Below are 72089 nucleotides of genomic sequence, written 5' to 3'. Positions count from 1 at the left end.
ATTCTTGTTACATTTACTGTCGAATTCAATCACGGAGGTTTCCAGTGGAAAGCTGTGAAATGACGAAAATACTGGTAATGTTTACAAGTCCGGGTACTTCTGGTGGCGTTTTCACGGGACTGTGCTTTCAAATATTAAGAGTTCATGTTTACAGAGCTCAGAATTGGTGTCTAAAGCCTTTGAATCACGAGAATAGTTTTTGTGTTTACAATTTAGGAGGATTGGCTTTGGCGTTTTTTTTTGTGTGAATCAGTTAAAATGGTGGCGGTTCCATTAAACAGTTCTAAGAAAACTGTCTAATTGTGGTAAAACTGTTAAAATACACAATGATAGTTCCCAGAAATGATTAAGAACGTGTAATAAACACCTCAAGTACACGTAAATAGATTCTTACTACATTTACTGTCGAATTCAATCACGGAGGTTTCCAGTGGAAAGCTGTGAAATGACGAAAATACTGGTAATGTTTACAAGTACGGGTACTTCTGGTGGCGTTTTCACGGGACTGTGCTTTCAATTATTAAGAGTTCATGTTTACAGAGCTCAGAATTGGTGTCTAAAGCCTTTGAATCACGAGAATAGTTTTTGTGTTTACAATTTAGGAGGATTGGCTTTGGCGTTTTTTTTGTGTGAATCAGTTAAAATGGTGGCGGTTCCAGTAAATACTTCTAAGCAAACTGTCTAATTGTGGTAAAACTGTTAAAATACACAATGAGAGTTCCCAGAAATGATTAAGAACGTGTAATAAACATCTCAAGTACACGTAAATAGATTCTTACTACATTTACTGTCGAATTCAACACGGAGGTTTCCAGTGGAAAGCTGTGAAATGACGAAAATACTGGTAATGTTTACAAGTACGGGTACTTCTGGTGGCGTTTTCACGGGACTGTGCTTTCAAATATTAAGAGTTCATGTTTACAGAGCTAAGAATTGGAGTCTAAAGCCTTTGAATCACGAGAATAGTTTTTGTGTTTACAATTTAGGAGGATTGGCTTTGGCGTTTTTTTTGTGTGAATCAGTTAAAATGGTGGCGGTTCCAGTAAATACTTCTAAGCAAACTGTCTAATTGTGGTAAAACTGTTAAAATACACAATGAGAGTTCCCAGAAATGATTAAGAACGTTTAATAAACCCCTCAAGTACACGTAAATAGATTCTTACTACATTTACTGTCGAATTCAATCACGGAGGTTTCCAGTGGAAAATACTGGTAATGTTTACAAGTCCGGGTACTTCGGGTGGCGTTTTCACGGGACTGTGCTTTCAATTATTACGAGTTCATGTTTACAGAGCTCAGAATTGGTGTCTAAAGCCTTTGAATCACGAGAATAGTTTTTGTGTTTACAATTTAGGAGGATTGGCTTTGGCGTTTTTTTTGTGTGAATCAGTTAAAATGGTGGCGGTTCCAGTAAATACTTCTAAGCAAACTGTCTAATTGTGGTAAAACTGTTAAAATACACAATGAGAGTTCCCAGAAATGATTAAGAACGTGTAATAAACATCTCAAGTACACGTAAATAGATTCTTACTACATTTACTGTCGAATTCAACACGGAGGTTTCCAGTGGAAAGGTGTGAAATGACGAAAATACTGGTAATGTTTACAAGTCCGGGTACTTCGGGTGGCGTTTTCACGGGACTGTGCTTTCAAATATTAAGAGTTCATGTTTACAGAGCTCAGAATTGGTGTCTAAAGCCTTTGAATCACGAGAATAGTTTTTGTGTTTACAATTTAGGAAGATTGGCTTTGGCGTTTTTTTTGTGTGAATCAGTCAAAATGGTGGCGGTTCCAGTAAATACTTCTAAGCAAACTGTCTAATTGTGGTAAAACTGTTAAAATACACAATGAGAGTTCCCAGAAATGATTAAGAACGTGTAATAAACCCCTCAAGTACACGTAAATAGATTCTTACTACATTTACTGTCGAATTAAACACGGAGGTTTCCAGTGGAAAGCTTTGAAATGACGAAAATACTGGTAATGTTTACAAGTACGGGTACTTCTGGTGGCGTTTTCACGGGACTGTGCTTTCAAATATTAAGAGTTCATGTTTACAGAGCTAAGAATTGGTGTCTAAAGCCTTTGAATCACGAGAATAGTTTTTGTGTTTACAATTTAGGAGGATTGGCTTTGGCGTTTTTTTTGTGTGAATCAGTTAAAATGGTGGTGGTTCCAGTAAATACTTCTAAGCAAACTGTCTAATTGTGGTAAAACTGTTAAAATACACAATGAGAGTTCCCAGAAATGATTAAGAACGTGTAATAAACATCTCAAGTACACGTAAATAGATTCTTGCTACATTTACTGTCGAATTCAATCACGGAGGTTTCCAGTGGAAAGCTGTGAAATGACGAAAATACTGGTAATGTTTACAAGTCCAGGTACTTCTGGTGGCGTTTTCACGGGACTGTGCTTTCAAATATTAAGAGTTCATGTTTACAGAGCTCAGAATTGGTGTCTAAAGCCTTTGAATCACGAGAATAGTTTTTGTGTTTACAATTTAGGAGGATTGGCTTTGGCGTTTTTTTTTTGTGTGAATCAGTTAAAATGGTGGCGGTTCCAGTAAACAGTTCTAAGAAAACTGTCTAATTGTGGTAAAACTGTTAAAATACACAATGATAGTTCCCAGAAATGATTAAGAACGTGTAATAAACACCTCAAGTACACGTAAATAGATTCTTACTACATTTACTGTCGAATTCAATCACGGAGGTTTCCAGTGGAAAGCTGTGAAATGACGAAAATACTGGTAATGTTTACAAGTACGGGTACTTCTGGTGGCGTTTTCACGGGACTGTGCTTTCAATTATTAAGAGTTCATGTTTACAGAGCTCAGAATTGGTGTCTAAAGCCTTTGAATCACGAGAATAGTTTTTGTGTTTACAATTTAGGAGGATTGGCTTTGGCGTTTTTTTTGTGTGAATCAGTTAAAATGGTGGCGGTTCCAGTAAATACTTCTAAGCAAACTGTCTAATTGTGGTAAAACTGTTAAAATACACAATGAGAGTTCCTAGAAATGATTAAGAACGTGTAATAAACATCTCAAGTACACGTAAATAGATTCTTACTACATTTACTGTCGAATTCAACACGGAGGTTTCCAGTGGAAAGCTGTGAAATGACGAAAATACTGGTAATGTTCACAAGTACGGGTACTTCTGGTGGCGTTTTCACGGGACTGTGCTTTCAAATATTAAGAGTTCATGTTTACAGAGCTAAGAATTGGAGTCTAAAGCCTTTGAATCACGAGAATAGTTTTTGTGTTTACAATTTAGGAGGATTGGCTTTGGCGTTTTTTTTGTGTGAATCAGTTAAAATGGTGGCGGTTCCAGTAAATACTTCTAAGCAAACTGTCTAATTGTGGTAAAACTGTTAAAATACACAATGAGAGTTCCCAGAAATGATTAAGAACGTGTAATAAACCCCTCAAGTACACGTAAATAGATTCTTACTACATTTACTGTCGAATTCAATCACGGAGGTTTCCAGTGAAAAATACTGGTAATGTTTACAAGTCCGGGTACTTCGGGTGGCGTTTTCACGGGACTGTGCTTTCAATTATTACGAGTTCATGTTTACAGAGCTCAGAATTGGTGTCTAAAGCCTTTGAATCACGAGAATAGTTTTTGTGTTTACAATTTAGGAGGATTGGCTTTGGCGTTTTTTTTGTGTGAATCAGTTAAAATGGTGGCGGTTCCAATAAATACTTCTAAGCAAACTGTCTAATTGTGGTAAAACTGTTAAAATACACAATGAGAGTTCCCAGAAATGATTAAGAACGTTTAATAAACCCCTCAAGTACACGTAAATAGATTCTTACTACATTTACTGTCGAATTCAATCACGGAGGTTTCCAGTGGAAAATACTGGTAATGTTTACAAGTCCGGGAACTTCGGGTGGCGTTTTCACGGGACTGTGCTTTCAATTATTACGAGTTCATGTTTACAGAGCTCAGAATTGGTGTCTAAAGCCTTTGAATCACGAGAATAGTTTTTGTGTTTACAATTTAGGAGGATTGGCTTTGGCGTTTTTTTTGTGTGAATCAGTTAAAATGGTGGCGGTTCCAGTAAATACTTCTAAGCAAACTGTCTAATTGTGGTAAAACTGTTAAAATACACAATGAGAGTTCCCAGAAATGATTAAGAACGTGTAATAAACATCTCAAGTACACGTAAATAGATTCTTACTACATTTACTGTCGAATTCAACACGGAGGTTTCCAGTGGAAAGCTGTGAAATGACGAAAATACTGGTAATGTTTACAAGTACGGGTACTTCTGGTGGCGTTTTCACGGGACTGTGCTTTCAAATATTAAGAGTTCATGTTTACAGAGCTAAGAATTGGAGTCTAAAGCCTTTGAATCACGAGAATAGTTTTTGTGTTTACAATTTAGGAGGATTGGCTTTGGCGTTTTTTTTGTGTGAATCAGTTAAAATGGTGGCGGTTCCAGTAAATACTTCTAAGCAAACTGTCTAATTGTGGTAAAACTGTTAAAATACACAATGAGAGTTCCCAGAAATGATTAAGAACGTGTAATAAACCCCTCAAGTAAACGTAAATAGATTCTTACTACATTTACTGTCGAATTCAATCACGGAGGTTTCCAGTGGAAAATACTGGTAATGTTTACAAGTCCGGGTACTTCGGGTGGCGTTTTCACGGGACTGTGCTTTCAATTATTACGAGTTCATGTTTACAGAGCTCAGAATTGGTGTCTAAAGCCTTTGAATCACGAGAATAGTTTTTGTGTTTACAATTCAGGAGGATTGGCTTTGGCGTTTTTTTTGTGTGAATCAGTTAAAATGGTGGCGGTTCCAATAAATACTTCTAAGCAAACTGACTAATTGTGGTAAAACTGTTAAAATACACAATGAGAGTTCCCAGAAATGATTAAGAACGTTTAATAAACCCCTCAAGTACACGTAAATAGATTCTTACTACATTTACTGTCGAATTCAATCACGGAGGTTTCCAGTGGAAAATACTGGTAATGTTTACAAGTCCGGGTACTTCGGGTGGCGTTTTCACGGGACTGTGCTTTCAATTATTACGAGTTCATGTTTACAGAGCTCAGAATTGGTGTCTAAAGCCTTTGAATCACGAGAATAGTTTTTGTGTTTACAATTTAGGAGGATTGGCTTTGGCGTTTTTTTTGTGTGAATCAGTTAAAATGGTGGCGGTTCCAGTAAATACTTCTAAGCAAACTGTCTAATTGTGGTAAAACTGTTAAAATACACAATGAGAGTTCCCAGAAATGATTAAGAACGTGTAATAAACATCTCAAGTACACGTAAATAGATTCTTACTACATTTACTGTCGAATTCAACACGGAGGTTTCCAGTGGAAAGCTGTGAAATGACGAAAATACTGGTAATGTTTACAAGTCCGGGTACTTCTGGTGGCGTTTTCACGGGACTGTGCTTTCAAATATTAAGAGTTCATGTTTACAGAGCTCAGAATTGGTGTCTAAAGCCTTTGAATCACGAGAATAGTTTTTGTGTTTACAATTTAGGAGGATTGGCTTTGGCGTTTTTTTTGTGTGAATCAGTCAAAATGGTGGCGGTTCCAGTAAATACTTCTAAGCAAACTGTCTAATTGTGGTAAAACTGTTAAAATACACAATGAGAGTTCCCAGAAATGATTAAGAACGTGTAATAAACCCCTCAAGTACACGTAAATAGATTCTTACTACATTTACTGTCGAATTAAACACGGAGGTTTCCAGTGGAAAGCTGTGAAATGACGAAAATACTGGTAATGTTTACAAGTACGGGTACTTCTGGTGGCGTTTTCACGGGACTGTGCTTTCAAATATTAAGAGTTCATGTTTACAGAGCTAAGAATTGGAGTCTAAAGCCTTTGAATCACGAGAATAGTTTTTGTGTTTACAATTTAGGAGGATTGGCTTTGGCGTTTTTTTTGTGTGAATCAGTTAAAATGGTGGCGGTTCCAGTAAATACTTCTAAGCAAACTGTCTAATTGTGGTAAAACTGTTAAAATACACAATGAGAGTTCCCAGAAATGATTAAGAACATTTAATAAACCCCTCAAGTACACTTAAATAGATTCTTACTACATTTACTGTCGAATTCAATCACGGAGGTTTCCAGTGGAAAATACTGGTAATGTTTACAAGTCCGGGTACTTCGGGTGGCGTTTTCACGGGACTGTGCTTTCAATTATTACGAGTTCATGTTTACAGAGCTCAGAATTGCCGTCTAAAGCCTTTGAATCACGAGAATAGTTTTTGTGTTTACAATTTAGGAGGATTGGCTTTGGCGTTTTTTTTGTGTGAATCAGTTAAAATGGTGGCGGTTCCAGTAAATACTTCTAAGCAAACTGTCTAATTGTGGTAAAACTGTTAAAATACACAATGAGAGTTCCCAGAAATGATTAAGAACGTGTAATAAACATCTCAAGTACACGTAAATATATTCTTACTACATTTACTGTCGAATTCAACACGGAGGTTTCCAGTGGAAAGGTGTGAAATGACGAAAATACTGGTAATGTTTACAAGTCCGGGTACTTCTGGTGGCGTTTTCACGGGACTGTGCTTTCAAATATTAAGAGTTCATGTTTACAGAGCTCAGAATTGGTGTCTAAAGCCTTTGAATCACGAGAATAGTTTTTGTGTTTACAATTTAGGAGGATTGGCTTTGGCGTTTTTTTTGTGTGAATCAGTCAAAATGGTGGCGGTTCCAGTAAATACTTCTAAGCAAACTGTCTAATTGTGGTAAAACTGTTAAAATACACAATGAGAGTTCCCAGAAATGATTAAGAACGTGTAATAAACCCCTCAAGTACACGTAAATAGATTCTTACTACATTTACTGTCGAATTCAATCACGGAGGTTTCGAGTGGAAAGCTGTGAAATGACGAAAATACTGGTAATTTTTACAAGTACGGGTACTTCTGGTGGCGTTTTCACGGGACTGTGCTTTCAATTATTAAGAGTTCATGTTACAGAGCTCAGAATTGGTGTCTAAAGCCTTTGAATCACGAGAATAGTTTTTATGTTTACAATTTAGGAGGATTGGCTTTGGCGTATTTTTTGTGTGAATCAGTTAAAATGGTGGCGGTTCCACTAAAAAGTTCTAAGCAAACTGTCTAATTGTGGTAAAACTGTTAAAATACACAATGAGAGTTCCCAGAAATGATTAAGAACGTGTAATAAACATCTCAAGTACACGTAAATAGATTCTTACTACATTTACTGTCGAATTCAACACGGAGGTTTCCAGTGGAAAGCTGTGAAATGACGAAAATACTGGTAATGTTTACAAGTCCGGGTACTTCGGGTGGCGTTTTCACGGGACTGTGCTTTCAAATATTAAGAGTTCATGTTTACAGAGCTCAGAATTGGTGTCTAAAGCCTTGGAATGACGAGAATAGTTTTTATGTTTACAATTTAGGAGGATTGGCTTTGGCTTTTTTTGTGTGTGAATCAGTTAAAATGGCGGCGGTTCCAGTAAATACTTCTAAGCAAACTGTCTAATTGTGGTAAAACTGTTAAAATACACAATGAGAGTTCCCAGAAATGATTAAGAACGTGTAATAAACATCTCAAGTACACGTAAATATATTCTTGCTACATTTACTGTCGAATTCAATCACGGAGGTTTCCAGTGGAAAGCTGTGAAATGACGAAAATACTGATAATGTTTACAAGTCCGGGTACTTCTGGTGGCGTTTTCACGGGACTGTGCTTTCAAATATTAAGAGTTCATGTTTACAGAGCTCAGAATTGGTGTCTAAAGCCTTTGAATCACGAGAATAGTTTTTGTGTTTACAATTTAGGAGGATTGGCTTTGGCGTTTTTTTTGTGTGAATCAGTTAAAATGGTGGTGGTTCCAGTAAATACTTCTAAGCAAACTGTCTAATTGTGGTAAAACTGTTAAAATACACAATGAGAGTTCCCAGAAATGATTAAGAACGTGTAATAAACATCTCAAGTACACGTAAATAGATTCTTACTACATTTACTGTCGAATTCAACACGGAGGTTTCCAGTGGAAAGCTGTGAAATGACGAAAATACTGGTAATGTTTACAAGTACGGGTACTTCTGGTGGCGTTTTCACGGGACTGTGCTTTCAAATATTAAGAGTTCATGTTTACAGAGCTAAGAATTGGTGTCTAAAGCCTTTGAATCACGAGAATAGTTTTTGTGTTTACAATTTAGGAGGATTGGCTTTGGCGTTTTTTTTTGTGTGAATCAGTTAAAATGGTGGCGGTTCCAGTAAATACTTCTAAGCAAACTGTCTAATTGTGGTAAAACTGTTAAAATACACAATGAGAGTTCCCAGAAATGATTAAGAACGTGTAATAAACCCCTCAAGTACACGTAAATAGATTCTTACTACATTTACTGTCGAATTCAATCACGGAGGTTTCCAGTGGAAAATACTGGTAATGTTTACAAGTCCGGGTACTTCGGGTGGCGTTTTCACGGGCCTGTGCTTTCAATTATTACGAGTTCATGTTTACAGAGCTCAGAATTGGTGTCTAAAGCCTTTGAATCACGAGAATAGTTTTTGTGTTTACAATTTAGGAGGATTGGCTTTGGCGTTTTTTTTGTGTGAATCAGTTAAAATGGTGGCGGTTCCAGTAAATACTTCTAAGCAAACTGTCTAATTGTGGTAAAACTGTTAAAATACACAATGAGAGTTCCCAGAAATGATTAAGAACGTGTAATAAACATCTCAAGTACACGTAAATAGATTCTTACTACATTTACTGTCGAATTAAACACGGAGGTTTCCAGTGGAAAGCTGTGAAATGACGAAAATACTGGTAATGTTTACAAGTACGGGTACTTCTGGTGGCGTTTTCACGGGACTGTGATTTCAAATATTAAGAGTTCATGTTTACAGAGCTAAGAATTGGTGTCTAAAGCCTTTGAATCACGAGAATAGTTTTTGTGTTTACAATTTAGGAGGATTGGCTTTGGCGTTTTTTTTTGTGTGAATCAGTTAAAATGGTGGCGGTTCCAGTAAACAGTTCTAAGAAAACTGTCTAATTGTGGTAAAACTGTTAAAATACACAATGATAGTTCCCAGAAATGATTAAGAACGTGTAATAAACACCTCAAGTACACGTAAATAGATTCTTACTACATTTACTGTCGAATTCAACACGGAGGTTTCCAGTGGAAAGCTGTGAAATGACGAAAATACTGGTAATGTTTACAAGTACGGGTACTTCTGGTGGCGTTTTCACGGGACTGTGCTTTCAAATATTAAGAGTTCATGTTTACAGAGCTCAGAATTGGTGTCTAAAGCCTTTGAATCACGAGAATAGTTTTTGTGTTTACAATTTAGGAGGATTGGCTTTGGCGTTTTTTTTGTGTGAATCAGTTAAAATGGTGGCGGTTCCAGTAAATACTTCTAAGCAAACTGTCTAATTGTGGTAAAACTGTTAAAATACACAATGAGAGTTCCCAGAAATGATTAAGAACGTGTAATAAACATCTCAAGTACACGTAAATAGATTCTTACTACATTTACTGTCGAATTCAATCACGGAGGTTTCGAGTGGAAAGCTGTGAAATGACGAAAATACTGGTAATTTTTACAAGTACGGGTACTTCTGGTGGCGTTTTCACGGGACTGTGCTTTCAATTATTAAGAGTTCATGTTTACAGAGCTCAGAATTGGTGTCTAAAGCCTTTGAATCACGAGAATAGTTTTTGTGTTTACAATTTAGGAGGATTGGCTTTGGCGTTTTTTTTGTGTGAATCAGTTAAAATGGTGGCGGTTCCAGTAAATACTTCTAAGCAAACTGTCTAATTGTGGTAAAACTGTTAAAATACACAATGAGAGTTCCCAGAAATGATTAAGAACGTGTAATAAACATCTCAAGTACACGTAAATAGATTTTTACTACATTTACTGTCGAATTCAACACGGAGGTTTCCAGTGGAAAGCTGTGAAATGACGAAAATACTGGTAATGTTTACAAGTACGGGTACTTCTGGTGGCGTTTTCACGGGACTGTGCTTTCAAATATTAAGAGTTCATGTTTACAGAGCTCAGAATTGGTGTCTAAAGCCTTGGAATGACGAGAATAGTTTTTATGTTTACAATTTAGGAGGATTGGCTTTGGCGATTTTTTTGTGTGAATCAGTTAAAATGGCGGCGGTTCCACTAAATACTTCTAAGCAAACTGTCTAATTGTGGTAAAACTGTTAAAATACACAATGAGAGTTCCCAGAAATGATTAAGAACGTGTAATAAACATCTCAAGTACACGTAAATAGATTCTTGTTACATTTACTGTCGAATTCAATCACGGAGGTTTCCAGTGGAAAGCTGTGAAATGACGAAAATACTGGTAATGTTTACAAGTCCGGGTACTTCTGGTGGCGTTTTCACGGGACTGTGCTTTCAAATATTAAGAGTTCATGTTTACAGAGCTCAGAATTGGTGTCTAAAGCCTTTGAATCACGAGAATAGTTTTTGTGTTTACAATTTAGGAGGATTGGCTTTGGCGTTTTTTTTTGTGTGAATCAGTTAAAATGGTGGCGGTTCCATTAAACAGTTCTAAGAAAACTGTCTAATTGTGGTAAAACTGTTAAAATACACAATGATAGTTCCCAGAAATGATTAAGAACGTGTAATAAACACCTCAAGTACACGTAAATAGATTCTTACTACATTTACTGTCGAATTCAATCACGGAGGTTTCCAGTGGAAAGCTGTGAAATGACGAAAATACTGGTAATGTTTACAAGTACGGGTACTTCTGGTGGCGTTTTCACGGGACTGTGCTTTCAATTATTAAGAGTTCATGTTTACAGAGCTCAGAATTGGTGTCTAAAGCCTTTGAATCACGAGAATAGTTTTTGTGTTTACAATTTAGGAGGATTGGCTTTGGCGTTTTTTTTGTGTGAATCAGTTAAAATGGTGGCGGTTCCAGTAAATACTTCTAAGCAAACTGTCTAATTGTGGTAAAACTGTTAAAATACACAATGAGAGTTCCCAGAAATGATTAAGAACGTGTAATAAACATCTCAAGTACACGTAAATAGATTCTTACTACATTTACTGTCGAATTCAACACGGAGGTTTCCAGTGGAAAGCTGTGAAATGACGAAAATACTGGTAATGTTTACAAGTACGGGTACTTCTGGTGGCGTTTTCACGGGACTGTGCTTTCAAATATTAAGAGTTCATGTTTACAGAGCTAAGAATTGGAGTCTAAAGCCTTTGAATCACGAGAATAGTTTTTGTGTTTACAATTTAGGAGGATTGGCTTTGGCGTTTTTTTTGTGTGAATCAGTTAAAATGGTGGCGGTTCCAGTAAATACTTCTAAGCAAACTGTCTAATTGTGGTAAAACTGTTAAAATACACAATGAGAGTTCCCAGAAATGATTAAGAACGTTTAATAAACCCCTCAAGTACACGTAAATAGATTCTTACTACATTTACTGTCGAATTCAATCACGGAGGTTTCCAGTGGAAAATACTGGTAATGTTTACAAGTCCGGGTACTTCGGGTGGCGTTTTCACGGGACTGTGCTTTCAATTATTACGAGTTCATGTTTACAGAGCTCAGAATTGGTGTCTAAAGCCTTTGAATCACGAGAATAGTTTTTGTGTTTACAATTTAGGAGGATTGGCTTTGGCTTTTTTTTTGTGTGAATCAGTTAAAATGGTGGCGGTTCCAGTAAATACTTCTAAGCAAACTGTCTAATTGTGGTAAAACTGTTAAAATACACAATGAGAGTTCCCAGAAATGATTAAGAACGTGTAATAAACATCTCAAGTACACGTAAATAGATTCTTACTACATTTACTGTCGAATTCAACACGGAGGTTTCCAGTGGAAAGGTGTGAAATGACGAAAATACTGGTAATGTTTACAAGTCCGGGTACTTCTGGTGGCGTTTTCACGGGACTGTGCTTTCAAATATTAAGAGTTCATGTTTACAGAGCTCAGAATTGGTGTCTAAAGCCTTTGAATCACGAGAATAGTTTTTGTGTTTACAATTTAGGAAGATTGGCTTTGGCGTTTTTTTTGTGTGAATCAGTCAAAATGGTGGCGGTTCCAGTAAATACTTCTAAGCAAACTGTCTAATTGTGGTAAAACTGTTAAAATACACAATGAGAGTTCCCAGAAATGATTAAGAACTTGTAATAAACCCCTCAAGTACACGTAAATAGATTCTTACTACATTTACTGTCGAATTAAACACGGAGGTTTCCAGTGGAAAGCTTTGAAATGACGAAAATACTGGTAATGTTTACAAGTACGGGTACTTCTGGTGGCGTTTTCACGGGACTGTGCTTTCAAATATTAAGAGTTCATGTTTACAGAGCTAAGAATTGGTGTCTAAAGCCTTTGAATCACGAGAATAGTTTTTGTGTTTACAATTTAGGAGGATTGGCTTTGGCGTTTTTTTTGTGTGAATCAGTTAAAATGGTGGTGTTTCCAGTAAATACTTCTAAGCAAACTGTCTAATTGTGGTAAAACTGTTAAAATACACAATGAGAGTTCCCAGAAATGATTAAGAACGTGTAATAAACATCTCAAGTACACGTAAATAGATTCTTGCTACATTTACTGTCGAATTCAATCACGGAGGTTTCCAGTGGAAAGCTGTGAAATGACGAAAATACTGGTAATGTTTACAAGTCCAGGTACTTCTGGTGGCGTTTTCACGGGACTGTGCTTTCAAATATTAAGAGTTCATGTTTACAGAGCTCAGAATTGGTGTCTAAAGCCTTTGAATCACGAGAATAGTTTTTGTGTTTACAATTTAGGAGGATTGGCTTTGGCGTTTTTTTTTGTGTGAATCAGTTTAAATGGTGGCGGTTCCAGTAAACAGTTCTAAGAAAACTGTCTAATTGTGGTAAAACTGTTAAAATACACAATGATAGTTCCCAGAAATGATTAAGAACGTGTAATAAACACCTCAAGTACACGTAAATAGATTCTTACTACATTTACTGTCGAATTCAACACGGAGGTTTCCAGTGGAAAGCTGTGAAATGACGAAAATACTGGTAATGTTTACAAGTACGGGTACTTCTGGTGGCGTTTTCACGGGACTGTGCTTTCAATTATTAAGAGTTCATGTTTACAGAGCTCAGAATTGGTGTCTAAAGCCTTTGAATCACGAGAATAGTTTTTGTGTTTACAATTTAGGAGGATTGGCTTTGGCGTTTTTTTTGTGTGAATCAGTTAAAATGGTGGCGGTTCCAGTAAATACTTCTAAGCAAACTGTCTAATTGTGGTAAAACTGTTAAAATACACAATGAGAGTTCCCAGAAATGATTAAGAACGTGTAATAAACATCTCAAGTACACGTAAATAGATTCTTACTACATTTACTGTCGAATTCAACACGGAGGTTTCCAGTGGAAAGCTGTGAAATGACGAAAATACTGGTAATGTTTACAAGTACGGGTACTTCTGGTGGCGTTTTCACGGGACTGTGCTTTCAAATATTAAGAGTTCATGTTTACAGAGCTAAGAATTGGAGTCTAAAGCCTTTGAATCACGAGAATAGTTTTTGTGTTTACAATTTAGGAGGATTGGCTTTGGCGTTTTTTTTGTGTGAATCAGTTAAAATGGTGGCGGTTCCAGTAAATACTTCTAAGCAAACTGTCTAATTGTGGTAAAACTGTTAAAATACACAATGAGAGTTCCCAGAAATGATTAAGAACGTTTAATAAACCCCTCAAGTACACGTAAATAGATTCTTACTACATTTACTGTCGAATTCAATCACGGAGGTTTCCAGTGGAAAATACTGGTAATGTTTACAAGTCCGGGTACTTCGGGTGGCGTTTTCACGGGACTGTGCTTTCAATTATTACGAGTTCATGTTTACAGAGCTCAGAATTGGTGTCTAAAGCCTTTGAATCACGAGAATAGTTTTTGTGTTTACAATTTAGGAGGATTGGCTTTGGCGTTTTTTTTGTGTGAATCAGTTAAAATGGTGGCGGTTCCAGTAAATACTTCTAAGCAAACTGTCTAATTGTGGTAAAACTGTTAAAATACACAATGAGAGTTCCCAGAAATGATTAAGAACGTGTAATAAACATCTCAAGTACACGTAAATAGATTCTTACTACATTTACTGTCGAATTCAACACGGAGGTTTCCAGTGGAAAGGTGTGAAATGACGAAAATACTGGTAATGTTTACAAGTCCGGGTACTTCTGGTGGCGTTTTCACGGGACTGTGCTTTCAAATATTAAGAGTTCATGTTTACAGAGCTCAGAATTGGTGTCTAAAGCCTTTGAATCACGAGAATAGTTTTTGTGTTTACAATTTAGGAAGATTGGCTTTGGCGTTTTTTTTGTGTGAATCAGTCAAAATGGTGGCGGTTCCAGTAAATACTTCTAAGCAAACTGTCTAATTGTGGTAAAACTGTTAAAATACACAATGAGAGTTCCCAGAAATGATTAAGAACTTGTAATAAACCCCTCAAGTACACGTAAATAGATTCTTACTACATTTACTGTCGAATTAAACACGGAGGTTTCCAGTGGAAAGCTTTGAAATGACGAAAATACTGGTAATGTTTACAAGTACGGGTACTTCTGGTGGCGTTTTCACGGGACTGTGCTTTCAAATATTAAGAGTTCATGTTTACAGAGCTAAGAATTGGTGTCTAAAGCCTTTGAATCACGAGAATAGTTTTTGTGTTTACAATTTAGGAGGATTGGCTTTGGCGTTTTTTTTGTGTGAATCAGTTAAAATGGTGGTGTTTCCAGTAAATACTTCTAAGCAAACTGTCTAATTGTGGTAAAACTGTTAAAATACACAATGAGAGTTCCCAGAAATGATTAAGAACGTGTAATAAACATCTCAAGTACACGTAAATAGATTCTTGCTACATTTACTGTCGAATTCAATCACGGAGGTTTCCAGTGGAAAGCTGTGAAATGACGAAAATACTGGTAATGTTTACAAGTCCAGGTACTTCTGGTGGCGTTTTCACGGGACTGTGCTTTCAAATATTAAGAGTTCATGTTTACAGAGCTCAGAATTGGTGTCTAAAGCCTTTGAATCACGAGAATAGTTTTTGTGTTTACAATTTAGGAGGATTGGCTTTGGCGTTTTTTTTTGTGTGAATCAGTTTAAATGGTGGCGGTTCCAGTAAACAGTTCTAAGAAAACTGTCTAATTGTGGTAAAACTGTTAAAATACACAATGATAGTTCCCAGAAATGATTAAGAACGTGTAATAAACACCTCAAGTACACGTAAATAGATTCTTACTACATTTACTGTCGAATTCAATCACGGAGGTTTCCAGTGGAAAGCTGTGAAATGACGAAAATACTGGTAATGTTTACAAGTACGGGTACTTCTGGTGGCGTTTTCACGGGACTGTGCTTTCAATTATTAAGAGTTCATGTTTACAGAGCTCAGAATTGGTGTCTAAAGCCTTTGAATCACGAGAATAGTTTTTGTGTTTACAATTTAGGAGGATTGGCTTTGGCGTTTTTTTTGTGTGAATCAGTTAAAATGGTGGCGGTTCCAGTAAATACTTCTAAGCAAACTGTCTAATTGTGGTAAAACTGTTAAAATACACAATGAGAGTTCCTAGAAATGATTAAGAACGTGTAATAAACATCTCAAGTACACGTAAATAGATTCTTACTACATTTACTGTCGAATTCAACACGGAGGTTTCCAGTGGAAAGCTGTGAAATGACGAAAATACTGGTAATGTTTACAAGTACGGGTACTTCTGGTGGCGTTTTCACGGGACTGTGCTTTCAAATATTAAGAGTTCATGTTTACAGAGCTAAGAATTGGAGTCTAAAGCCTTTGAATCACGAGAATAGTTTTTGTGTTTACAATTTAGGAGGATTGGCTTTGGCGTTTTTTTTGTGTGAATCAGTTAAAATGGTGGCGGTTCCAGTAAATACTTCTAAGCAAACTGTCTAATTGTGGTAAAACTGTTAAAATACACAATGAGAGTTCCCAGAAATGATTAAGAACGTGTAATAAACCCCTCAAGTACACGTAAATAGATTCTTACTACATTTACTGTCGAATTCAATCACGGAGGTTTCCAGTGGAAAATACTGGTAATGTTTACAAGTCCGGGTACTTCGGGTGGCGTTTTCACGGGACTGTGCTTTCAATTATTACGAGTTCATGTTTACAGAGCTCAGAATTGGTGTCTAAAGCCTTTGAATCACGAGAATAGTTTTTGTGTTTACAATTTAGGAGGATTGGCTTTGGCGTTTTTTTTGTGTGAATCAGTTAAAATGGTGGCGGTTCCAATAAATACTTCTAAGCAAACTGTCTAATTGTGGTAAAACTGTTAAAATACACAATGAGAGTTCCCAGAAATGATTAAGAACGTTTAATAAACCCCTCAAGTACACGTAAATAGATTCTTACTACATTTACTGTCGAATTCAATCACGGAGGTTTCCAGTGGAAAATACTGGTAATGTTTACAAGTCCGGGAACTTCGGGTGGCGTTTTCACGGGACTGTGCTTTCAATTATTACGAGTTCATGTTTACAGAGCTCAGAATTGGTGTCTAAAGCCTTTGAATCACGAGAATAGTTTTTGTGTTTACAATTTAGGAGGATTGGCTTTGGCGTTTTTTTTGTGTGAATCAGTTAAAATGGTGGCGGTTCCAGTAAATACTTCTAAGCAAACTGTCTAATTGTGGTAAAACTGTTAAAATACACAATGAGAGTTCCCAGAAATGATTAAGAACGTGTAATAAACATCTCAAGTACACGTAAATAGATTCTTACTACATTTACTGTCGAATTCAACACGGAGGTTTCCAGTGGAAAGCTGTGAAATGACGAAAATACTGGTAATGTTTACAAGTACGGGTACTTCTGGTGGCGTTTTCACGGGACTGTGCTTTCAAATATTAAGAGTTCATGTTTACAGAGCTAAGAATTGGAGTCTAAAGCCTTTGAATCACGAGAATAGTTTTTGTGTTTACAATTTAGGAGGATTGGCTTTGGCGTTTTTTTTGTGTGAATCAGTTAAAATGGTGGCGGTTCCAGTAAATACTTCTAAGCAAACTGTCTAATTGTGGTAAAACTGTTAAAATACACAATGAGAGTTCCCAGAAATGATTAAGAACGTGTAATAAACCCCTCAAGTAAACGTAAATAGATTCTTACTACATTTACTGTCGAATTCAATCACGGAGGTTTCCAGTGGAAAATACTGGTAATGTTTACAAGTCCGGGTACTTCGGGTGGCGTTTTCACGGGACTGTGCTTTCAATTATTACGAGTTCATGTTTACAGAGCTCAGAATTGGTGTCTAAAGCCTTTGAATCACGAGAATAGTTTTTGTGTTTACAATTCAGGAGGATTGGCTTTGGCGTTTTTTTTGTGTGAATCAGTTAAAATGGTGGCGGTTCCAATAAATACTTCTAAGCAAACTGTCTAATTGTGGTAAAACTGTTAAAATACACAATGAGAGTTCCCAGAAATGATTAAGAACGTTTAATAAACCCCTCAAGTACACGTAAATAGATTCTTACTACATTTACTGTCGAATTCAATCACGGAGGTTTCCAGTGGAAAATACTGGTAATGTTTACAAGTCCGGGTACTTCGGGTGGCGTTTTCACGGGACTGTGCTTTCAATTATTACGAGTTCATGTTTACAGAGCTCAGAATTGGTGTCTAAAGCCTTTGAATCACGAGAATAGTTTTTGTGTTTACAATTTAGGAGGATTGGCTTTGGCGTTTTTTTTGTGTGAATCAGTTAAAATGGTGGCGGTTCCAGTAAATACTTCTAAGCAAACTGTCTAATTGTGGTAAAACTGTTAAAATACACAATGAGAGTTCCCAGAAATGATTAAGAACGTGTAATAAACATCTCAAGTACACGTAAATAGATTCTTACTACATTTACTGTCGAATTCAACACGGAGGTTTCCAGTGGAAAGCTGTGAAATGACGAAAATACTGGTAATGTTTACAAGTCCGGGTACTTCTGGTGGCGTTTTCACGGGACTGTGCTTTCAAATATTAAGAGTTCATGTTTACAGAGCTCAGAATTGGTGTCTAAAGCCTTTGAATCACGAGAATAGTTTTTGTGTTTACAATTTAGGAGGATTGGCTTTGGCGTTTTTTTTGTGTGAATCAGTCAAAATGGTGGCGGTTCCAGTAAATACTTCTAAGCAAACTGTCTAATTGTGGTAAAACTGTTAAAATACACAATGAGAGTTCCCAGAAATGATTAAGAACGTGTAATAAACCCCTCAAGTACACGTAAATAGATTCTTACTACATTTACTGTCGAATTAAACACGGAGGTTTCCAGTGGAAAGCTGTGAAATGACGAAAATACTGGTAATGTTTACAAGTACGGGTACTTCTGGTGGCGTTTTCACGGGACTGTGCTTTCAAATATTAAGAGTTCATGTTTACAGAGCTAAGAATTGGAGTCTAAAGCCTTTGAATCACGAGAATAGTTTTTGTGTTTACAATTTAGGAGGATTGGCTTTGGCGTTTTTTTTGTGTGAATCAGTTAAAATGGTGGCGGTTCCAGTAAATACTTCTAAGCAAACTGTCTAATTGTGGTAAAACTGTTAAAATACACAATGAGAGTTCCCAGAAATGATTAAGAACATTTAATAAACCCCTCAAGTACACTTAAATAGATTCTTACTACATTTACTGTCGAATTCAATCACGGAGGTTTCCAGTGGAAAATACTGGTAATGTTTACAAGTCCGGGTACTTCGGGTGGCGTTTTCACGGGACTGTGCTTTCAATTATTACGAGTTCATGTTTACAGAGCTCAGAATTGCTGTCTAAAGCCTTTGAATCACGAGAATAGTTTTTGTGTTTACAATTTAGGAGGATTGGCTTTGGCGTTTTTTTTGTGTGAATCAGTTAAAATGGTGGCGGTTCCAGTAAATACTTCTAAGCAAACTGTCTAATTGTGGTAAAACTGTTAAAATACACAATGAGAGTTCCCAGAAATGATTAAGAACGTGTAATAAACATCTCAAGTACACGTAAATAGATTCTTACTACATTTACTGTCGAATTCAACACGGAGGTTTCCAGTGGAAAGGTGTGAAATGACGAAAATACTGGTAATGTTTACAAGTCCGGGTACTTCTGGTGGCGTTTTCACGGGACTGTGCTTTCAAATATTAAGAGTTCATGTTTACAGAGCTCAGAATTGGTGTCTAAAGCCTTTGAATCACGAGAATAGTTTTTGTGTTTACAATTTAGGAGGATTGGCTTTGGCGTTTTTTTTGTGTGAATCAGTCAAAATGGTGGCGGTTCCAGTAAATACTTCTAAGCAAACTGTCTAATTGTGGTAAAACTGTTAAAATACACAATGAGAGTTCCCAGAAATGATTAAGAACGTGTAATAAACCCCTCAAGTACACGTAAATAGATTCTTACTACATTTACTGTCGAATTAAACACGGAGGTTTCCAGTGGAAAGCTTTGAAATGACGAAAATACTGGTAATGTTTACAAGTACGGGTACTTCTGGTGGCGTTTTCACGGGACTGTGCTTTCAAATATTAAGAGTTCATGTTTACAGAGCTAAGAATTGGTGTCTAAAGCCTTTGAATCACGAGAATAGTTTTTGTGTTTACAATTTAGGAGGATTGGCTTTGGCGTTTTTTTTGTGTGAATCAGTTAAAATGGTGGTGGTTCCAGTAAATACTTCTAAGCCAACTGTCTAATTGTGGTAAAACTGTTAAAATACACAATGAGAGTTCCCAGAAATGATTAAGAACGTGTAATAAACATCTCAAGTACACGTAAATAGATTCTTGCTACATTTACTGTCGAATTCAATCACGGAGGTTTCCAGTGGAAAGCTGTGAAATGACGAAAATACTGGTAATGTTTACAAGTCCAGGTACTTCTGGTGGCGTTTTCACGGGACTGTGCTTTCAAATATTAAGAGTTCATGTTTACAGAGCTCAGAATTGGTGTCTAAAGCCTTTGAATCACGAGAATAGTTTTTGTGTTTACAATTTAGGAGGATTGGCTTTGGCGTTTTTTTTTTGTGTGAATCAGTTAAAATGGTGGCGGTTCCAGTAAACAGTTCTAAGAAAACTGTCTAATTGTGGTAAAACTGTTAAAATACACAATGATAGTTCCCAGAAATGATTAAGAACGTGTAATAAACACCTCAAGTACACGTAAATAGATTCTTACTACATTTACTGTCGAATTCAACACGGAGGTTTCCAGTGGAAAGCTGTGAAATGACGAAAATACTGGTAATGTTTACAAGTACGGGTACTTCTGGTGGCGTTTTCACGGGACTGTGCTTTCAATTATTAAGAGTTCATGTTTACAGAGCTCAGAATTGGTGTCTAAAGCCTTTGAATCACGAGAATAGTTTTTGTGTTTACAATTTAGGAGGATTGGCTTTGGCGTTTTTTTTGTGTGAATCAGTTAAAATGGTGGCGGTTCCAGTAAATACTTCTAAGCAAACTGTCTAATTGTGGTAAAACTGTTAAAATACACAATGAGAGTTCCTAGAAATGATTAAGAACGTGTAATAAACATCTCAAGTACACGTAAATAGATTCTTACTACATTTACTGTCGAATTCAACACGGAGGTTTCCAGTGGAAAGCTGTGAAATGACGAAAATACTGGTAATGTTTACAAGTACGGGTACTTCTGGTGGCGTTTTCACGGGACTGTGCTTTCAAATATTAAGAGTTCATGTTTACAGAGCTAAGAATTGGAGTCTAAAGCCTTTGAATCACGAGAATAGTTTTTGTGTTTACAATTTAGGAGGATTGGCTTTGGCGTTTTTTTTGTGTGAATCAGTTAAAATGGTGGCGGTTCCAGTAAATACTTCTAAGCAAACTGTCTAATTGTGGTAAAACTGTTAAAATACACAATGAGAGTTCCCAGAAATGATTAAGAACGTGTAATAAACCCCTCAAGTACACGTAAATAGATTCTTACTACATTTACTGTCGAATTCAATCACGGAGGTTTCCAGTGAAAAATACTGGTAATGTTTACAAGTCCGGGTACTTCGGGTGGCGTTTTCACGGGACTGTGCTTTCAATTATTACGAGTTCATGTTTACAGAGCTCAGAATTGGTGTCTAAAGCCTTTGAATCACGAGAATAGTTTTTGTGTTTACAATTTAGGAGGATTGGCTTTGGCGTTTTTTTTGTGTGAATCAGTTAAAATGGTGGCGGTTCCAATAAATACTTCTAAGCAAACTGTCTAATTGTGGTAAAACTGTTAAAATACACAATGAGAGTTCCCAGAAATGATTAAGAACGTTTAATAAACCCCTCAAGTACACGTAAATAGATTCTTACTACATTTACTGTCGAATTCAATCACGGAGGTTTCCAGTGGAAAATACTGGTAATGTTTACAAGTCCGGGAACTTCGGGTGGCGTTTTCACGGGACTGTGCTTTCAATTATTACGAGTTCATGTTTACAGAGCTCAGAATTGGTGTCTAAAGCCTTTGAATCACGAGAATAGTTTTTGTGTTTACAATTTAGGAGGATTGGCTTTGGCGTTTTTTTTGTGTGAATCAGTTAAAATGGTGGCGGTTCCAGTAAATACTTCTAAGCAAACTGTCTAATTGTGGTAAAACTGTTAAAATACACAATGAGAGTTCCCAGAAATGATTAAGAACGTGTAATAAACATCTCAAGTACACGTAAATAGATTCTTACTACATTTACTGTCGAATTCAACACGGAGGTTTCCAGTGGAAAGCTGTGAAATGACGAAAATACTGGTAATGTTTACAAGTACGGGTACTTCTGGTGGCGTTTTCACGGGACTGTGCTTTCAAATATTAAGAGTTCATGTTTACAGAGCTAAGAATTGGAGTCTAAAGCCTTTGAATCACGAGAATAGTTTTTGTGTTTACAATTTAGGAGGATTGGCTTTGGCGTTTTTTTTGTGTGAATCAGTTAAAATGGTGGCGGTTCCAGTAAATACTTCTAAGCAAACTGTCTAATTGTGGTAAAACTGTTAAAATACACAATGAGAGTTCCCAGAAATGATTAAGAACGTGTAATAAACCCCTCAAGTAAACGTAAATAGATTCTTACTACATTTACTGTCGAATTCAATCACGGAGGTTTCCAGTGGAAAATACTGGTAATGTTTACAAGTCCGGGTACTTCGGGTGGCGTTTTCACGGGACTGTGCTTTCAATTATTACGAGTTCATGTTTACAGAGCTCAGAATTGGTGTCTAAAGCCTTTGAATCACGAGAATAGTTTTTGTGTTTACAATTCAGGAGGATTGGCTTTGGCGTTTTTTTTGTGTGAATCAGTTAAAATGGTGGCGGTTCCAATAAATACTTCTAAGCAAACTGACTAATTGTGGTAAAACTGTTAAAATACACAATGAGAGTTCCCAGAAATGATTAAGAACGTTTAATAAACCCCTCAAGTACACGTAAATAGATTCTTACTACATTTACTGTCGAATTCAATCACGGAGGTTTCCAGTGGAAAATACTGGTAATGTTTACAAGTCCGGGTACTTCGGGTGGCGTTTTCACGGGACTGTGCTTTCAATTATTACGAGTTCATGTTTACAGAGCTCAGAATTGGTGTCTAAAGCCTTTGAATCACGAGAATAGTTTTTGTGTTTACAATTTAGGAGGATTGGCTTTGGCGTTTTTTTTGTGTGAATCAGTTAAAATGGTGGCGGTTCCAGTAAATACTTCTAAGCAAACTGTCTAATTGTGGTAAAACTGTTAAAATACACAATGAGAGTTCCCAGAAATGATTAAGAACGTGTAATAAACATCTCAAGTACACGTAAATAGATTCTTACTACATTTACTGTCGAATTCAACACGGAGGTTTCCAGTGGAAAGCTGTGAAATGACGAAAATACTGGTAATGTTTACAAGTCCGGGTACTTCTGGTGGCGTTTTCACGGGACTGTGCTTTCAAATATTAAGAGTTCATGTTTACAGAGCTCAGAATTGGTGTCTAAAGCCTTTGAATCACGAGAATAGTTTTTGTGTTTACAATTTAGGAGGATTGGCTTTGGCGTTTTTTTTGTGTGAATCAGTCAAAATGGTGGCGGTTCCAGTAAATACTTCTAAGCAAACTGTCTAATTGTGGTAAAACTGTTAAAATACACAATGAGAGTTCCCAGAAATGATTAAGAACGTGTAATAAACCCCTCAAGTACACGTAAATAGATTCTTACTACATTTACTGTCGAATTAAACACGGAGGTTTCCAGTGGAAAGCTGTGAAATGACGAAAATACTGGTAATGTTTACAAGTACGGGTATTTCTGGTGGCGTTTTCACGGGACTGTGCTTTCAAATATTAAGAGTTCATGTTTACAGAGCTAAGAATTGGAGTCTAAAGCCTTTGAATCACGAGAATAGTTTTTGTGTTTACAATTTAGGAGGATTGGCTTTGGCGTTTTTTTTGTGTGAATCAGTTAAAATGGTGGCGGTTCCAGTAAATACTTCTAAGCAAACTGTCTAATTGTGGTAAAACTGTTAAAATACACAATGAGAGTTCCCAGAAATGATTAAGAACATTTAATAAACCCCTCAAGTACACTTAAATAGATTCTTACTACATTTACTGTCGAATTCAATCACGGAGGTTTCCAGTGGAAAATACTGGTAATGTTTACAAGTCCGGGTACTTCGGGTGGCGTTTTCACGGGACTGTGCTTTCAATTATTACGAGTTCATGTTTACAGAGCTCAGAATTGCCGTCTAAAGCCTTTGAATCACGAGAATAGTTTTTGTGTTTACAATTTAGGAGGATTGGCTTTGGCGTTTTTTTTGTGTGAATCAGTTAAAATGGTGGCGGTTCCAGTAAATACTTCTAAGCAAACTGTCTAATTGTGGTAAAACTGTTAAAATACACAATGAGAGTTCCCAGAAATGATTAAGAACGTGTAATAAACATCTCAAGTACACGTAAATATATTCTTACTACATTTACTGTCGAATTCAACACGGAGGTTTCCAGTGGAAAGGTGTGAAATGACGAAAATACTGGTAATGTTTACAAGTCCGGGTACTTCTGGTGGCGTTTTCACGGGACTGTGCTTTCAAATATTAAGAGTTCATGTTTACAGAGCTCAGAATTGGTGTCTAAAGCCTTTGAATCACGAGAATAGTTTTTGTGTTTACAATTTAGGAGGATTGGCTTTGGCGTTTTTTTTGTGTGAATCAGTCAAAATGGTGGCGGTTCCAGTAAATACTTCTAAGCAAACTGTCTAATTGTGGTAAAACTGTTAAAATACACAATGAGAGTTCCCAGAAATGATTAAGAACGTGTAATAAACCCCTCAAGTACACGTAAATAGATTCTTACTACATTTACTGTCGAATTCAATCACGGAGGTTTCGAGTGGAAAGCTGTGAAATGACGAAAATACTGGTAATTTTTACAAGTACGGGTACTTCTGGTGGCGTTTTCACGGGACTGTGCTTTCAATTATTAAGAGTTCATGTTACAGAGCTCAGAATTGGTGTCTAAAGCCTTTGAATCACGAGAATAGTTTTTATGTTTACAATTTAGGAGGATTGGCTTTGGCGTATTTTTTGTGTGAATCAGTTAAAATGGTGGCGGTTCCACTAAAAAGTTCTAAGCAAACTGTCTAATTGTGGTAAAACTGTTAAAATACACAATGAGAGTTCCCAGAAATGATTAAGAACGTGTAATAAACATCTCAAGTACACGTAAATAGATTCTTACTACATTTACTGTCGAATTCAACACGGAGGTTTCCAGTGGAAAGCTGTGAAATGACGAAAATACTGGTAATGTTTACAAGTCCGGGTACTTCGGGTGGCGTTTTCACGGGACTGTGCTTTCAAATATTAAGAGTTCATGTTTACAGAGCTCAGAATTGGTGTCTAAAGCCTTGGAATGACGAGAATAGTTTTTATGTTTACAATTTAGGAGGATTGGCTTTGGCTTTTTTTGTGTGTGAATCAGTTAAAATGGCGGCGGTTCCAGTAAATACTTCTAAGCAAACTGTCTAATTGTGGTAAAACTGTTAAAATACACAATGAGAGTTCCCAGAAATGATTAAGAACGTGTAATAAACATCTCAAGTACACGTAAATAGATTCTTGCTACATTTACTGTCGAATTCAATCACGGAGGTTTCCAGTGGAAAGCTGTGAAATGACGAAAATACTGATAATGTTTACAAGTACGGGTACTTCTGGTGGCGTTTTCACGGGACTGTGCTTTCAAATATTAAGAGTTCATGTTTACAGAGCTCAGAATTGGTGTCTAAAGCCTTTGAATCACGAGAATAGTTTTTGTGTTTACAATTTAGGAGGATTGGCTTTGGCGTTTTTTTTGTGTGAATCAGTTAAAATGGTGGTGGTTCCAGTAAATACTTCTAAGCAAACTGTCTAATTGTGGTAAAACTGTTAAAATACACAATGAGAGTTCCCAGAAATGATTAAGAACGTGTAATAAACATCTCAAGTACACGTAAATAGATTCTTACTACATTTACTGTCGAATTCAATCACGGAGGTTTCGAGTGGAAAGCTGTGAAATGACGAAAATACTGGTAATTTTTACAAGTACGGGTACTTCTGGTGGCGTTTTCACGGGACTGTGCTTTCAATTATTAAGAGTTCATGTTACAGAGCTCAGAATTGGTGTCTAAAGCCTTTGAATCACGAGAATAGTTTTTATGTTTACAATTTAGGAGGATTGGCTTTGGCGTATTTTTTGTGTGAATCAGTTAAAATGGTGGCGGTTCCACTAAAAAGTTCTAAGCAAACTGTCTAATTGTGGTAAAACTGTTAAAATACACAATGAGAGTTCCCAGAAATGATTAAGAACGTGTAATAAACATCTCAAGTACACGTAAATAGATTCTTACTACATTTACTGTCGAATTCAACACGGAGGTTTCCAGTGGAAAGCTGTGAAATGACGAAAATACTGGTAATGTTTACAAGTACGGGTACTTCTGGTGGCGTTTTCACGGGACTGTGCTTTCAAATATTAAGAGTTCATGTTTACAGAGCTAAGAATTGGAGTCTAAAGCCTTTGAATCACGAGAATAGTTTTTGTGTTTACAATTTAGGAGGATTGGCTTTGGCGTTTTTTTTGTGTGAATCAGTTAAAATGGTGGCGGTTCCAGTAAATACTTCTAAGCAAACTGTCTAATTGTGGTAAAACTGTTAAAATACACAATGAGAGTTCCCAGAAATGATTAAGAACGTGTAATAAACCCCTCAAGTACACGTAAATAGATTCTTACTACATTTACTGTCGAATTCAATCACGGAGGTTTCCAGTGAAAAATACTGGTAATGTTTACAAGTCCGGGTACTTCGGGTGGCGTTTTCACGGGACTGTGCTTTCAATTATTACGAGTTCATGTTTACAGAGCTCAGAATTGGTGTCTAAAGCCTTTGAATCACGAGAATAGTTTTTGTGTTTACAATTTAGGAGGATTGGCTTTGGCGTTTTTTTTGTGTGAATCAGTTAAAATGGTGGCGGTTCCAATAAATACTTCTAAGCAAACTGTCTAATTGTGGTAAAACTGTTAAAATACACAATGAGAGTTCCCAGAAATGATTAAGAACGTTTAATAAACCCCTCAAGTACACGTAAATAGATTCTTACTACATTTACTGTCGAATTCAATCACGGAGGTTTCCAGTGGAAAATACTGGTAATGTTTACAAGTCCGGGAACTTCGGGTGGCGTTTTCACGGGACTGTGCTTTCAATTATTACGAGTTCATGTTTACAGAGCTCAGAATTGGTGTCTAAAGCCTTTGAATCACGAGAATAGTTTTTGTGTTTACAATTTAGGAGGATTGGCTTTGGCGTTTTTTTTGTGTGAATCAGTTAAAATGGTGGCGGTTCCAGTAAATACTTCTAAGCAAACTGTCTAATTGTGGTAAAACTGTTAAAATACACAATGAGAGTTCCCAGAAATGATTAAGAACGTGTAATAAACATCTCAAGTACACGTAAATAGATTCTTACTACATTTACTGTCGAATTCAACACGGAGGTTTCCAGTGGAAAGCTGTGAAATGACGAAAATACTGGTAATGTTTACAAGTACGGGTACTTCTGGTGGCGTTTTCACGGGACTGTGCTTTCAAATATTAAGAGTTCATGTTTACAGAGCTAAGAATTGGAGTCTAAAGCCTTTGAATCACGAGAATAGTTTTTGTGTTTACAATTTAGGAGGATTGGCTTTGGCGTTTTTTTTGTGTGAATCAGTTAAAATGGTGGCGGTTCCAGTAAATACTTCTAAGCAAACTGTCTAATTGTGGTAAAACTGTTAAAATACACAATGAGAGTTCCCAGAAATGATTAAGAACGTGTAATAAACCCCTCAAGTAAACGTAAATAGATTCTTACTACATTTACTGTCGAATTCAATCACGGAGGTTTCCAGTGGAAAATACTGGTAATGTTTACAAGTCCGGGTACTTCGGGTGGCGTTTTCACGGGACTGTGCTTTCAATTATTACGAGTTCATGTTTACAGAGCTCAGAATTGGTGTCTAAAGCCTTTGAATCACGAGAATAGTTTTTGTGTTTACAATTCAGGAGGATTGGCTTTGGCGTTTTTTTTGTGTGAATCAGTTAAAATGGTGGCGGTTCCAATAAATACTTCTAAGCAAACTGACTAATTGTGGTAAAACTGTTAAAATACACAATGAGAGTTCCCAGAAATGATTAAGAACGTTTAATAAACCCCTCAAGTACACGTAAATAGATTCTTACTACATTTACTGTCGAATTCAATCACGGAGGTTTCCAGTGGAAAATACTGGTAATGTTTACAAGTCCGGGTACTTCGGGTGGCGTTTTCACGGGACTGTGCTTTCAATTATTACGAGTTCATGTTTACAGAGCTCAGAATTGGTGTCTAAAGCCTTTGAATCACGAGAATAGTTTTTGTGTTTACAATTTAGGAGGATTGGCTTTGGCGTTTTTTTTGTGTGAATCAGTTAAAATGGTGGCGGTTCCAGTAAATACTTCTAAGCAAACTGTCTAATTGTGGTAAAACTGTTAAAATACACAATGAGAGTTCCCAGAAATGATTAAGAACGTGTAATAAACATCTCAAGTACACGTAAATAGATTCTTACTACATTTACTGTCGAATTCAACACGGAGGTTTCCAGTGGAAAGCTGTGAAATGACGAAAATACTGGTAATGTTTACAAGTCCGGGTACTTCTGGTGGCGTTTTCACGGGACTGTGCTTTCAAATATTAAGAGTTCATGTTTACAGAGCTCAGAATTGGTGTCTAAAGCCTTTGAATCACGAGAATAGTTTTTGTGTTTACAATTTAGGAGGATTGGCTTTGGCGTTTTTTTTGTGTGAATCAGTCAAAATGGTGGCGGTTCCAGTAAATACTTCTAAGCAAACTGTCTAATTGTGGTAAAACTGTTAAAATACACAATGAGAGTTCCCAGAAATGATTAAGAACGTGTAATAAACCCCTCAAGTACACGTAAATAGATTCTTACTACATTTACTGTCGAATTAAACACGGAGGTTTCCAGTGGAAAGCTGTGAAATGACGAAAATACTGGTAATGTTTACAAGTACGGGTACTTCTGGTGGCGTTTTCACGGGACTGTGCTTTCAAATATTAAGAGTTCATGTTTACAGAGCTAAGAATTGGAGTCTAAAGCCTTTGAATCACGAGAATAGTTTTTGTGTTTACAATTTAGGAGGATTGGCTTTGGCGTTTTTTTTGTGTGAATCAGTTAAAATGGTGGCGGTTCCAGTAAATACTTCTAAGCAAACTGTCTAATTGTGGTAAAACTGTTAAAATACACAATGAGAGTTCCCAGAAATGATTAAGAACATTTAATAAACCCCTCAAGTACACTTAAATAGATTCTTACTACATTTACTGTCGAATTCAATCACGGAGGTTTCCAGTGGAAAATACTGGTAATGTTTACAAGTCCGGGTACTTCGGGTGGCGTTTTCACGGGACTGTGCTTTCAATTATTACGAGTTCATGTTTACAGAGCTCAGAATTGCCGTCTAAAGCCTTTGAATCACGAGAATAGTTTTTGTGTTTACAATTTAGGAGGATTGGCTTTGGCGTTTTTTTTGTGTGAATCAGTTAAAATGGTGGCGGTTCCAGTAAATACTTCTAAGCAAACTGTCTAATTGTGGTAAAACTGTTAAAATACACAATGAGAGTTCCCAGAAATGATTAAGAACGTGTAATAAACATCTCAAGTACACGTAAATATATTCTTACTACATTTACTGTCGAATTCAACACGGAGGTTTCCAGTGGAAAGGTGTGAAATGACGAAAATACTGGTAATGTTTACAAGTCCGGGTACTTCTGGTGGCGTTTTCACGGGACTGTGCTTTCAAATATTAAGAGTTCATGTTTACAGAGCTCAGAATTGGTGTCTAAAGCCTTTGAATCACGAGAATAGTTTTTGTGTTTACAATTTAGGAGGATTGGCTTTGGCGTTTTTTTTGTGTGAATCAGTCAAAATGGTGGCGGTTCCAGTAAATACTTCTAAGCAAACTGTCTAATTGTGGTAAAACTGTTAAAATACACAATGAGAGTTCCCAGAAATGATTAAGAACGTGTAATAAACCCCTCAAGTACACGTAAATAGATTCTTACTACATTTACTGTCGAATTCAATCACGGAGGTTTCGAGTGGAAAGCTGTGAAATGACGAAAATACTGGTAATTTTTACAAGTACGGGTACTTCTGGTGGCGTTTTCACGGGACTGTGCTTTCAATTATTAAGAGTTCATGTTACAGAGCTCAGAATTGGTGTCTAAAGCCTTTGAATCACGAGAATAGTTTTTATGTTTACAATTTAGGAGGATTGGCTTTGGCGTATTTTTTGTGTGAATCAGTTAAAATGGTGGCGGTTCCACTAAAAAGTTCTAAGCAAACTGTCTAATTGTGGTAAAACTGTTAAAATACACAATGAGAGTTCCCAGAAATGATTAAGAACGTGTAATAAACATCTCAAGTACACGTAAATAGATTCTTACTACATTTACTGTCGAATTCAACACGGAGGTTTCCAGTGGAAAGCTGTGAAATGACGAAAATACTGGTAATGTTTACAAGTCCGGGTACTTCGGGTGGCGTTTTCACGGGACTGTGCTTTCAAATATTAAGAGTTCATGTTTACAGAGCTCAGAATTGGTGTCTAAAGCCTTGGAATGACGAGAATAGTTTTTATGTTTACAATTTAGGAGGATTGGCTTTGGCTTTTTTTGTGTGTGAATCAGTTAAAATGGCGGCGGTTCCAGTAAATACTTCTAAGCAAACTGTCTAATTGTGGTAAAACTGTTAAAATACACAATGAGAGTTCCCAGAAATGATTAAGAACGTGTAATAAACATCTCAAGTACACGTAAATAGATTCTTGCTACATTTACTGTCGAATTCAATCACGGAGGTTTCCAGTGGAAAGCTGTGAAATGACGAAAATACTGATAATGTTTACAAGTACGGGTACTTCTGGTGGCGTTTTCACGGGACTGTGCTTTCAAATATTAAGAGTTCATGTTTACAGAGCTCAGAATTGGTGTCTAAAGCCTTTGAATCACGAGAATAGTTTTTGTGTTTACAATTTAGGAGGATTGGCTTTGGCGTTTTTTTTGTGTGAATCAGTTAAAATGGTGGTGGTTCCAGTAAATACTTCTAAGCAAACTGTCTAATTGTGGTAAAACTGTTAAAATACACAATGAGAGTTCCCAGAAATGATTAAGAACGTGTAATAAACATCTCAAGTACACGTAAATAGATTCTTACTACATTTACTGTCGAATTCAATCACGGAGGTTTCGAGTGGAAAGCTGTGAAATGACGAAAATACTGGTAATTTTTACAAGTACGGGTACTTCTGGTGGCGTTTTCACGGGACTGTGCTTTCAATTATTAAGAGTTCATGTTACAGAGCTCAGAATTGGTGTCTAAAGCCTTTGAATCACGAGAATAGTTTTTATGTTTACAATTTAGGAGGATTGGCTTTGGCGTATTTTTTGTGTGAATCAGTTAAAATGGTGGCGGTTCCACTAAAAAGTTCTAAGCAAACTGTCTAATTGTGGTAAAACTGTTAAAATACACAATGAGAGTTCCCAGAAATGATTAAGAACGTGTAATAAACATCTCAAGTACACGTAAATAGATTCTTACTACATTTACTGTCGAATTCAACACGGAGGTTTCCAGTGGAAAGCTGTGAAATGACGAAAATACTGGTAATGTTTACAAGTCCGGGTACTTCGGGTGGCGTTTTCACGGGACTGTGCTTTCAAATATTAAGAGTTCATGTTTACAGAGCTCAGAATTGGTGTCTAAAGCCTTGGAATGACGAGAATAGTTTTTATGTTTACAATTTAGGAGGATTGGCTTTGGCTTTTTTTGTGTGTGAATCAGTTAAAATGGCGGCGGTTCCAGTAAATACTTCTAAGCAAACTGTCTAATTGTGGTAAAACTGTTAAAATACACAATGAGAGTTCCCAGAAATGATTAAGAACGTGTAATAAACATCTCAAGTACACGTAAATAGATTCTTGCTACATTTACTGTCGAATTCAATCACGGAGGTTTCCAGTGGAAAGCTGTGAAATGACGAAAATACTGATAATGTTTACAAGTCCGGGTACTTCTGGTGGCGTTTTCACGGGACTGTGCTTTCAAATATTAAGAGTTCATGTTTACAGAGCTCAGAATTGGTGTCTAAAGCCTTTGAATCACGAGAATAGTTTTTGTGTTTACAATTTAGGAGGATTGGCTTTGGCGTTTTTTTTGTGTGAATCAGTTAAAATGGTGGTGGTTCCAGTAAATACTTCTAAGCAAACTGTCTAATTGTGGTAAAACTGTTAAAATACACAATGAGAGTTCCCAGAAATGATTAAGAACGTGTAATAAACATCTCAAGTACACGTAAATAGATTCTTACTACATTTACTGTCGAATTCAACACGGAGGTTTCCAGTGGAAAGCTGTGAAATGACGAAAATACTGGTAATGTTTACAAGTACGGGTACTTCTGGTGGCGTTTTCACGGGACTGTGCTTTCAAATATTAAGAGTTCATGTTTACAGAGCTAAGAATTGGTGTCTAAAGCCTTTGAATCACGAGAATAGTTTTTGTGTTTACAATTTAGGAGGATTGGCTTTGGCGTTTTTTTTTGTGTGAATCAGTTAAAATGGTGGCGGTTCCAGTAAATACTTCTAAGCAAACTGTCTAATTGTGGTAAAACTGTTAAAATACACAATGAGAGTTCCCAGAAATGATTAAGAACGTGTAATAAACCCCTCAAGTACACGTAAATAGATTCTTACTACATTTACTGTCGAATTCAATCACGGAGGTTTCCAGTGGAAAATACTGGTAATGTTTACAAGTCCGGGTACTTCGGGTGGCGTTTTCACGGGCCTGTGCTTTCAATTATTACGAGTTCATGTTTACAGAGCTCAGAATTGGTGTCTAAAGCCTTTGAATCACGAGAATAGTTTTTGTGTTTACAATTTAGGAGGATTGGCTTTGGCGTTTTTTTTGTGTGAATCAGTTAAAATGGTGGCGGTTCCAGTAAATACTTCTAAGCAAACTGTCTAATTGTGGTAAAACTGTTAAAATACACAATGAGAGTTCCCAGAAATGATTAAGAACGTGTAATAAACATCTCAAGTACACGTAAATAGATTCTTACTACATTTACTGTCGAATTAAACACGGAGGTTTCCAGTGGAAAGCTGTGAAATGACGAAAATACTGGTAATGTTTACAAGTACGGGTACTTCTGGTGGCGTTTTCACGGGACTGTGATTTCAAATATTAAGAGTTCATGTTTACAGAGCTAAGAATTGGTGTCTAAAGCCTTTGAATCACGAGAATAGTTTTTGTGTTTACAATTTAGGAGGATTGGCTTTGGCGTTTTTTTTTGTGTGAATCAGTTAAAATGGTGGCGGTTCCAGTAAACAGTTCTAAGAAAACTGTCTAATTGTGGTAAAACTGTTAAAATACACAATGATAGTTCCCAGAAATGATTAAGAACGTGTAATAAACACCTCAAGTACACGTAAATAGATTCTTACTACATTTACTGTCGAATTCAACACGGAGGTTTCCAGTGGAAAGCTGTGAAATGACGAAAATACTGGTAATGTTTACAAGTACGGGTACTTCTGGTGGCGTTTTCACGGGACTGTGCTTTCAAATATTAAGAGTTCATGTTTACAGAGCTCAGAATTGGTGTCTAAAGCCTTTGAATCACGAGAATAGTTTTTGTGTTTACAATTTAGGAGGATTGGCTTTGGCGTTTTTTTTGTGTGAATCAGTTAAAATGGTGGCGGTTCCAGTAAATACTTCTAAGCAAACTGTCTAATTGTGGTAAAACTGTTAAAATACACAATGAGAGTTCCCAGAAATGATTAAGAACGTGTAATAAACATCTCAAGTACACGTAAATAGATTCTTACTACATTTACTGTCGAATTCAATCACGGAGGTTTCGAGTGGAAAGCTGTGAAATGACGAAAATACTGGTAATTTTTACAAGTACGGGTACTTCTGGTGGCGTTTTCACGGGACTGTGCTTTCAATTATTAAGAGTTCATGTTTACAGAGCTCAGAATTGGTGTCTAAAGCCTTTGAATCACGAGAATAGTTTTTGTGTTTACAATTTAGGAGGATTGGCTTTGGCGTTTTTTTTGTGTGAATCAGTTAAAATGGTGGCGGTTCCAGTAAATACTTCTAAGCAAACTGTCTAATTGTGGTAAAACTGTTAAAATACACAATGAGAGTTCCCAGAAATGATTAAGAACGTGTAATAAACATCTCAAGTACACGTAAATAGATTTTTACTACATTTACTGTCGAATTCAACACGGAGGTTTCCAGTGGAAAGCTGTGAAATGACGAAAATACTGGTAATGTTTACAAGTACGGGTACTTCTGGTGGCGTTTTCACGGGACTGTGCTTTCAAATATTAAGAGTTCATGTTTACAGAGCTCAGAATTGGTGTCTAAAGCCTTGGAATGACGAGAATAGTTTTTATGTTTACAATTTAGGAGGATTGGCTTTGGCGATTTTTTTGTGTGAATCAGTTAAAATGGCGGCGGTTCCACTAAATACTTCTAAGCAAACTGTCTAATTGTGGTAAAACTGTTAAAATACACAATGAGAGTTCCCAGAAATGATTAAGAACGTGTAATAAACATCTCAAGTACACGTAAATAGATTCTTGTTACATTTACTGTCGAATTCAATCACGGAGGTTTCCAGTGGAAAGCTGTGAAATGACGAAAATACTGGTAATGTTTACAAGTCCGGGTACTTCTGGTGGCGTTTTCACGGGACTGTGCTTTCAAATATTAAGAGTTCATGTTTACAGAGCTCAGAATTGGTGTCTAAAGCCTTTGAATCACGAGAATAGTTTTTGTGTTTACAATTTAGGAGGATTGGCTTTGGCGTTTTTTTTTGTGTGAATCAGTTAAAATGGTGGCGGTTCCATTAAACAGTTCTAAGAAAACTGTCTAATTGTGGTAAAACTGTTAAAATACACAATGATAGTTCCCAGAAATGATTAAGAACGTGTAATAAACACCTCAAGTACACGTAAATAGATTCTTACTACATTTACTGTCGAATTCAATCACGGAGGTTTCCAGTGGAAAGCTGTGAAATGACGAAAATACTGGTAATGTTTACAAGTACGGGTACTTCTGGTGGCGTTTTCACGGGACTGTGCTTTCAATTATTAAGAGTTCATGTTTACAGAGCTCAGAATTGGTGTCTAAAGCCTTTGAATCACGAGAATAGTTTTTGTGTTTACAATTTAGGAGGATTGGCTTTGGCGTTTTTTTTGTGTGAATCAGTTAAAATGGTGGCGGTTCCAGTAAATACTTCTAAGCAAACTGTCTAATTGTGGTAAAACTGTTAAAATACACAATGAGAGTTCCCAGAAATGATTAAGAACGTGTAATAAACATCTCAAGTACACGTAAATAGATTCTTACTACATTTACTGTCGAATTCAACACGGAGGTTTCCAGTGGAAAGCTGTGAAATGACGAAAATACTGGTAATGTTTACAAGTACGGGTACTTCTGGTGGCGTTTTCACGGGACTGTGCTTTCAAATATTAAGAGTTCATGTTTACAGAGCTAAGAATTGGAGTCTAAAGCCTTTGAATCACGAGAATAGTTTTTGTGTTTACAATTTAGGAGGATTGGCTTTGGCGTTTTTTTTGTGTGAATCAGTTAAAATGGTGGCGGTTCCAGTAAATACTTCTAAGCAAACTGTCTAATTGTGGTAAAACTGTTAAAATACACAATGAGAGTTCCCAGAAATGATTAAGAACGTTTAATAAACCCCTCAAGTACACGTAAATAGATTCTTACTACATTTACTGTCGAATTCAATCACGGAGGTTTCCAGTGGAAAATACTGGTAATGTTTACAAGTCCGGGTACTTCGGGTGGCGTTTTCACGGGACTGTGCTTTCAATTATTACGAGTTCATGTTTACAGAGCTCATAATTGGTGTCTAAAGCCTTTGAATCACGAGAATAGTTTTTGTGTTTACAATTTAGGAGGATTGGCTTTGGCGTTTTTTTTGTGTGAATCAGTTAAAATGGTGGCGGTTCCAGTAAATACTTCTAAGCAAACTGTCTAATTGTGGTAAAACTGTTAAAATACACAATGAGAGTTCCCAGAAATGATTAAGAACGTGTAATAAACATCTCAAGTACACGTAAATAGATTCTTACTACATTTACTGTCGAATTCAACACGGAGGTTTCCAGTGGAAAGGTGTGAAATGACGAAAATACTGGTAATGTTTACAAGTCCGGGTACTTCTGGTGGCGTTTTCACGGGACTGTGCTTTCAAATATTAAGAGTTCATGTTTACAGAGCTCAGAATTGGTGTCTAAAGCCTTTGAATCACGAGAATAGTTTTTGTGTTTACAATTTAGGAAGATTGGCTTTGGCGTTTTTTTTGTGTGAATCAGTCAAAATGGTGGCGGTTCCAGTAAATACTTCTAAGCAAACTGTCTAATTGTGGTAAAACTGTTAAAATACACAATGAGAGTTCCCAGAAATGATTAAGAACTTGTAATAAACCCCTCAAGTACACGTAAATAGATTCTTACTACATTTACTGTCGAATTAAACACGGAGGTTTCCAGTGGAAAGCTTTGAAATGACGAAAATACTGGTAATGTTTACAAGTACGGGTACTTCTGGTGGCGTTTTCACGGGACTGTGCTTTCAAATATTAAGAGTTCATGTTTACAGAGCTAAGAATTGGTGTCTAAAGCCTTTGAATCACGAGAATAGTTTTTGTGTTTACAATTTAGGAGGATTGGCTTTGGCGTTTTTTTTGTGTGAATCAGTTAAAATGGTGGTGTTTCCAGTAAATACTTCTAAGCAAACTGTCTAATTGTGGTAAAACTGTTAAAATACACAATGAGAGTTCCCAGAAATGATTAAGAACGTGTAATAAACATCTCAAGTACACGTAAATAGATTCTTGCTACATTTACTGTCGAATTCAATCACGGAGGTTTCCAGTGGAAAGCTGTGAAATGACGAAAATACTGGTAATGTTTACAAGTCCAGGTACTTCTGGTGGCGTTTTCACGGGACTGTGCTTTCAAATATTAAGAGTTCATGTTTACAGAGCTCAGAATTGGTGTCTAAAGCCTTTGAATCACGAGAATAGTTTTTGTGTTTACAATTTAGGAGGATTGGCTTTGGCGTTTTTTTTTGTGTGAATCAGTTTAAATGGTGGCGGTTCCAGTAAACAGTTCTAAGAAAACTGTCTAATTGTGGTAAAACTGTTAAAATACACAATGATAGTTCCCAGAAATGATTAAGAACGTGTAATAAACACCTCAAGTACACGTAAATAGATTCTTACTACATTTACTGTCGAATTCAATCACGGAGGTTTCCAGTGGAAAGCTGTGAAATGACGAAAATACTGGTAATGTTTACAAGTACGGGTACTTCTGGTGGCGTTTTCACGGGACTGTGCTTTCAATTATTAAGAGTTCATGTTTACAGAGCTCAGAATTGGTGTCTAAAGCCTTTGAATCACGAGAATAGTTTTTGTGTTTACAATTTAGGAGGATTGGCTTTGGCGTTTTTTTTGTGTGAATCAGTTAAAATGGTGGCGGTTCCAGTAAATACTTCTAAGCAAACTGTCTAATTGTGGTAAAACTGTTAAAATACACAATGAGAGTTCCTAGAAATGATTAAGAACGTGTAATAAACATCTCAAGTACACGTAAATAGATTCTTACTACATTTACTGTCGAATTCAACACGGAGGTTTCCAGTGGAAAGCTGTGAAATGACGAAAATACTGGTAATGTTTACAAGTACGGGTACTTCTGGTGGCGTTTTCACGGGACTGTGCTTTCAAATATTAAGAGTTCATGTTTACAGAGCTAAGAATTGGAGTCTAAAGCCTTTGAATCACGAGAATAGTTTTTGTGTTTACAATTTAGGAGGATTGGCTTTGGCGTTTTTTTTGTGTGAATCAGTTAAAATGGTGGCGGTTCCAGTAAATACTTCTAAGCAAACTGTCTAATTGTGGTAAAACTGTTAAAATACACAATGAGAGTTCCCAGAAATGATTAAGAACGTGTAATAAACCCCTCAAGTACACGTAAATAGATTCTTACTACATTTACTGTCGAATTCAATCACGGAGGTTTCCAGTGGAAAATACTGGTAATGTTTACAAGTCCGGGTACTTCGGGTGGCGTTTTCACGGGACTGTGCTTTCAATTATTACGAGTTCATGTTTACAGAGCTCAGAATTGGTGTCTAAAGCCTTTGAATCACGAGAATAGTTTTTGTGTTTACAATTTAGGAGGATTGGCTTTGGCGTTTTTTTTGTGTGAATCAGTTAAAATGGTGGCGGTTCCAATAAATACTTCTAAGCAAACTGTCTAATTGTGGTAAAACTGTTAAAATACACAATGAGAGTTCCCAGAAATGATTAAGAACGTTTAATAAACCCCTCAAGTACACGTAAATAGATTCTTACTACATTTACTGTCGAATTCAATCACGGAGGTTTCCAGTGGAAAATACTGGTAATGTTTACAAGTCCGGGAACTTCGGGTGGCGTTTTCACGGGACTGTGCTTTCAATTATTACGAGTTCATGTTTACAGAGCTCAGAATTGGTGTCTAAAGCCTTTGAATCACGAGAATAGTTTTTGTGTTTACAATTTAGGAGGATTGGCTTTGGCGTTTTTTTTGTGTGAATCAGTTAAAATGGTGGCGGTTCCAGTAAATACTTCTAAGCAAACTGTCTAATTGTGGTAAAACTGTTAAAATACACAATGAGAGTTCCCAGAAATGATTAAGAACGTGTAATAAACATCTCAAGTACACGTAAATAGATTCTTACTACATTTACTGTCGAATTCAACACGGAGGTTTCCAGTGGAAAGCTGTGAAATGACGAAAATACTGGTAATGTTTACAAGTACGGGTACTTCTGGTGGCGTTTTCACGGGACTGTGCTTTCAAATATTAAGAGTTCATGTTTACAGAGCTAAGAATTGGAGTCTAAAGCCTTTGAATCACGAGAATAGTTTTTGTGTTTACAATTTAGGAGGATTGGCTTTGGCGTTTTTTTTGTGTGAATCAGTTAAAATGGTGGCGGTTCCAGTAAATACTTCTAAGCAAACTGTCTAATTGTGGTAAAACTGTTAAAATACACAATGAGAGTTCCCAGAAATGATTAAGAACGTGTAATAAACCCCTCAAGTAAACGTAAATAGATTCTTACTACATTTACTGTCGAATTCAATCACGGAGGTTTCCAGTGGAAAATACTGGTAATGTTTACAAGTCCGGGTACTTCGGGTGGCGTTTTCACGGGACTGTGCTTTCAATTATTACGAGTTCATGTTTACAGAGCTCAGAATTGGTGTCTAAAGCCTTTGAATCACGAGAATAGTTTTTGTGTTTACAATTCAGGAGGATTGGCTTTGGCGTTTTTTTTGTGTGAATCAGTTAAAATGGTGGCGGTTCCAATAAATACTTCTAAGCAAACTGTCTAATTGTGGTAAAACTGTTAAAATACACAATGAGAGTTCCCAGAAATGATTAAGAACGTTTAATAAACCCCTCAAGTACACGTAAATAGATTCTTACTACATTTACTGTCGAATTCAATCACGGAGGTTTCCAGTGGAAAATACTGGTAATGTTTACAAGTCCGGGTACTTCGGGTGGCGTTTTCACGGGACTGTGCTTTCAATTATTACGAGTTCATGTTTACAGAGCTCAGAATTGGTGTCTAAAGCCTTTGAATCACGAGAATAGTTTTTGTGTTTACAATTTAGGAGGATTGGCTTTGGCGTTTTTTTTGTGTGAATCAGTTAAAATGGTGGCGGTTTCAGTAAATACTTCTAAGCAAACTGTCTAATTGTGGTAAAACTGTTAAAATACACAATGAGAGTTCCCAGAAATGATTAAGAACGTGTAATAAACATCTCAAGTACACGTAAATAGATTCTTACTACATTTACTGTCGAATTCAACACGGAGGTTTCCAGTGGAAAGCTGTGAAATGACGAAAATACTGGTAATGTTTACAAGTCCGGGTACTTCTGGTGGCGTTTTCACGGGACTGTGCTTTCAAATATTAAGAGTTCATGTTTACAGAGCTCAGAATTGGTGTCTAAAGCCTTTGAATCACGAGAATAGTTTTTGTGTTTACAATTTAGGAGGATTGGCTTTGGCGTTTTTTTTGTGTGAATCAGTCAAAATGGTGGCGGTTCCAGTAAATACTTCTAAGCAAACTGTCTAATTGTGGTAAAACTGTTAAAATACACAATGAGAGTTCCCAGAAATGATTAAGAACGTGTAATAAACCCCTCAAGTACACGTAAATAGATTCTTACTACATTTACTGTCGAATTAAACACGGAGGTTTCCAGTGGAAAGCTGTGAAATGACGAAAATACTGGTAATGTTTACAAGTACGGGTACTTCTGGTGGCGTTTTCACGGGACTGTGCTTTCAAATATTAAGAGTTCATGTTTACAGAGCTAAGAATTGGAGTCTAAAGCCTTTGAATCACGAGAATAGTTTTTGTGTTTACAATTTAGGAGGATTGGCTTTGGCGTTTTTTTTGTGTGAATCAGTTAAAATGGTGGCGGTTCCAGTAAATACTTCTAAGCAAACTGTCTAATTGTGGTAAAACTGTTAAAATACACAATGAGAGTTCCCAGAAATGATTAAGAACATTTAATAAACCCCTCAAGTACACTTAAATAGATTCTTACTACATTTACTGTCGAATTCAATCACGGAGGTTTCCAGTGGAAAATACTGGTAATGTTTACAAGTCCGGGTACTTCGGGTGGCGTTTTCACGGGACTGTGCTTTCAATTATTACGAGTTCATGTTTACAGAGCTCAGAATTGCTGTCTAAAGCCTTTGAATCACGAGAATAGTTTTTGTGTTTACAATTTAGGAGGATTGGCTTTGGCGTTTTTTTTGTGTGAATCAGTTAAAATGGTGGCGGTTCCAGTAAATACTTCTAAGCAAACTGTCTAATTGTGGTAAAACTGTTAAAATACACAATGAGAGTTCCCAGAAATGATTAAGAACGTGTAATAAACATCTCAAGTACACGTAAATAGATTCTTACTACATTTACTGTCGAATTCAACACGGAGGTTTCCAGTGGAAAGGTGTGAAATGACGAAAATACTGGTAATGTTTACAAGTCCGGGTACTTCTGGTGGCGTTTTCACGGGACTGTGCTTTCAAATATTAAGAGTTCATGTTTACAGAGCTCAGAATTGGTGTCTAAAGCCTTTGAATCACGAGAATAGTTTTTGTGTTTACAATTTAGGAGGATTGGCTTTGGCGTATTTTTTGTGTGAATCAGTTAAAATGGTGGCGGTTCCACTAAAAAGTTCTAAGCAAACTGTCTAATTGTGGTAAAACTGTTAAAATACACAATGAGAGTTCCCAGAAATGATTAAGAACGTGTAATAAACATCTCAAGTACACGTAAATAGATTCTTACTACATTTACTGTCGAATTCAACACGGAGGTTTCCAGTGGAAAGCTGTGAAATGACGAAAATACTGGTAATGTTTACAAGTCCGGGTACTTCGGGTGGCGTTTTCACGGGACTGTGCTTTCAAATATTAAGAGTTCATGTTTACAGAGCTCAGAATTGGTGTCTAAAGCCTTGGAATGACGAGAATAGTTTTTATGTTTACAATTTAGGAGGATTGGCTTTGGCTTTTTTTGTGTGTGAATCAGTTAAAATGGCGGCGGTTCCAGTAAATACTTCTAAGCAAACTGTCTAATTGTGGTAAAACTGTTAAAATACACAATGAGAGTTCCCAGAAATGATTAAGAACGTGTAATAAACATCTCAAGTACACGTAAATAGATTCTTGCTACATTTACTGTCGAATTCAATCACGGAGGTTTCCAGTGGAAAGCTGTGAAATGACGAAAATACTGATAATGTTTACAAGTCCGGGTACTTCTGGTGGCGTTTTCACGGGACTGTGCTTTCAAATATTAAGAGTTCATGTTTACAAAGCTCAGAATTGGTGTCTAAAGCCTTTGAATCACGAGAATAGTTTTTGTGTTTACAATTTAGGAGGATTGGCTTTGGCGTTTTTTTTGTGTGAATCAGTTAAAATGGTGGTGGTTCCAGTAAATACTTCTAAGCAAACTGTCTAATTGTGGTAAAACTGTTAAAATACACAATGAGAGTTCCCAGAAATGATTAAGAACGTGTAATAAACATCTCAAGTACACGTAAATAGATTCTTACTACATTTACTGTCGAATTCAACACGGAGGTTTCCAGTGGAAAGCTGTGAAATGACGAAAATACTGGTAATGTTTACAAGTACGGGTACTTCTGGTGGCGTTTTCACGGGACTGTGCTTTCAAATATTAAGACTTCATGTTTACAGAGCTAAGAATTGGTGTCTAAAGCCTTTGAATCACGAGAATAGTTTTTGTGTTTACAATTTAGGAGGATTGGCTTTGGCGTTTTTTTTTGTGTGAATCAGTTAAAATGGTGGCGGTTCCAGTAAATACTTCTAAGCAAACTGTCTAATTGTGGTAAAACTGTTAAAATACACAATGAGAGTTCCCAGAAATGATTAAGAACGTGTAATAAACCCCTCAAGTACACGTAAATAGATTCTTACTACATTTACTGTCGAATTCAATCACGGAGGTTTCCAGTGGAAAATACTGGTAATGTTTACAAGTCCGGGTACTTCGGGTGGCGTTTTCACGGGCCTGTGCTTTCAATTATTACGAGTTCATGTTTACAGAGCTCAGAATTGGTGTCTAAAGCCTTTGAATCACGAGAATAGTTTTTGTGTTTACAATTTAGGAGGATTGGCTTTGGCGTTTTTTTTGTGTGAATCAGTTAAAATGGTGGCGGTTCCAGTAAATACTTCTAAGCAAACTGTCTAATTGTGGTAAAACTGTTAAAATACACAATGAGAGTTCCCAGAAATGATTAAGAACGTGTAATAAACATCTCAAGTACACGTAAATAGATTCTTACTACATTTACTGTCGAATTAAACACGGAGGTTTCCAGTGGAAAGCTGTGAAATGACGAAAATACTGGTAATGTTTACAAGTACGGGTACTTCTGGTGGCGTTTTCACGGGACTGTGATTTCAAATATTAAGAGTTCATGTTTACAGAGCTAAGAATTGGTGTCTAAAGCCTTTGAATCACGAGAATAGTTTTTGTGTTTACAATTTAGGAGGATTGGCTTTGGCGTTTTTTTGTGTGTGAATCAGTTAAAATGGTGGCGGTTCTAGTAAATACTTCTAAGCAAACTGTCTAATTGTGGTAAAACTGTTAAAATACACAATGAGAGTTCCCAGAAATGATTAAGAACGTGTAATAAACACCTCAAGTACACGTAAATAGATTCTTACTACATTTACTGTCGAATTCAATCACGGAGGTTTCGAGTGGAAAGCTGTGAAATGACGAAAATACTGGTAATTTTTACAAGTACGGGTACTTCTGGTGGCGTTTTCACGGGACTGTGCTTTCAATTATTAAGAGTTCATGTTACAGAGCTCAGAATTGGTGTCTAAAGCCTTTGAATCACGAGAATAGTTTTTATGTTTACAATTTAGGAGGATTGGCTTTGGCGTATTTTTTGTGTGAATCAGTTAAAATGGTGGCGGTTCCACTAAAAAGTTCTAAGCAAACTGTCTAATTGTGGTAAAACTGTTAAAATACACAATGAGAGTTCCCAGAAATGATTAAGAACGTGTAATAAACATCTCAAGTACACGTAAATAGATTCTTACTACATTTACTGTCGAATTCAATCACGGAGGTTTCCAGTGGAAAGCTGTGAAATGACGAAAATACTGATAATGTTTACAAGTCCGGGTACTTCTGGTGGCGTTTTCACGGGACTGTGCTTTCAAATATTAAGAGTTCATGTTTACAGAGCTCAGAATTGGTGTCTAAAGCCTTTGAATCACGAGAATAGTTTTTGTGTTTACAATTTAGGAGGATTGGCTTTGGCGTTTTTTTTTGTGTGAATCAGTTAAAATGGTGGCGGTTCCAGTAAACAGTTCTAAGAAAACTGTCTAATTGTGGTAAAACTGTTAAAATACACAATGATAGTTCCCAGAAATGATTAAGAACGTGTAATAAACACCTCAAGTACACGTAAATAGATTCTTACTACATTTACTGTCGAATTCAACACGGAGGTTTCCAGTGGAAAGCTGTGAAATGACGAAAATACTGGTAATGTTTACAAGTACGGGTACTTCTGGTGGCGTTTTCACGGGACTGTGCTTTCAAATATTAAGAGTTCATGTTTACAGAGCTCAGAATTGGTGTCTAAAGCCTTTGAATCACGAGAATAGTTTTTGTGTTTACAATTTAGGAGGATTGGCTTTGGCGTTTTTTTTGTGTGAATCAGTTAAAATGGTGGCGGTTCCAGTAAATACTTCTAAGCAAACTGTCTAATTGTGGTAAAACTGTTAAAATACACAATGAGAGTTCCCAGAAATGATTAAGAACGTGTAATAAACCCCTCAAGTACACGTAAATAGATTCTTACTACATTTACTGTCGAATTCAATCACGGAGGTTTCCAGTGGAAAATACTGGTAATGTTTACAAGTCCGGGTACTTCGGGTGGCGTTTTCACGGGACTGTGCTTTCAATTATTACGAGTTCATGTTTACAGAGCTCAGAATTGGTGTCTAAAGCCTTTGAATCACGAGAATAGTTTTTGTGTTTACAATTTAGGAGGATTGGCTTTGGCGTTTTTTTTGTGTGAATCAGTTAAAATGGTGGCGGTTCCAGTAAATACTTCTAAGCAAACTGTCTAATTGTGGTAAAACTGTTAAAATACACAATGAGAGTTCCCAGAAATGATTAAGAACGTGTAATAAACATCTCAAGTACACGTAAATAGATTCTTACTACATTTACTGTCGAATTCAACACGGAGGTTTCCAGTGGAAAGGTGTGAAATGACGAAAATACTGGTAATGTTTACAAGTCCGGGTACTTCTGGTGGCGTTTTCACGGGACTGTGCTTTCAAATATTAAGAGTTCATGTTTACAGAGCTCAGAATTGGTGTCTAAAGCCTTTGAATCACGAGAATAGTTTTTGTGTTTACAATTTAGGAGGATTGGCTTTGGCGTTTTTTTTGTGTGAATCAGTCAAAATGGTGGCGGTTCCAGTAAATACTTCTAAGCAAACTGTCTAATTGTGGTAAAACTGTTAAAATACACAATGAGAGTTCCCAGAAATGATTAAGAACGTGTAATAAACCCCTCAAGTACACGTAAATAGATTCTTACTACATTTACTGTCGAATTAAACACGGAGGTTTCCAGTGGAAAGCTTTGAAATGACGAAAATACTGGTAATGTTTACAAGTACGGGTACTTCTGGTGGCGTTTTCACGGGACTGTGCTTTCAAATATTAAGAGTTCATGTTTACAGAGCTAAGAATTGGTGTCTAAAGCCTTTGAATCATGAGAATAGTTTTTGTGTTTACAATTTAGGAGGATTGGCTTTGGCGTTTTTTTTGTGTGAATCAGTTAAAATGGTGGCGGTTCCAGTAAATACTTCTAAGCAAACTGTCTAATTGTGGTAAAACTGTTAAAATACACAATGAGAGTTCCCAGAAATGACTAAGAACGTGTAATAAACATCTCAAGTACACGTAAATAGATTCTTACTACATTTACTGTCGAATTCAACACGGAGGTTTCCAGTGGAAAGCTGTGAAATGACGAAAATACTGGTAATGTTTACAAGTACGGGTACTTCTGGTGGCGTTTTCACGGGACTGTGCTTTCAAATATTAAGAGTTCATGTTTACAGAGCTCAGAATTGGTTTCTAAAGCCTTTGAATCACGAGAATAGTTTTTGTGTTTACAATTTAGGAGGATTGGCTTTGGCGTTTTTTTTGTGTGAATCAGTTAAAATGGTGGCGGTTCCAGTAAATACTTCTAAGCAAACTGTCTAATTGTGGTAAAACTGTTAAAATACACAATGAGAGTTCCCAGAAATGATTAAGAACGTGTAATAAACCCCTCAAGTACACGTAAATAGATTCTTACTACATTTACTGTCGAATTCAATCACGGAGGTTTCCAGTGGAAAATACTGGTAATGTTTACAAGTCCGGGTACTTCGGGTGGCGTTTTCACGGGACTGTGCTTTCAATTATTACGAGTTCATGTTTACAGAGCTCAGAATTGGTGTCTAAAGCCTTTGAATCACGAGAATAGTTTTTGTGTTTACAATTTAGGAGGATTGGCTTTGGCGTTTTTTTTGTGTGAATCAGTTAAAATGGTGGCGGTTCCAGTAAATACTTCTAAGCAAACTGTCTAATTGTGGTAAAACTGTTAAAATACACAATGAGAGTTCCCAGAAATGATTAAGAACGTGTAATAAACATCTCAAGTACACGTAAATAGATTTTTACTACATTTACTGTCGAATTCAACACGGAGGTTTCCAGTGGAAAGCTGTGAAATGACGAAAATACTGGTAATGTTTACAAGTACGGGTACTTCTGGTGGCGTTTTCACGGGACTGTGCTTTCAAATATTAAGAGTTCATGTTTACAGAGCTAAGAATTGGTGTCTAAAGCCTTTGAATCACGAGAATAGTTTTTGTGTTTACAATTTAGGAGGATTGGCTTTGGCGTTTTTTTTTGTGTGAATCAGTTAGAATGGTGGCGGTTCCAGTAAATACTTCTAAGCAAACTGTCTAATTGTGGTAAAACTGTTAAAATACACAATGAGAGTTCCCAGAAATGATTAAGAACGTGTAATAAACACCTCAAGTACACGTAAATAGATTCTTACTACATTTACTGTCGAATTCAATCACGGAGGTTTCGAGTGGAAAGCTGTGAAATGACGAAAATACTGGTAATTTTTACAAGTACGGGTACTTCTGGTGGCGTTTTCACGGGACTGTGCTTTCAATTATTAAGTGTTCATGTTACAGAGCTCAGAATTGGTGTCTAAAGCCTTTGAATCACGAGAATAGTTTTTATGTTTACAATTTAGGAGGATTGGCTTTGGCGTATTTTTTGTGTGAATCAGTTAAAATGGTGGCGGTTCCACTAAAAAGTTCTAAGCAAACTGTCTAATTGTGGTAAAACTGTTAAAATACACAATGAGAGTTCCCAGAAATGATTAAGAACGTGTAATAAACATCTCAAGTACACGTAAATAGATTCTTACTACATTTACTGTCGAATTCAACACGGAGGTTTCCAGTGGAAAGCTGTGAAATGACGAAAATACTGGTAATGTTTACAAGTCCGGGTACTTCGGGTGGCGTTTTCACGGGACTGTGCTTTCAAATATTAAGAGTTCATGTTTACAGAGCTCAGAATTGGTGTCTAAAGCCTTGGAATGACGAGAATAGTTTTTATGTTTACAATTTAGGAGGATTGGCTTTGGCGTTTTTTTTGTGTGAATCAGTTAAAATGGCGGCGGTTCCAGTAAATACTTCTAAGCAAACTGTCTAATTGTGGTAAAACTGTTAAAATACACAATGAGAGTTCCCAGAAATGATTAAGAACGTGTAATAAACATCTCAAGTACACGTAAATAGATTCTTGCTACATTTACTGTCGAATTCAATCACGGAGGTTTCCAGTGGAAAGCTGTGAAATGACGAAAGTACTGATAATGTTTACAAGTACGGGTACTTCTGGTGGCGTTTTCACGGGACTGTGCTTTCAAATATTAAGAGTTCATGTTTACAGAGCTCAGAATTGGTGTCTAAAGCCTTTGAATCACGAGAATAGTTTTTGTGTTTACAATTTAGGAGGATTGGCTTTGGCGTTTTTTTGTGTGTGAATCAGTTAAAATGGTGGCGGTTCCAGTAAACAGTTCTAAGAAAACTGTCTAATTGTGGTAAAACTGTTAAAATACACAATGATAGTTCCCATAAATGATTAAGAACGTGTAATAAACACCTCAAGTACACGTAAATAGATTCTTACTACATTTACTGTCGAATTCAATCACGGAGGTTTCCAGTGGAAAGGTGTGAAATGACGAAAATACTGGTAATGTTTACAAGTCCGGGTACTTCTGGTGGCGTTTTCACGGGACTGTGCTTTCAAATATTAAGAGTTCATGTTTACAGAGCTCAGAATTGGTGTCTAAAGCCTTTGAATCACGAGAATAGTTTTTGTGTTTACAATTTAGGAGGATTGGCTTTGGCGTTTTTTTTGTGTGAATCAGTCAAAATGGTGGCGGTTCCAGTAAATACTTCTAAGCAAACTGTCTAATTGTGGTAAAACTGTTAAAATACACAATGAGAGTTCCCAGAAATGATTAAGAACGTGTAATAAACCCCTCAAGTACACGTAAATAGATTCTTACTACATTTACTGTCGAATTAAACACGGAGGTTTCCAGTGGAAAGCTTTGAAATGACGAAAATACTGGTAATGTTTACAAGTACGGGTACTTCTGGTGGCGTTTTCACGGGACTGTGCTTTCAAATATTAAGAGTTCATGTTTACAGAGCTAAGAATTGGTGTCTAAAGCCTTTGAATCACGAGAATAGTTTTTGTGTTTACAATTTAGGAGGATTGGCTTTGGCGTTTTTTTTGTGTGAATCAGTTAAAATGGTGGCGGTTCCAGTAAATACTTCTAAGCAAACTGTCTAATTGTGGTAAAACTGTTAAAATACACAATGAGAGTTCCCAGAAATGACTAAGAACGTGTAATAAACATCTCAAGTACACGTAAATAGATTCTTACTACATTTACTGTCGAATTCAACACGGAGGTTTCCAGTGGAAAGCTGTGAAATGACGAAAATACTGGTAATGTTTACAAGTACGGGTACTTCTGGTGGCGTTTTCACGGGACTGTGCTTTCAAATATTAAGAGTTCATGTTTACAGAGCTCAGAATTGGTTTCTAAAGCCTTTGAATCACGAGAATAGTTTTTGTGTTTACAATTTAGGAGGATTGGCTTTGGCGTTTTTTTTGTGTGAATCAGTTAAAATGGTGGCGGTTCCAGTAAATACTTCTAAGCAAACTGTCTAATTGTGGTAAAACTGTTAAAATACACAATGAGAGTTCCCAGAAATGATTAAGAACGTGTAATAAACCCCTCAAGTACACGTAAATAGATTCTTACTACATTTACTGTCGAATTCAATCACGGAGGTTTCCAGTTGAAAATACTGGTAATGTTTACAAGTCCGGGTACTTCGGGTGGCGTTTTCACGGGACTGTGCTTTCAATTATTACGAGTTCATGTTTACAGAGCTCAGAATTGGTGTCTAAAGCCTTTGAATCACGAGAATAGTTTTTGTGTTTACAATTTAGGAGGATTGGCTTTGGCGTTTTTTTTGTGTGAATCAGTTAAAATGGTGGCGGTTCCAGTAAATACTTCTAAGCAAACTGTCTAATTGTGGTAAAACTGTTAAAATACACAATGAGAGTTCCCAGAAATGATTAAGAACGTGTAATAAACATCTCAAGTACACGTAAATAGATTTTTACTACATTTACTGTCGAATTCAACACGGAGGTTTCCAGTGGAAAGCTGTGAAATGACGAAAATACTGGTAATGTTTACAAGTACGGGTACTTCTGGTGGCGTTTTCACGGGACTGTGCTTTCAATTATTAAGAGTTCATGTTTACAGAGCTCAGAATTGGTGTCTAAAGCCTTTGAATCACGAGAATAGTTTTTATGTTTACAATTTAGGAGGATTGGCTTTGGCGTATTTTTTGTGTGAATCAGTTAAAATGGTGGCGGTTCCACTAAAAAGTTCTAAGCAAACTGTCTAATTGTGGTAAAACTGTTAAAATACACAATGAGAGTTCCCAGAAATGATTAAGAACGTGTAATAAACATCTCAAGTACACGTAAATAGATTCTTACTACATTTACTGTCGAATTCAACACGGAGGTTTCCAGTGGAAAGCTGTGAAATGACGAAAATACTGGTAATGTTTACAAGTCCGGGTACTTCGGGTGGCGTTTTCACGGGACTGTGCTTTCAAATATTAAGAGTTCATGTTTACAGAGCTCAGAATTGGTGTCTAAAGCCTTGGAATGACGAGAATAGTTTTTATGTTTACAATTTAGGAGGATTGGCTTTGGCGTTTTTTTTGTGTGAATCAGTTAAAATGGCGGCGGTTCCAGTAAATACTTCTAAGCAAACTGTCTAATTGTGGTAAAACTGTTAAAATACACAATGAGAGTTCCCAGAAATGACTAAGAACGTGTAATAAACATCTCAAGTACACGTAAATAGATTCTTGCTACATTTACTGTCGAATTCAATCACGGAGGTTTCCAGTGGAAAGCTGTGAAATGACGAAAGTACTGATAATGTTTACAAGTCCGGGTACTTCTGGTGGCGTTTTCACGGGACTGTGCTTTCAAATATTAAGAGTTCATGTTTACAGAGCTCAGAATTGGTGTCTAAAGCCTTTGAATCACGAGAATAGTTTTTGTGTTTACAATTTAGGAGGATTGGCTTTGGCGTTTTTTTTTGTGTGAATCAGTTAAAATGGTGGCGGTTCCAGTAAACAGTTCTAAGAAAACTGTCTAATTGTGGTAAAACTGTTAAAATACACAATGATAGTTCCCAGAAATGATTAAGAACGTGTAATAAACACCTCAAGTACACGTAAATAGATTCTTACTACATTTACTGTCGAATTCAATCACGGAGGTTTCCAGTGGAAAGCTGTGAAATGACGAAAATACTGGTAATGTTTACAAGTACGGGTACTTCTGGTGGCGTTTTCACGGGACTGTGCTTTCAATTATTAAGAGTTCATGTTTACAGAGCTCAGAATTTGTGTCTAAAGCCTTTGAATCACGAGAATAGTTTTTATGTTTACAATTTAGGAGGATTGGCTTTGGCATATTTTTTGTGTGAATCAGTTAAAATGGTGGCGGTTCCACTAAAAAGTTCTAAGCAAACTGTCTAATTGTGGTAAAACTGTTAAAATACACAATGAGAGTTCCCAGAAATGATTAAGAACGTGTAATAAACATCTCAAGTACACGTAAATAGATTCTTACTACATTTACTGTCGAATTCAACACGGAGGTTTCAAGTGGAAAGCTGTGAAATGACGAAAATACTGTTAATGTTTACAAGTACGGGTACTTCTGGTGGCGTTTTCACGGGACTGTGCTTTCAAATATTAAGCGTTCATGTTTACAGAGCTCAGAATTGGTGTCTAAAGCCTTTGAATCACGAGAATAGTTTTTGTGTTTACAATTTAGGAGGATTGGCTTTGGCGTTTTTTTTGTGTGAATCAGTTAAAATGGTGGCGGTTCCAGTAAATACTTCTAATCAAACTGTCTAATTGTGGTAAAACTGTTAAAATACACAATGAGAGTTCCCAGAAATGATTAAGAACGTGTAATAAACCCCTCAAGTACACGTAAATAGATTCTTACTACATTTACTGTCGAATTCAATCACGGAGGTTTCCAGTGGAAAATACTGGTAATGTTTACAAGTCCGGGTACTTCGGGTGGCGTTTTCACGGGACTGTGCTTTCAATTATTACGAGTTCATGTTTACAGAGCTCAGAATTGGTGTCTAAAGCCTTTGAATCACGAGAATAGATTTTGTGTTTACAATTTAGGAGGATTGGCTTTGGCGTTTTTTTTGTGTGAATCAGTTAAAATGGTGGCGGTTCCAGTAAATACTTCTAAGCAAACTGTCTAATTGTGGTAAAACTGTTAAAATACACAATGAGAGTTCCCAGAAATGATTAAGAACGTGTAATAAACATCTCAAGTACACGTAAATAGATTCTTACTACATTTACTGTCGAATTCAACACGGAGGTTTCCAGTGGAAAGCTGTGAAATGACGAAAATACTGGTAATGTTTACAAGTACGGGTACTTCGGGTGGCGTATTCACGGGTCTGTGCTTTCAATTATTACGAGTTCATGTTTACAGAGCTCAGAATTGGTGTCTAAAGCCTTTGAATCACGAGAATAGTTTTTGTGTTTACAATTTAGGAGGATTGGCTTTGGCGTTTTTTTTGTGTGAATCAGTTAAAATGGTGGCGGTTCCAGTAAATACTTCTAAGCAAACTGTCTAATTGTGGTAAAACTGTTAAAATACACAATGAGAGTTCCCAGAAATGATTAAGAACGTGTAATAAACATCTCAAGTACACGTAAATAGATTCTTACTACATTTACTGTCAAATTCAATCACGGAGGTTTCCAGTGGAAAATACTGGTAATGTTTACAAGTCCGGGTACTTCGGGTGGCGTTTTCACGGGACTGTGCTTTCAATTATTACGAGTTCATGTTTACAGAGCTCAGAATTGGTGTCTAAAGCCTTTGAATCACGAGAATAGTTTTTGTGTTTACAATTTAGGAGGATTGGCTTTGGCGTTTTTTTTGTGTGAATCAGTTAAAATGGTGGCGGTTCCAGTAAATACTTCTAAGCAAACTGTCTAATTGTGGTAAAACTGTTAAAATACACAATGAGAGTTCCCAGAAATGATTAAGAACGTGTAATAAACATCTCAAGTACACGTAAATAGATTTTTACTACATTTACTGTCGAATTCAACACGGAGGTTTCCAGTGGAAAGCTGTGAAATGACGAAAATACTGGTAATGTTTACAAGTACGGGTACTTCTGGTGGCGTTTTCACGGGACTGTGCTTTCAAATATTAAGAGTTCATGTTTACAGAGCTAAGAATTGGTGTCTAAAGCCTTTGAATCACGAGAATAGTTTTTGTGTTTACAATTTAGGAGGATTGGCTTTGGCGTTTTTTTTTGTGTGAATCAGTTAGAATGGTGGCGGTTCCAGTAAATACTTCTAAGCAAACTGTCTAATTGTGGTAAAACTGTTAAAATACACAATGAGAGTTCCCAGAAATGATTAAGAACGTGTAATAAACACCTCAAGTACACGTAAATAGATTCTTACTACATTTACTGTCGAATTCAATCACGGAGGTTTCGAGTGGAAAGCTGTGAAATGACGAAAATACTGGTAATTTTTACAAGTACGGGTACTTCTGGTGGCGTTTTCACGGGACTGTGCTTTCAATTATTAAGTGTTCATGTTACAGAGCTCAGAATTGGTGTCTAAAGCCTTTGAATCACGAGAATAGTTTTTATGTTTACAATTTAGGAGGATTGGCTTTGGCGTATTTTTTGTGTGAATCAGTTAAAATGGTGGCGGTTCCACTAAAAAGTTCTAAGCAAACTGTCTAATTGTGGTAAAACTGTTAAAATACACAATGAGAGTTCCCAGAAATGATTAAGAACGTGTAATAAACATCTCAAGTACACGTAAATAGATTCTTACTACATTTACTGTCGAATTCAACACGGAGGTTTCCAGTGGAAAGCTGTGAAATGACGAAAATACTGGTAATGTTTACAAGTCCGGGTACTTCGGGTGGCGTTTTCACGGGACTGTGCTTTCAAATATTAAGAGTTCATGTTTACAGAGCTCAGAATTGGTGTCTAAAGCCTTGGAATGACGAGAATAGTTTTTATGTTTACAATTTAGGAGGATTGGCTTTGGCGTTTTTTTTGTGTGAATCAGTTAAAATGGCGGCGGTTCCAGTAAATACTTCTAAGCAAACTGTCTAATTGTGGTAAAACTGTTAAAATACACAATGAGAGTTCCCAGAAATGATTAAGAACGTGTAATAAACATCTCAAGTACACGTAAATAGATTCTTGCTACATTTACTGTCGAATTCAATCACGGAGGTTTCCAGTGGAAAGCTGTGAAATGACGAAAGTACTGATAATGTTTACAAGTACGGGTACTTCTGGTGGCGTTTTCACGGGACTGTGCTTTCAAATATTAAGAGTTCATGTTTACAGAGCTCAGAATTGGTGTCTAAAGCCTTTGAATCACGAGAATAGTTTTTGTGTTTACAATTTAGGAGGATTGGCTTTGGCGTTTTTTTGTGTGTGAATCAGTTAAAATGGTGGCGGTTCCAGTAAACAGTTCTAAGAAAACTGTCTAATTGTGGTAAAACTGTTAAAATACACAATGATAGTTCCCATAAATGATTAAGAACGTGTAATAAACACCTCAAGTACACGTAAATAGATTCTTACTACATTTACTGTCGAATTCAATCACGGAGGTTTCCAGTGGAAAGGTGTGAAATGACGAAAATACTGGTAATGTTTACAAGTCCGGGTACTTCTGGTGGCGTTTTCACGGGACTGTGCTTTCAAATATTAAGAGTTCATGTTTACAGAGCTCAGAATTGGTGTCTAAAGCCTTTGAATCACGAGAATAGTTTTTGTGTTTACAATTTAGGAGGATTGGCTTTGGCGTTTTTTTTGTGTGAATCAGTCAAAATGGTGGCGGTTCCAGTAAATACTTCTAAGCAAACTGTCTAATTGTGGTAAAACTGTTAAAATACACAATGAGAGTTCCCAGAAATGATTAAGAACGTGTAATAAACCCCTCAAGTACACGTAAATAGATTCTTACTACATTTACTGTCGAATTAAACACGGAGGTTTCCAGTGGAAAGCTTTGAAATGACGAAAATACTGGTAATGTTTACAAGTACGGGTACTTCTGGTGGCGTTTTCACGGGACTGTGCTTTCAAATATTAAGAGTTCATGTTTACAGAGCTAAGAATTGGTGTCTAAAGCCTTTGAATCACGAGAATAGTTTTTGTGTTTACAATTTAGGAGGATTGGCTTTGGCGTTTTTTTTGTGTGAATCAGTTAAAATGGTGGCGGTTCCAGTAAATACTTCTAAGCAAACTGTCTAATTGTGGTAAAACTGTTAAAATACACAATGAGAGTTCCCAGAAATGACTAAGAACGTGTAATAAACATCTCAAGTACACGTAAATAGATTCTTACTACATTTACTGTCGAATTCAACACGGAGGTTTCCAGTGGAAAGCTGTGAAATGACGAAAATACTGGTAATGTTTACAAGTACGGGTACTTCTGGTGGCGTTTTCACGGGACTGTGCTTTCAAATATTAAGAGTTCATGTTTACAGAGCTCAGAATTGGTTTCTAAAGCCTTTGAATCACGAGAATAGTTTTTGTGTTTACAATTTAGGAGGATTGGCTTTGGCGTTTTTTTTGTGTGAATCAGTTAAAATGGTGGCGGTTCCAGTAAATACTTCTAAGCAAACTGTCTAATTGTGGTAAAACTGTTAAAATACACAATGAGAGTTCCCAGAAATGATTAAGAACGTGTAATAAACCCCTCAAGTACACGTAAATAGATTCTTACTACATTTACTGTCGAATTCAATCACGGAGGTTTCCAGTTGAAAATACTGGTAATGTTTACAAGTCCGGGTACTTCGGGTGGCGTTTTCACGGGACTGTGCTTTCAATTATTACGAGTTCATGTTTACAGAGCTCAGAATTGGTGTCTAAAGCCTTTGAATCACGAGAATAGTTTTTGTGTTTACAATTTAGGAGGATTGGCTTTGGCGTTTTTTTTGTGTGAATCAGTTAAAATGGTGGCGGTTCCAGTAAATACTTCTAAGCAAACTGTCTAATTGTGGTAAAACTGTTAAAATACACAATGAGAGTTCCCAGAAATGATTAAGAACGTGTAATAAACATCTCAAGTACACGTAAATAGATTTTTACTACATTTACTGTCGAATTCAACACGGAGGTTTCCAGTGGAAAGCTGTGAAATGACGAAAATACTGGTAATGTTTACAAGTACGGGTACTTCTGGTGGCGTTTTCACGGGACTGTGCTTTCAATTATTAAGAGTTCATGTTTACAGAGCTCAGAATTGGTGTCTAAAGCCTTTGAATCACGAGAATAGTTTTTATGTTTACAATTTAGGAGGATTGGCTTTGGCGTATTTTTTGTGTGAATCAGTTAAAATGGTGGCGGTTCCACTAAAAAGTTCTAAGCAAACTGTCTAATTGTGGTAAAACTGTTAAAATACACAATGAGAGTTCCCAGAAATGATTAAGAACGTGTAATAAACATCTCAAGTACACGTAAATAGATTCTTACTACATTTACTGTCGAATTCAACACGGAGGTTTCCAGTGGAAAGCTGTGAAATGACGAAAATACTGGTAATGTTTACAAGTCCGGGTACTTCGGGTGGCGTTTTCACGGGACTGTGCTTTCAAATATTAAGAGTTCATGTTTACAGAGCTCAGAATTGGTGTCTAAAGCCTTGGAATGACGAGAATAGTTTTTATGTTTACAATTTAGGAGGATTGGCTTTGGCGTTTTTTTTGTGTGAATCAGTTAAAATGGCGGCGGTTCCAGTAAATACTTCTAAGCAAACTGTCTAATTGTGGTAAAACTGTTAAAATACACAATGAGAGTTCCCAGAAATGACTAAGAACGTGTAATAAACATCTCAAGTACACGTAAATAGATTCTTGCTACATTTACTGTCGAATTCAATCACGGAGGTTTCCAGTGGAAAGCTGTGAAATGACGAAAGTACTGATAATGTTTACAAGTCCGGGTACTTCTGGTGGCGTTTTCACGGGACTGTGCTTTCAAATATTAAGAGTTCATGTTTACAGAGCTCAGAATTGGTGTCTAAAGCCTTTGAATCACGAGAATAGTTTTTGTGTTTACAATTTAGGAGGATTGGCTTTGGCGTTTTTTTTTGTGTGAATCAGTTAAAATGGTGGCGGTTCCAGTAAACAGTTCTAAGAAAACTGTCTAATTGTGGTAAAACTGTTAAAATACACAATGATAGTTCCCAGAAATGATTAAGAACGTGTAATAAACACCTCAAGTACACGTAAATAGATTCTTACTACATTTACTGTCGAATTCAATCACGGAGGTTTCCAGTGGAAAGCTGTGAAATGACGAAAATACTGGTAATGTTTACAAGTACGGGTACTTCTGGTGGCGTTTTCACGGGACTGTGCTTTCAATTATTAAGAGTTCATGTTTACAGAGCTCAGAATTTGTGTCTAAAGCCTTTGAATCACGAGAATAGTTTTTATGTTTACAATTTAGGAGGATTGGCTTTGGCATATTTTTTGTGTGAATCAGTTAAAATGGTGGCGGTTCCACTAAAAAGTTCTAAGCAAACTGTCTAATTGTGGTAAAACTGTTAAAATACACAATGAGAGTTCCCAGAAATGATTAAGAACGTGTAATAAACATCTCAAGTACACGTAAATAGATTCTTACTACATTTACTGTCGAATTCAACACGGAGGTTTCAAGTGGAAAGCTGTGAAATGACGAAAATACTGTTAATGTTTACAAGTACGGGTACTTCTGGTGGCGTTTTCACGGGACTGTGCTTTCAAATATTAAGCGTTCATGTTTACAGAGCTCAGAATTGGTGTCTAAAGCCTTTGAATCACGAGAATAGTTTTTGTGTTTACAATTTAGGAGGATTGGCTTTGGCGTTTTTTTTGTGTGAATCAGTTAAAATGGTGGCGGTTCCAGTAAATACTTCTAATCAAACTGTCTAATTGTGGTAAAACTGTTAAAATACACAATGAGAGTTCCCAGAAATGATTAAGAACGTGTAATAAACCCCTCAAGTACACGTAAATAGATTCTTACTACATTTACTGTCGAATTCAATCACGGAGGTTTCCAGTGGAAAATACTGGTAATGTTTACAAGTCCGGGTACTTCGGGTGGCGTTTTCACGGGACTGTGCTTTCAATTATTACGAGTTCATGTTTACAGAGCTCAGAATTGGTGTCTAAAGCCTTTGAATCACGAGAATAGATTTTGTGTTTACAATTTAGGAGGATTGGCTTTGGCGTTTTTTTTGTGTGAATCAGTTAAAATGGTGGCGGTTCCAGTAAATACTTCTAAGCAAACTGTCTAATTGTGGTAAAACTGTTAAAATACACAATGAGAGTTCCCAGAAATGATTAAGAACGTGTAATAAACATCTCAAGTACACGTAAATAGATTCTTGCTACATTTACTGTCGAATTCAATCACGGAGGTTTCCCGTGGAAAGCTGAGAAATGACGAAAATACTGGTAATGTTTACAAGTCCGGGTACTTCTGGTGGCGTTTTCACGGGACTGTGCTTTCAAATATTAACAGTTCATGTTTACAGAGCTCAGAATTGGTGTCTAAAGCCTTTGAATCACGAGAATAGTTTTTATGTTTACAATTTAGGAGGATTGGCTTTGGCGTATTTTTTGTGTGAATCAGTTAAAATGGTGGCGGTTCCACTAAAAAGTTCTAAGCAAACTGTCTAATTGTGGTAAAACTGTTAAAATACACAATGAGAGTTCCCAGAAATGATTAAGAACGTGTAATAAACATCTCAAGTACACGTAAATAGATTCTTACTACATTTACTGTCGAATTCAACACGGAGGTTTCCAGTGGAAAGCTGTGAAATGACGAAAATACTGGTAATGTTTACAAGTCCGGGTACTTCGGGTGGCGTTTTCACGGGACTGTGCTTTCAAATATTAAGAGTTCATGTTTACAGAGCTCAGAATTGGTGTCTAAAGCCTTGGAATGACGAGAATAGTTTTTATGTTTACAATTTAGGAGGATTGGCTTTGGCGTTTTTTTTGTGTGAATCAGTTAAAATGGCGGCGGTTCCAGTAAATACTTCTAAGCAAACTGTCTAATTGTGGTAAAACTGTTAAAATACACAATGAGAGTTCCCAGAAATGACTAAGAACGTGTAATAAACATCTCAAGTACACGTAAATAGATTCTTGCTACATTTACTGTCGAATTCAATCACGGAGGTTTCCAGTGGAAAGCTGTGAAATGACGAAAGTACTGATAATGTTTACAAGTCCGGGTACTTCTGGTGGCGTTTTCACGGGACTGTGCTTTCAAATATTAAGAGTTCATGTTTACAGAGCTCAGAATTGGTGTCTAAAGCCTTTGAATCACGAGAATAGTTTTTGTGTTTACAATTTAGGAGGATTGGCTTTGGCGTTTTTTTTTGTGTGAATCAGTTAAAATGGTGGCGGTTCCAGTAAACAGTTCTAAGAAAACTGTCTAATTGTGGTAAAACTGTTAAAATACACAATGATAGTTCCCAGAAATGATTAAGAACGTGTAATAAACACCTCAAGTACACGTAAATAGATTCTTACTACATTTACTGTCGAATTCAATCACGGAGGTTTCCAGTGGAAAGCTGTGAAATGACGAAAATACTGGTAATGTTTACAAGTACGGGTACTTCTGGTGGCGTTTTCACGGGACTGTGCTTTCAATTATTAAGAGTTCATGTTTACAGAGCTCAGAATTTGTGTCTAAAGCCTTTGAATCACGAGAATAGTTTTTATGTTTACAATTTAGGAGGATTGGCTTTGGCATATTTTTTGTGTGAATCAGTTAAAATGGTGGCGGTTCCACTAAAAAGTTCTAAGCAAACTGTCTAATTGTGGTAAAACTGTTAAAATACACAATGAGAGTTCCCAGAAATGATTAAGAACGTGTAATAAACATCTCAAGTACACGTAAATAGATTCTTACTACATTTACTGTCGAATTCAACACGGAGGTTTCGAGTGGAAAGCTGTGAAATGACGAAAATACTGGTAATGTTTACAAGTACGGGTACTTCTGGTGGCGTTTTCACGGGACTGTGCTTTCAAATATTAAGCGTTCATGTTTACAGAGCTCAGAATTGGTGTCTAAAGCCTTTGAATCACGAGAATAGTTTTTGTGTTTACAATTTAGGAGGATTGGCTTTGGCGTTTTTTTTGTGTGAATCAGTTAAAATGGTGGCGGTTCCAGTAAATACTTCTAATCAAACTGTCTAATTGTGGTAAAACTGTTAAAATACACAATGAGAGTTCCCAGAAATGATTAAGAACGTGTAATAAACCCCTCAAGTACACGTAAATAGATTCTTACTACATTTACTGTCGAATTCAATCACGGAGGTTTCCAGTGGAAAATACTGGTAATGTTTACAAGTCCGGGTACTTCGGGTGGCGTTTTCACGGGACTGTGCTTTCAATTATTACGAGTTCATGTTTACAGAGCTCAGAATTGGTGTCTAAAGCCTTTGAATCACGAGAATAGATTTTGTGTTTACAATTTAGGAGGATTGGCTTTGGCGTTTTTTTTGTGTGAATCAGTTAAAATGGTGGCGGTTCCAGTAAATACTTCTAAGCAAACTGTCTAATTGTGGTAAAACTGTTAAAATACACAATGAGAGTTCCCAGAAATGATTAAGAACGTGTAATAAACATCTCAAGTACACGTAAATAGATTCTTACTACATTTACTGTCGAATTCAACACGGAGGTTTCCAGTGGAAAGCTGTGAAATGACGAAAATACTGGTAATGTTTACAAGTACGGGTACTTCGGGTGGCGTATTCACGGGTCTGTGCTTTCAATTATTACGAGTTCATGTTTACAGAGCTCAGAATTGGTGTCTAAAGCCTTTGAATCACGAGAATAGTTTTTGTGTTTACAATTTAGGAGGATTGGCTTTGGCGTTTTTTTTGTGTGAATCAGTTAAAATGGTGGCGGTTCCAGTAAATACTTCTAAGCAAACTGTCTAATTGTGGTAAAACTGTTAAAATACACAATGAGAGTTCCCAGAAATGATTAAGAACGTGTAATAAACATCTCAAGTACACGTAAATAGATTCTTACTACATTTACTGTCAAATTCAATCACGGAGGTTTCCAGTGGAAAGCTGTGAAATGACGAAAATACTGGTAATGTTTACAAGTACAGGTACTTCTGGTGGCGTTTTCACGGAACTGTGCTTTCAAATATTAAGAGTTCATGTTTACAGAGCTCAGAATTGGTGTCTAAAGCCTTGGAATGACGAGAATAGTTTTTATGTTTACAATTTAGGAGGATTGGCTTTGGCGTTTTTTTTGTGTGAATCAGTTAAAATGGCGGCGGTTCCAGTAAATACTTCTAAGCAAACTGTCTAATTGTGGTAAAACTGTTAAAATACACAATGAGAGTTCCCAGAAATGATTAAGAACGTGTAATAAACATCTCAAGTACACGTAAATAGATTCTTGCTACATTTACTGTCGAATTCAATCACGGAGGTTTCCCGTGGAAAGCTGAGAAATGACGAAAATACTGGTAATGTTTACAAGTCCGGGTACTTCTGGTGGCGTTTTCACGGGACTGTGCTTTCAAATATTAAGAGTTCATGTTTACAGAGCTCAGAATTGGTGTCTAAAGCCTTTGAATCACGAGAATAGTTTTTGTGTTTACAATTTAGGAGGATTGGCTTTGGCGTTTTTTTTGTGTGAATCAGTCAAAATGGTGGCGGTTCCAGTAAATACTTCTAAGCAAACTGTCTACTTGTGGTAAAACTGTTAAAATACACAATGAGAGTTCCCAGAAATGATTAAGAACGTGTAATAAACCCCTCAAGTACACGTAAATAGATTCTTACTACATTTACTGTCGAATTAAACACGGAGGTTTCCAGTGGAAAGCTTTGAAATGACGAAAATACTGGTAATGTTTACAAGTACGGGTACTTCTGGTGGCGTTTTCACGGGACTGTGCTTTCAAATATTAAGAGTTCATGTATACAGAGCTAAGAATTGGTGTCTAAAGCCTTTGAATCACGAGAATAGTTTTTGTGTTTACAATTTAGGAGGATTGGCTTTGGCGTTTTTTTTGTGTGAATCAGTTAAAATGGTGGTGGTTCCAGTAAATACTTCTAAGCAAACTGTCTAATTGTGGTAAAACTGTTAAAATACACAATGAGAGTTCCCAGAAATGATTAAGAACGTGTAATAAACATCTCAAGTACACGTAAATAGATTCTTACTACATTTACTGTCGAATTAAACACGGAGGTTTCCAGTGGAAAGCTGTGAAATGACGAAAATACTGGTAATGTTTACAAGTACGGGTACTTCTGGTGGCGTTTTCACGGGACTGTGCTTTCAAATATTAAGAGTTCATGTTTACAGAGCTAAGAATTGGTGTCTAAAGCCTTTGAATCACGAGAATAGTTTTTGTGTTTACAATTTAGGAGGATTGGCTTTGGCGTTTTTTTTGTGTGAATCAGTTAAAATGGTGGCGGTTCCAGTAAATACTTCTAAGCAAACTGTCTAATTGTGGTAAAACTGTTAAAATACACAATGAGAGTTCCCAGAAATGATTAAGAACGTTTAATAAACCCCTCAAGTACACGTAAATAGATTCTTACTACATTTACTGTCGAATTCAATCACGGAGGTTTCCAGTGGAAAGCTGTGAAATGACGAAAATACTGGTAATGTTTACAAGTCCGGGTACTTCGGGTGGCGTTTTCACGGGACTGTGCTTTCAATTATTACGAGTTCATGTTTACAGAGCTCAGAATTGGTGTCTAAAGCCTTTGAATCACGAGAATAGTTTTTGTGTTTACAATTTAGGAGGATTGGCTTTGGCGTTTTTTTTGTGTGAATCAGTTAAAATGGTGGCGGTTCCAGTAAATACTTCTAAGCAAACTGTCTAATTGTGGTAAAACTGTTAAAATACACAATGAGAGTTCCCAGAAATGATTAAGAACATGTAATAAACATCTCAAGTACACGTAAATAGATTCTTACTACATTTACTGTCAAATTCAATCACGGAGGTTTCCAGTGGAAAGCTGTGAAATGACGAAAATACTGGTAATGTTTACAAGTACGGGTACTTCTGGTGGCGTTTTCACGGGACTGTGCTTTCAAATATTAAGAGTTCATGTTTACAGAGCTCAGAATTGGTGTCTAAAGCCTTTGAATCACGAGAATAGTTTTTGTGTTTACAATTTAGGAGGATTGGCTTTGGCGTTTTTTTTTGTGTGAATCAGTTAAAATGGTGGCGGTTCCAGTAAACAGTTCTAAGAAAACTGTCTAATTGTGGTAAAACTGTTAAAATACACAATGATAGTTCCCAGAAATGATTAAGAACGTGTAATAAACACCTCAAGTACACGTAAATAGATTCTTACTACATTTACTGTCGAATTCAATCACGGAGGTTTCCAGTGGAAAGCTGTGAAATGACGAAAATACTGGTAATGTTTACAAGTACGGGTACTTCTGGTGGCGTTTTCACGGGACTGTGCTTTCAATTATTAAGAGTTCATGTTTACAGAGCTCAGAATTTGTGTCTAAAGCCTTTGAATCACGAGAATAGTTTTTATGTTTACAATTTAGGAGGATTGGCTTTGGCATATTTTTTGTGTGAATCAGTTAAAATGGTGGCGGTTCCACTAAAAAGTTCTAAGCAAACTGTCTAATTGTGGTAAAACTGTTAAAATACACAATGAGAGTTCCCAGAAATGATTAAGAACGTGTAATAAACCCCTCAAGTACACGTAAATAGATTCTTACTACATTTACTGTCGAATTCAATCACGGAGGTTTCCAGTGGAAAATACTGGTAATGTTTACAAGTCCGGGTACTTCGGGTGGCGTTTTCACGGGACTGTGCTTTCAATTATTACGAGTTCATGTTTACAGAGCTCAGAATTGGTGTCTAAAGCCTTTGAATCACGAGAATAGTTTTTGTGTTTACAATTTAGGAGGATTGGCTTTGGCGTTTTTTTTGTGTGAATCAGTTAAAATGGTGGCGGTTCCAGTAAATACTTCTAAGCAAACTAATTGTGGTAAAACTGTTAAAATACACAATGAGAGTTCCCAGAAATGATTAAGAACGTGTAATAAACATCTCAAGTACACGTAAATAGATTCTTACTACATTTACTGTCGAATTCAACACGGAGGTTTCCAGTGGAAAGGTGTGAAATGACGAAAATACTGGTAATGTTTACAAGTCCGGGTACTTCTGGTGGCGTTTTCACGGGACTGTGCTTTCAAATATTAAGAGTTCATGTTTACAGAGCTCAGAATTGGTGTCTAAAGCCTTTGAATCACGAGAATAGTTTTTGTGTTTACAATTTAGGAGGATTGGCTTTGGCGTTTTTTTTGTGTGAATCAGTCAAAATGGTGGCGGTTCCAGTAAATACTTCTAAGCAAACTGTCTAATTGTGGTAAAACTGTTAAAATACACAATGAGAGTTCCCAGAAATGATTAAGAACGTTTAATAAACCCCTCAAGTACACGTAAATAGATTCTTACTACATTTACTGTCGAATTCAATCACGGAGGTTTCGAGTGGAAAGCTGTGAAATGACGAAAATACTGGTAATGTTTACAAGTCCGGGTACTTCGGGTGGCGTTTTCACGGGACTGTGCTTTCAATTATTACGAGTTCATGTTTACAGAGCTCAGAATTGGTGTCTAAAGCCTTTGAATCACGAGAATAGTTTTTGTGTTTACAATTTAGGAGGATTGGCTTTGGCGTTTTTTTTGTGTGAATCAGTTAAAATGGCGGCGGTTCCAGTAAATACTTCTAAGCAAACTGTCTAATTGTGGTAAAACTGTTAAAATACACAATGAGAGTTCCCAGAAATGATTAAGAACGTGTAATAAACATCTCAAGTACACGTAAATAGATTCTTGCTACATTTACTGTCGAATTCAATCACGGAGGTTTCCCGTGGAAAGCTGAGAAATGACGAAAATACTGGTAATGTTTACAAGTCCGGGTACTTCTGGTGGCGTTTTCACGGGACTGTGCTTTCAAATATTAAGAGTTCATGTTTACAGAGCTCAGAATTGGTGTCTAAAGCCTTTGAATCACGAGAATAGTTTTTGTGTTTACAATTTAGGAGGATTGGCTTTGGCGTTTTTTTTGTGTGAATCAGTCAAAATGGTGGCGGTTCCAGTAAATACTTCTAAGCAAACTGTCTAATTGTGGTAAAACTGTTAAAATACACAATGAGAGTTCCCAGAAATGATTAAGAACGTGTAATAAACCCCTCAAGTACACGTAAATAGATTCTTACTACATTTACTGTCGAATTAAACACGGAGGTTTCCAGTGGAAAGCTGTGAAATGACGAAAATACTGGTAATGTTTACAAGTACGGGTACTTCTGGTGGCGTTTTCACGGGACTGTGCTTTCAAATATTAAGAGTTCATGTTTACAGAGCTAAGAATTGGTGTCTAAAGCCTTTGAATCACGAGAATAGTTTTTGTGTTTACAATTTAGGAGGATTGGCTTTGGCGTTTTTTTTGTGTGAATCAGTTAAAATGGTGGTGGTTCCAGTAAATACTTCTAAGCAAACTGTCTAATTGTGGTAAAACTGTTAAAATACACAATGAGAGTTCCCAGAAATGATTAAGAACGTGTAATAAACATCTCAAGTACACGTAAATAGATTCTTACTACATTTACTGTCGAATTAAACACGGAGGTTTCCAGTGGAAAGCTGTGAAATGACGAAAATACTGGTAATGTTTACAAGTACGGGTACTTCTGGTGGCGTTTTCACGGGACTGTGCTTTCAAATATTAAGAGTTCATGTTTACAGAGCTAAGAATTGGTGTCTAAAGCCTTTGAATCACGAGAATAGTTTTTGTGTTTACAATTTAGGAGGATTGGCTTTGGCGTTTTTTTTGTGTGAATCAGTTAAAATGGTGGCGGTTCCAGTAAATACTTCTAAGCAAACTGTCTAATTGTGGTAAAACTGTTAAAATACACAATGAGAGTTCCCAGAAATGATTAAGAACGTGTAATAAACCCCTCAAGTACACGTAAATAGATTCTTACTACATTTACTGTCGAATTCAATCACGGAGGTTTCCAGTGGAAAGCTGTGAAATGACGAAAATACTGGTAATGTTTACAAGTCCGGGTACTTCGGGTGGCGTTTTCACGGGACTGTGCTTTCAATTATTACGAGTTCATGTTTACAGAGCTCAGAATTGGTGTCTAAAGCCTTTGAATCACGAGAATAGTTTTTGTGTTTACAATTTAGGAGGATTGGCTTTGGCGTTTTTTTTGTGTGAATCAGTTAAAATGGCGGCGGTTCCAGTAAATACTTCTAAGCAAACTGTCTAATTGTGGTAAAACTGTTAAAATACACAATGAGAGTTCCCAGAAATGATTAAGAACGTGTAATAAACATCTCAAGTACACGTAAATAGATTCTTGCTACATTTACTGTCGAATTCAATCACGGAGGTTTCCCGTGGAAAGCTGAGAAATGACGAAAATACTGGTAATGTTTACAAGTCCGGGTACTTCTGGTGGCGTTTTCACAGGACTGTGCTTTCAAATATTAAGAGTTCATGTTTACAGAGCTCAGAATTGGTGTCTAAAGCCTTTGAATCACGAGAATAGTTTTTGTGTTTACAATTTGGGAGGATTGGCTTTGGCGTTTTTTTTGTGTGAATCAGTCAAAATGGTGGCGGTTCCAGTAAATACTTCTAAGCAAACTGTCTAATTGTGGTAAAACTGTTAAAATACACAATGAGAGTTCCCAGAAATGATTAAGAACGTGTAATAAACCCCTCAAGTACACGTAAATAGATTCTTACTACATTTACTGTCGAATTAAACACGGAGGTTTCCAGTGGAAAGCTTTGAAATGACGAAAATACTGGTAATGTTTACAAGTACGGGTACTTCTGGTGGCGTTTTCACGGGACTGTGCTTTCAAATATTAAGAGTTCATGTTTACAGAGCTAAGAATTGGTGTCTAAAGCCTTTGAATCACGAGAATAGTTTTTGTGTTTACAATTTAGGAGGATTGGCTTTGGCGTTTTTTTTGTGTGAATCAGTTAAAATGGTGGTGGTTCCAGTAAATACTTCTAAGCAAACTGTCTAATTGTGGTAAAACTGTTAAAATACACAATGAGAGTTCCCAGAAATGATTAAGAACGTGTAATAAACATCTCAAGTACACGTAAATAGATTCTTACTACATTTACTGTCGAATTAAACACGGAGGTTTCCAGTGGAAAGCTGTGAAATGACGAAAATACTGGTAATGTTTACAAGTACGGGTACTTCTGGTGGCGTTTTCACGGGACTGTGCTTTCAATTATTACGAGTTCATGTTTACAGAGCTCAGAATTGGTGTCTAAAGCCTTTGAATCACGAGAATAGTTTTTGTGTTTACAATTTAGGAGGATTGGCTTTGGCGTTTTTTTTGTGTGAATCAGTTAAAATGGCGGCGGTTCCAGTAAATACTTCTAAGCAAACTGTCTAATTGTGGTAAAACTGTTAAAATACACAATGAGAGTTCCCAGAAATGATTAAGAACGTGTAATAAACATCTCAAGTACACGTAAATAGATTCTTGCTACATTTACTGTCGAATTCAATCACGGAGGTTTCCCGTGGAAAGCTGAGAAATGACGAAAATACTGGTAATGTTTACAAGTCCGGGTACTTCTGGTGGCGTTTTCACGGGACTGTGCTTTCAAATATTAAGAGTTCATGTTTACAGAGCTCAGAATTGGTGTCTAAAGCCTTTGAATCACGAGAATAGTTTTTGTGTTTACAATTTAGGAGGATTGGCTTTGGCGTTTTTTTTGTGTGAATCAGTTAAAATGGCGGCGGTTCCAGTAAATACTTCTAAGCAAACTGTCTAATTGTGGTAAAACTGTTAAAATACACAATGAGAGTTCCCAGAAATGATTAAGAACGTGTAATAAACATCTCAAGTACACGTAAATAGATTCTTGCTACATTTACTGTCGAATTCAATCACGGAGGTTTCCCGTGGAAAGCTGAGAAATGACGAAAATACTGGTAATGTTTACAAGTCCGGGTACTTCTGGTGGCGTTTTCACGGGACTGTGCTTTCAAATATTAAGAGTTCATGTTTACAGAGCTCAGAATTGGTGTCTAAAGCCTTTGAATCACGAGAATAGTTTTTGTGTTTACAATTTGGGAGGATTGGCTTTGGCGTTTTTTTTGTGTGAATCAGTCAAAATGGTGGCGGTTCCAGTAAATACTTCTAAGCAAACTGTCTAATTGTGGTAAAACTGTTAAAATACACAATGAGAGTTCCCAGAAATGATTAAGAACGTGTAATAAACCCCTCAAGTACACGTAAATAGATTCTTACTACATTTACTGTCGAATTAAACACGGAGGTTTCCAGTGGAAAGCTTTGAAATGACGAAAATACTGGTAATGTTTACAAGTACGGGTACTTCTGGTGGCGTTTTCACGGGACTGTGCTTTCAAATATTAAGAGTTCATGTTTACAGAGCTAAGAATTGGTGTCTAAAGCCTTTGAATCACGAGAATAGTTTTTGTGTTTACAATTTAGGAGGATTGGCTTTGGCGTTTTTTTTGTGTGAATCAGTTAAAATGGTGGTGGTTCCAGTAAATACTTCTAAGCAAACTGTCTAATTGTGGTAAAACTGTTAAAATACACAATGAGAGTTCCCAGAAATGATTAAGAACGTGTAATAAACATCTCAAGTACACGTAAATAGATTCTTACTACATTTACTGTCGAATTAAACACGGAGGTTTCCAGTGGAAAGCTGTGAAATGACGAAAATACTGGTAATGTTTACAAGTACGGGTACTTCTGGTGGCGTTTTCACGGGACTGTGCTTTCAATTATTACGAGTTCATGTTTACAGAGCTCAGAATTGGTGTCTAAAGCCTTTGAATCACGAGAATAGTTTTTGTGTTTACAATTTAGGAGGATTGGCTTTGGCGTTTTTTTTGTGTGAATCAGTTAAAATGGTGGCGGTTCCAGTAAATACTTCTAAGCAAACTGTCTAATTGTGGTAAAACTGTTAAAATACACAATGAGAGTTCCCAGAAATGATTAAGAACGTGTAATAAACATCTCAAGTACACGTAAATAGATTCTTACTACATTTACTGTCAAATTCAATCACGGAGGTTTCCAGTGGAAAGCTGTGAAATGACGAAAATACTGGTAATGTTTACAAGTACGGGTACTTCTGGTGGCGTTTTCACGGGACTGTGCTTTCAAATATTAAGAGTTCATGTTTACAGAGCTCAGAATTGGTGTCTAAAGCCTTGGAATGACGAGAATAGTTTTTATGTTTACAATTTAGGAGGATTGGCTTTGGCGTTTTTTTTGTGTGAATCAGTTAAAATGGCGGCGGTTCCAGTAAATACTTCTAAGCAAACTGTCTAATTGTGGTAAAACTGTTAAAATACACAATGAGAGTTCCCAGAAATGATTAAGAACGTGTAATAAACATCTCAAGTACACGTAAATAGATTCTTGCTACATTTACTGTCGAATTCAATCACGGAGGTTTCCAGTGGAAAGCTGTGAAATGACGAAAATACTGGTAATGTTTACAAGTCCGGGTACTTCTGGTGGCGTTTTCACGGGACTGTGCTTTCAAATATTAAGAGTTCATGTTTACAGAGCTCAGAATTGGTGTCTAAAGCCTTTGAATCACGAGAATAGTTTTTGTGTTTACAATTTAGGAGGATTGGCTTTGGCGTTTTTTTTTGTGTGAATCAGTTAAAATGGTGGCGGTTCCAGTAAACAGTTCTAAGAAAACTGTCTAATTGTGGTAAAACTGTTAAAATACACAATGATAGTTCCCAGAAATGATTAAGAACGTGTAATAAACACCTCAAGTACACGTAAATAGATTCTTACTACATTTACTGTCGAATTCAATCACGGAGGTTTCCAGTGGAAAGCTGTGAAATGACGAAAATACTGGTAATGTTTACAAGTACGGGTACTTCTGGTGGCGTTTTCACGGGACTGTGCTTTCAATTATTAAGAGTTCATGTTTACAGAGCTCAGAATTTGTGTCTAAAGCCTTTGAATCACGAGAATAGTTTTTATGTTTACAATTTAGGAGGATTGGCTTTGGCATATTTTTTGTGTGAATCAGTTAAAATGGTGGCGGTTCCACTAAAAAGTTCTAAGCAAACTGTCTAATTGTGGTAAAACTGTTAAAATACACAATGAGAGTTCCCAGAAATGATTAAGAACGTGTAATAAACATCTCAAGTACACGTAAATAGATTCTTACTACATTTACTGTCGAATTCAACACGGAGGTTTCCAGTGGAAAGCTGTGAAATGACGAAAATACTGGTAATGTTTACAAGTACGGGTACTTCTGGTGGCGTTTTCACGGGACTGTGCTTTCAAATATTAAGAGTTCATGTTTACAGAGCTCAGAATTGGTGTCTAAAGCCTTTGAATCACGAGAATAGTTTTTGTGTTTACAATTTAGGAGGATTGGCTTTGGCGTTTTTTTTGTGTGAATCAGTTAAAATGGTGGCGGTTCCAGTAAATACTTCTAAGCAAACTGTCTAATTGTGGTAAAACTGTTAAAATACACAATGAGAGTTCCCAGAAATGATTAAGAACGTATAATAAACCCCTCAAGTACACGTAAATAGATTCTTACTACATTTACTGTCGAATTCAATCACGGAGGTTTCCAGTGGAAAATACTGGTAATGTTTACAAGTCCGGGTACTTCGGGTGGCGTTTTCACGGGACTGTGCTTTCAATTATTACGAGTTCATGTTTACAGAGCTCAGAATTGCTGTCTAAAGCCTTTGAATCACGAGAATAGTTTTTGTGTTTACAATTTAGGAGGATTGGCTTTGGCGTTTTTTTTGTGTGAATCAGTCAAAATGGTGGCGGTTCCAGTAAATACTTCTAAGCAAACTGTCTAATTGTGGTAAAACTGTTAAAATACACAATGAGAGTTCCCAGAAATGATTAAGAACGTGTAATAAACCCCTCAAGTACACGTAAATAGATTCTTACTACATTTACTGTCGAATTAAACACGGAGGTTTCCAGTGGAAAGTTTTGAAATGACGAAAATACTGGTAATGTTTACAAGTACGGGTACTTCTGGTGGCGTTTTCACGGGACTGTGCTTTCAAATATTAAGAGTTCATGTTTACAGAGCTAAGAATTGGTGTCTAAAGCCTTTGAATCACGAGAATAGTTTTTGTGTTTACAATTTAGGAGGATTGGCTTTGGCGTTTTTTTTGTGTGAATCAGTTAAAATGGTGGTGGTTCCAGTAAATACTTCTAAGCAAACTGTCTAATTGTGGTAAAACTGTTAAAATACACAATGAGAGTTCCCAGAAATGATTAAGAACGTGTAATAAACATCTCAAGTACACGTAAATAGATTCTTACTACATTTACTGTCGAATTCAACACGGAGGTTTCCAGTGGAAAGGTGTGAAATGACGAAAATACTGGTAATGTTTACAAGTCCGGGTACTTCTGGTGGCGTTTTCACGGGACTGTGCTTTCAAATATTAAGAGTTCATGTTTACAGAGCTCAGAATTGGTGTCTAAAGCCTTTGAATCACGAGAATAGTTTTTGTGTTTACAATTTAGGAGGATTGGCTTTGGCGTTTTTTTTGTGTGAATCAGTCAAAATGGTGGCGGTTCCAGTAAACAGTTCTAAGAAAACTGTCTAATTGTGGTAAAACTGTTAAAATACACAATGATAGTTCCCAGAAATGATTAAGAACGTGTAATAAACACCTCAAGTACACGTAAATAGATTCTTACTACATTTACTGTCGAATTCAATCACGGAGGTTTCCAGTGGAAAGCTGTGAAATGACGAAAATACTGGTAATGTTTACAAGTACGGGTACTTCTGGTGGCGTTTTCACGGGACTGTGCTTTCAATTATTAAGAGTTCATGTTTACAGAGCTCAGAATTTGTGTCTAAAGCCTTTGAATCACGAGAATAGTTTTTATGTTTACAATTTAGGAGGATTGGCTTTGGCATATTTTTTGTGTGAATCAGTTAAAATGGTGGCGGTTCCACTAAAAAGTTCTAAGCAAACTGTCTAATTGTGGTAAAACTGTTAAAATACACAATGAGAGTTCCCAGAAATGATTAAGAACGTGTAATAAACATCTCAAGTACACGTAAATAGATTCTTACTACATTTACTGTCGAATTCAACACGGAGGTTTCCAGTGGAAAGCTGTGAAATGACGAAAATACTGGTAATGTTTACAAGTACGGGTACTTCTGGTGGCGTTTTCACGGGACTGTGCTTTCAAATATTAAGAGTTCATGTTTACAGAGCTCAGAATTGGTGTCTAAAGCCTTTGAATCACGAGAATAGTTTTTGTGTTTACAATTTAGGAGGATTGGCTTTGGCGTTTTTTTTGTGTGAATCAGTTAAAATGGTGGCGGTTCCAGTAAATACTTCTAAGCAAACTGTCTAATTGTGGTAAAACTGTTAAAATACACAATGAGAGTTCCCAGAAATGATTAAGAACGTATAATAAACCCCTCAAGTACACGTAAATAGATTCTTACTACATTTACTGTCGAATTCAATCACGGAGGTTTCCAGTGGAAAATACTGGTAATGTTTACAAGTCCGGGTACTTCGGGTGGCGTTTTCACGGGACTGTGCTTTCAATTATTACGAGTTCATGTTTACAGAGCTCAGAATTGCTGTCTAAAGCCTTTGAATCACGAGAATAGTTTTTGTGTTTACAATTTAGGAGGATTGGCTTTGGCGTTTTTTTTGTGTGAATCAGTCAAAATGGTGGCGGTTCCAGTAAATACTTCTAAGCAAACTGTCTAATTGTGGTAAAACTGTTAAAATACACAATGAGAGTTCCCAGAAATGATTAAGAACGTGTAATAAACCCCTCAAGTACACGTAAATAGATTCTTACTACATTTACTGTCGAATTAAACACGGAGGTTTCCAGTGGAAAGTTTTGAAATGACGAAAATACTGGTAATGTTTACAAGTACGGGTACTTCTGGTGGCGTTTTCACGGGACTGTGCTTTCAAA

The sequence above is a fragment of the Myotis daubentonii genome, chromosome 12 (assembly GCF_963259705.1).
Source record: "Myotis daubentonii chromosome 12, mMyoDau2.1, whole genome shotgun sequence".
NCBI lineage: Eukaryota > Metazoa > Chordata > Mammalia > Chiroptera > Vespertilionidae > Myotis > Myotis daubentonii.
This window is presented reverse-complemented; position numbering follows the sequence as displayed.